Source organism: Dermacentor variabilis, chromosome 4 (genome assembly GCF_050947875.1).
Source record: "Dermacentor variabilis isolate Ectoservices chromosome 4, ASM5094787v1, whole genome shotgun sequence".
In the NCBI taxonomy this organism is placed as follows: domain Eukaryota; kingdom Metazoa; phylum Arthropoda; class Arachnida; order Ixodida; family Ixodidae; genus Dermacentor; species Dermacentor variabilis.
This window is the reverse complement of record NC_134571.1, coordinates 138,361,463-138,414,886: the sequence shown is the minus strand read 5'-3', so window position 1 is coordinate 138,414,886 and position 53,424 is coordinate 138,361,463. Positions and strand designations below refer to the sequence as shown.

Sequence of the window (53,424 nt, the reverse complement as noted above, 5' to 3'; positions counted from 1 at the left end):
ACATAGCGTGAGCGATCATTGTCAGCAGTGAGATAGCCGAGCGGCTAGCGACGGTGTTCGAGCGTTGTGTAGCACCGTCGATTGATTGCTGTCCACCAGTGCTCACTGCACGCGCAAGCTGTAGAATGCGTGCTGTGAAATTGTGAAAACACGAAAACAAAAATATAAATTTTATGCTATTTAAAATCAAGAGTACTTATTTAAAACGATGAATGAAGCATTTTCGTACCTTCCTGCCTCGACCGTACTCTTGTCCCAGGTTTGTAATGGTTGCGATAAATGCATTGTTTTATATAAGTACTTCTTCAATTGCAACTGATTCATGTTAATCTTGGAAAACGAGTAGTAGATACGCCGTGTACATGTAAACAAGCGCAGAAGCCATGCAGAGCTGCTCCTACTTTTGCCACTTGCAATGAAGCTAAAGAGCAGACGACGGGTAGCGTTGTAGAAGGCACGGGGCTATTTTTCTGTCGCTATCCGGCATGTGCTGTAGCACATGATAGCTCTACTGAACAGGTCATCAACATACAAAAGTCTTTATTTATACCGAGAATTACGCGTTTCAGGAGCACGATTTTTCGAGCAGGACTATTTTAGTCGCGGGGGCAATCGGCTGTCGCGCTTCGGTCATCTGGGCGGGGCCTCCCCTTTTTTCTAAAGTTGTACATACAACTTCAGAAGACAGGAGAGGCCCCGCCCAGATGACCAAAGCGCTGCAGCCGGTTGCCTCCACTTCTAAAGAAATAGACCCTCTCAAATGAGTGGGTATTAGTGCATCCGGCGGCACGTCGTCAGTGTATAGTGTGTGCCCATTGGTGCAGGCTTGTGTTTACCTGCCATTGAAGTGCAGATTCTGCGACCTCCTAAAGTTGTATCCGACTATAGAATCACGTAATGCCTTGCACTGGTTGCATAGACTTTAGCAACTTGATAGCACACAATGATCAGGAACAGAAATCTACAAAGGCCCCCAAGCAAAGCTGGCTGGCCACACTTCCATTATGAGGGGCTGTAAAAAGGTCTTGCCAAATATTCCTATGACATCCTTGAAAAAGAGGTGGTGTTGGGCACTTCTTTAGAATCAAAAACAGATTACAGTGAATGTTGTGTACCACGTTAAAACCAACTGAGCTTGGTTATCTGCACAGCATGTAATGGAAGCTTGTGCTTCACATAGGAACAAACTGCCCTGTCCAGTACAATTGTCGAGTTCGGTGTGGCACCTATGAAGTCATTAGTGTCAACATACAAATTACACTTTTCAAAGGCCATTCATTTCACCATTATTTTTGTATGACGGTTCTCTCAATCAGTGCTTGTATTACATGAGCAGGTGGAGTTGAAAGCAAAGCTTTGTTTGCAAGCCTTCAGACTTCCATATTGTGTGGCAAGGCACTGGCATGTAGTCGAATAGCTCACACTTTCTCGATCCTACACCAAAGAAGCCCAACGCTCTGTTTCAAGTTGGATCGCGCAACAATTCGATGGCACACAAAGAGGAGTAACACACACAGCAGAGCCTTCTGCTGTGTCTATTTCTCTTCTTTGTGTCCCGTCTAATTGTTGTGCAATTCAACTTCAAGCTTCTATACCGATACACCCAGTTTTCAACCTCACCAATGCTCTAGTTATTAAGCCACAATGGTGCATATGCTTGAAATGTCCCAACACGAATTAGCTCTCCAACAAATCACCACAAGCGTAACATCTTGCTGCACGTGTATACACGTGCCATATTTTGCACTACTAAACTCGCAGGAATCAAAGGGCCGGAATCAGCCTTACTGCTGCCGTTACCATCACCATCATGACACCAATGGAAAGAAAGTGCTGCGTTTCAGTAAAGGGAGTGCCGGAGGGAAAGGCGTGACAGCGAGGCTTACAATAAATATAGCAGTTACAAGACATGTTCAATGCCAAAATATGCGGCAAGCTTTTGCACGTTTGAGCATGTCACGGTTTGTGTAATCATTGCTCTAAAGCTGTACAGAAGGTCTATTCACTCTGAAATCTTTATTTTTATCATGGTGGGTTAAAGACCCACTTTTCATTGGCATCTGCACCACATCTCTCCCAATATGTAATTTTGCCTTGGTGGTTCATGACATCTTCACGCACACCGAGTTCTGCAGAGCATTGGATCTGCATTGTTCTACTGCTGAAGAATTACAGCCCCATTATGAGACGAAAATATACGATTTGTCCATACAGAATAACGCTGCCCCCCCATCCCCCCCCCCAAAGAAAATACACTGAACCACTGGCACATGCACCAACAGTGAACACAGCAAACACTCTGAAGTATTTTCTTCATGCAAGCCAGCACACTAAGATTCTTAATGCATTTTCATTTCGCCATAAATGCATAGGCACAACCGGCTTGGCATGATATCCACATCTCGCACTGCAACGAATTGTGGAATGCCTTGCTGTTTCATAGTGCAGCCGATAGATGACGCATGACCAAAATACAGCATTATGCATACTAAGTAACTTGTACTAAGTAATCTCATAAAAAAAAAACCCCAAGTTCTTTATAAGATTAGCATTCACAGGGTACTTCCCACAATTTGTGATATCCATTTCTCTATGTATACTTAATCTCTTTCCAAGAAAGTGAGCCATTTGGAAGGCAGCCTAACAGACAAGTAGAACAATCGGCAAAAAGTCAGCAACCAGCGAAAAAGTTAGTATCATAGGCTGCCGCATGTGTGATGTCGGTTACACAAAATTTAAGTCGGCTACGCAGAAGTGACAAATTTGGCAATATGGTGTGTCTAGACATTGCTTCAATGCTAATCACACTAACGCTGACATTGAAGGTGCCTTAATTCCTACGTACGTTCCGTCGACACACCCGACTAAGTTCGTAATGTTTCCGCGAAGTAAGAAGCATTCTTTAATAAATGCCCGCTCAGCCGCAGTCTTCGGGAAAGCCAGCCACCGCTTCCGCACTGCCGCCTCAATAAGCGCATCAGACATCTCTAACACAGAGGCTCACAGTAGTTTGATGACGTCCAATGTAACGCTCGGCGCCGACGCTTCCCTGAAAACTTCCAGTCCCGTAAAAGGAGGGCGCAGAGGACTTGCTCTTCGACGGTGAGCTAATGAAGCCCGCCACGCTGCCTCCACAGACGACACAGTCTTCGCCTAGCTCGTCACACAGCCAGCCAGATGTCTTCGACAGGCTAAAATGACGCTGAAACTCCACGCCGGTCATGTACGTTAACGGGTCCAAACGGTCATACTGACGCTTGCTGTCGCTGGATGCAATAACACAGGCTGCTGCTGCGGCTGCCGCCGCCATGTTCCCGAGTTGAACTCGGAGGGGGTTTCGCGATTTACGAGTTTAGCACGAGTTCGCCTGTCAATCAAAGCCAGAGGTCACGCACCGCGCGAGGCATGTAACTTGTGCGCGCACCCACCACAGTTGGGCCACGCCCAACTTATCTTTCGGCAACAGCGACGCGGTGCCGAGCTGAGAGGCATCAACAATATTCACCACCGGCATAAAACACGCACAACGCACTGTCATCGGTGAGGTACTGCGCACTACTATCAAAAACAGAGCGTTGACTGTCGCTGGCTTATGCATATATCTTCTCGGGCTGAGATGGCCCCACAGCACGGTTTCATTGCCTGCATTGTGGCGACGTAGCGCACAGTAAATAATTATTAATTTACTGATACTGCAATCCCGGTATCGGGATTATAGCAGGGTGGGAAAAGAATTAGGCACTTTCACAAAATGGCAAAATGTAAACAAACGAAATAAGGGTGCAGGTTGAAGCTCTGCAGCCAGCATCATGAATACATTTGAACAAGATAACAAACAGTAAAAAAGAAAATACACAATAGAACAGTAAAGTGATGAAATGCAGTAACACAGACTAGGCAATATGTTGAGCGAATAACGTCAGTGACGGTTGCAACACTTCATTGTTAGTGAGGTTATTCCAATCGGTAATAGTTCGTGGAAGAAATGAGTATTTAAAACAGTTATTACGGATGCGAAAAGGAGTTAAAGTTAGCTGATGTCGTTGTCGGGTCGCATACCCAGACGAAAAATGAACTAAATGGGCGAGTTCGGTTCTGTAGTGTCCTTTAATTAATTGGTACATGAATTAAAGTCTTGCAGAACGATATCGCTCATTCATTGTCGGCAGACCAGCTTTGATTAAAAGATGTGTTATTGATGTACGTCGGTAATTATTATATATGTACCGAGCAGCCCTCCTTTGAACCCTGTCTACTTTGTTTATGTTAGTCTTAGTGAATGGGTCCCAAATGATAGCAGCATAATCTAAGGTAGGCAAGACAATACATCTGTAAGCAAGGAGGCGGACAGATGGAGTGGATAACCGCAATGCCCGTCTTAAGAAAAACAATTTACGAAAAGCGTTACACGTTATGAAATCAATATGTTTGTTCCAGCTGAGATTGTTAGTGACCTAGAGCCCTAGATATTTATATTCTGTTACTTCTGCAAGTGTCACATCATTAATACTGTAATTAAACGGTAAGGCATTCTTTTTGTGAGTAATCCTCATCAATGCAGTTTTTTCAAAATTAATGGACATTTGCCATTATTCACACCATGCAGAAACTTTTTGCAACGCGCTATTTAGTAGTGTTTGATCTGAGGCACTTCTTACTTCTGTATAAATGACACAATCATCAGCGTAAAGCCCAATTTTCACAGGAATGTTAGACACAAAAAAGAATGGCTGTGGCTTAGCCAAGGTTAAGCCCAGGATGCGAAGCATACTAGCCTTTATTTTAGTTGTTGAACCACTGTTTAGCCTGGTGAACTGCTGTTGCTTGGCTATATTTGGTTCGGCTAGACGAAGAAACAACTCATGCGTTACTCTGCTTCGCCTTCAAGAGTGGAACGCGACAGCCTTCCCGTCGACCCGCCAAGGGGTGTGAGACAATGGGCTACGGCGTAGCGACTACGCGCCCCGCATTGGACGCGGTGAGCGTCGAGCAACGCAGCGTTCGGCGCGGCAACGAAATGTGCGCCTGAGCAAGCGACGCACGCCTGAGCCTTAGAAACAGCTGGTTTCTAAGGCAACACCGCATTCACTAGAGGCGCTTTTGTACCGCTTTGAAGCATCGTACTCGTGGCTCAGTGGTAGCGTCTCCGTCTCACACTCCGGAGACCCTGGTTCGATTTCCACCCAGCCCATCTTGCAAGGGTTTTGAGCCAAAGCCCCCAAGAAACAAGCGCAGCTACCGCCGCGAGCGACGGCGCGAGTTGGAGCCCCGTTTCTCCTCTGTCGTGACGTCACGGTGTCACGTGGTCAGCCTTGAAGGCGACACCGCCGCGCCTGAGGAGCTGGGTTGAGCTCTAGTAATATGCTTCGCATAATATCATTAATATATATCACAAACAATAGAGGCCCAAGAACAGAACCCTGAGGGACGCCAGAGTGAACTGCAAGCTTGTCAGAACAATTATTGTTAAAAAACAACGAATTGTTCCCTGTTTAAAAGGTAGGCTGAAATCCACTTTACTAATTGTTTGTTATGAAGTGTTGTCTAACTTATAAATTAATTTTTCGTGAGTGACCCTGTCAATAGCTTTCGAGAAATCCATAAATACGGCGTCAATCTGTGTTCCATTGTTAATTGAAGAGGAAAAATCATGTATAGTTTCTACTAGCTGTGTACAAGTTGAGTAACCCCTCCTGAATCCATGCTGATATTTAGTAAATAAATTGTTAGCTTCGAGGAAGTTTGATATGTGATTGTGAATTATGTGCTCAAGTAGTTTACAAGCAGTCGATGTTAGCGAAATTGGGCGGTAGTTCTTGATCAATCGCGTGTCTCCACTTTTGTGAAGCGGTTTCACTCTGGCAGTCCCCCAGTCTCTTGGGATTTGACTTTCACACAAGGACCTCGTAAATAAAACAAACAAATATTTAGATGTCCATTGTGCATATCTTTTCAAAAAGGCATTAGGTATGTTGTCCGGTCCAGGTGATTTCTTTACTTCAAGGTTAAGCAGCATACTTAAGATACCTTGCTCACTAATGACAAGATCCTCCAAAGGCGGCAGCGAGGCTTCATATTTTGGAAAGATGTTATTGTCGTTAGTAAATACGGATTTAAAATGTTCATTGAAGGCATTAGATAGTTCGTGTGCATCACTGACCAGAACACCTTTGATTTCAAACTGATCATGGGTCTTTGAGGTTGGGGAAACCGAACGCCAGAATTTCTCAGGAGACTGATATAAATTTGGGCAAAGCTTTTTCAAAGTAATGCTGTTTGTCAATGGCCGTTTGCTTTTTGAGCTGAGGACTAAGGAAAGCTATATTTTGTTCCAATTGTGGAGAAAGAATGTTTTCTTTTCTTTTCTGTTTCATGCGCTTCAGTTTTCTTTTTAGCTGCAGTTTCGCCCGAGAAATCCATGGGTTTTTTGTTTTCTTTTTAACAATAACTGGCACGTGACATTCAATACATTCATGTACCATGGCCTTGCACTGGTCCCAGAGTTCTCGAACACTTGCAGTGTTATTACAAAATGCATCAACATTAAAGGAAAGAACATCAATAATGGAAACATCGTCAGCACGGGAGAAGTTTCTAAAATGCATCTTAGGGCAAACTTTATCAAGAGTCATGCCGTAAAGTGTTAGGAGAACAGCCTGGTGATCGGAGATACCAGGCATCACTGCACACTTAGTTGCATCGAGGATTGTTCCAGAAACAAAGAAGAGGTCTAAAATAGATTTTGAATTCCCTTGTATTCGGGTGGGGTGCTCTACAGTTTGCGTCAAGTCAAACGAGAAAGCTATGTCAAGCATTGTTTCACTTGATTCGTCATTATGTGGTTTGAGTGCGAATGTTGACCAGTCAATATCCGGCAAATTGAAGTCGCCTGTTAAAATAATGCGATCAGTTAGCTTAATAAAGGTCGTCATATAATCTTTAAGGTTATCCAAGACCACGACAGGAGACCCAGGCGGCCTATACAGTGCTCCTACATATACCGGACATTGTTATGGTATGCCTTACAGAAAATGCATTCAATATTAGGCACTTCAGGCATGATCAATATATTTAAATATTCTTTAAAGAGTATGGCAACTCCTCCACCTTTACCACCACGGTCTTTCCGAAGTACACTGTAGGAAGCCGGCACAAATTCACTATCGTAAATGGTATCATTTAACCATGTCTCGGTTAAGACCACGATGTCAGGATCTTCGCAAAGTAAAATTCCTTCCAAATCACTAATTTTGTTTAATAAACTTCTACAATTTACATTTAGTATTTTCAGTGATTTAGGAATGGGCTTGTGCTGTCAGTTATTTTTATTACTCAGCTTACAACGGGCACCTTTAACTTCATCCCAGCCGTACATTACGTTGTCAACGGACAATTTATTGCGCATTAGTTTTCACCTTGGCTCCATTAGCCTTTTCTTGCGCGGCACTTTTCCACAGGTGCTTTCGTATTTCTCGCGTTCTGGTGGAAAAGTCTTCAGAGATTGATATTTCGGTACCCTTTAGTTTGTGCGTGGATTTCAATGCTGACGCCTTTTCTCGGTAGTCCAAAAATTTGAGTATTACGGGGCGTTTCTTATCTTTAAATTTGCGACCAATTCTATGACACCTCTCAATTCCGGAGACAGTTAATCCTAATTTGTCCTGAAAGACCTCAGTCACTACCTTACTTTCAAGCCCAGCTGCTGTCTCTTCGTCATCGTCAGGTAGCCCGTATATAACTAAATTGTTTCTGCGACTCCTGTTTTCTAAGTCGTCGACTTTAGAAATGAGAGCAGATAACTGTTTATCAATCTTCGCAACAGTGTCCTCCATTGTTTTGACACGTTTGTTCAGTGCGTTCAAACCAGCCAGCTGTTTTTCGAAACCTTCTATGCGTTTGGTCAGTACTGAAATGTTCTTCTCAATATCATTTTGAGAACTCTGCAAGGCTTCCACAAATGTGGTCAACTTTCCCTGGCCGATCAGTAATTGGGAAAGCATTTCTTTTTCTGTAGGACCCGGATTTGCTTCTATATCGCCACATACCAGCAAGTCACTTGGCATAGAAAAGACATAATTGAAAACATTTAAAAAAGATAGTGGGCAGGGCAGCAGCCCTAAGAAGCGATCATCGCTTCGATAGCATTTAGTAGGTAAGTACTGACTAACCTGCAGTACGAAACAGAAGGGATTTCTTAGCATGTTGCCGCTGACGCTGCTGCCATGCCCACTGGTGAAGCTCGGTGTGGTCTGGCCTTTTATAGCGGGGAAACGGGTCATGTGGTCCGACGTAGACGCAGTTCGCATAGATGCGGTGATGATAGTTGGCGGCGATGAATCTTCCATGAGGCAAATGTCACCGGCACGTGTCGAAGACATGGGATACGCCCCTAGGATTTCATTGCTGCGTGGTGCAGCGGGAGAACAACCGCATGATGATGGCTCGGTTTGCAGCAGAACTGCCACAACCTGCAGTACGAAACAGAAGGGATTCCTTAGCATGTTGCCGCTGACGCTGCTGCCATGCCCACTGGTGAAGCTCGGTGTGGTCTGGCCTTTTATAGCGGGGAAGCGGGTCATGTGGTCCGACGTAGACGCAGTTCGCATAGATGCGGTGATAATAGTTGGCGGCGATGAATCTTCCATGAGGCAAATGTCACCGGCACGTGTCGAAGACATGGGATACGCCCCTAGGATTTCATTGCTGCGTGGTGCAGCGGGAGAACAACCGCATGATGATGGCTCGGTTTGCAGCAGAACTGCCACAACCTGCAGTACGAAACAGAAGGGATTCCTTAGCATGTTGCCGCTGACGCTGCTGCCATGCCCACTGGTGAAGCTCGGTGTGGTCTGGCCTTTTATAGCGGGGAAGCGGGTCATGTGGTCCGACGTAGACGCAGTTCGCATAGATGCGGTGATGATAGTTGGCGGCGATGAATCTTCCATGAGGCAAATGTCACCGGCACGTGTCGAAGACATGGGATACGCCCCCAGGATTTCATTGCTGCGTGGTGCAGCGGGAGAACCGCATGATGATGGCTCGGTTTGCAGCAGAACTTCCACAACCTGCAGTACGAAACAGAAGGGATTCCTTAGCATGTTGCCGCTGACGCTGCTGCCATGCCCACTGGTGAAGCTCGGTGTGGTCTGGCCTTTTATAGCGGGGAAGCGGGTCATGTGGTCCGACGTAGACGCAGTTCGCATAGATGCGGTGATGATAGTTGGCGGCGATGAATCTTCCATGAGGCAAATGTCACCGGCACGTGTCGAAGACATGGGATACGCCCCTAGGATTTCATTGCTGCGTGGTGCAGCGGGAGAACAACCGCATGATGATGGCTCGGTTTGCAGCAGAACTGCCACAACCTGCAGTACGAAACAGAAGGGATTCCTTAGCATGTTGCCGCTGACGCTGCTGCCATGCCCACTGGTGAAGCTCGGTGTGGTCTGGCCTTTTATAGCGGGGAAGCGGGTCATGTGGTCCGACGTAGACGCAGTTCGCATAGATGCGGTGATGATAGTTGGCGGCGATGAATCTTCCATGAGGCAAATGTCACCGGCACGTGTCGAAGACATGGGATACGCCCCCAGGATTTCATTGCTGCGTGGTGCAGCGGGAGAACAACCGCATGATGATGGCTCGGTTTGCAGCAGAACTGCCACAACCTGCAGTACGAAACAGAAGGGATTCCTTAGCATGTTGCCGCTGACGCTGCTGCCATGCCCACTGGTGAAGCTCGGTGTGGTCTGGCCTTTTATAGCGGGGAAGCGGGTCATGTGGTCCGACGTAGACGCAGTTCGCATAGATGCGGTGATGATAGTTGGCGGCGATGAATCTTCCATGAGGCAAATGTCACCAGCACGTGTCGAAGACATGGGATACGCCCCCAGGATTTCATTGCTGCGTGGTGCAGCGGGAGAACAACCGCATGATGATGGCTCGGTTTGCAGCAGAACTTCCACAACCTGCAGTACGAAACAGAAGGGATTCCTTAGCATGTTGCCGCTGACGCTGCTGCCGTGCCCACTGGTGAAGCTCGGTGTGGTCTGGCCTTTTATAGCGGGGAAGCGGGTCATGTGGTCCGACGTAGACGCAGTTCGCATAGATGCGGTGATGATAGTTGGCGGCGATGAATCTTCCATGAGGCAAATGTCACCGGCACGTGTCGAAGACATGGGATACGCCCCTAGGATTTCATTGCTGCGTGGTGCAGCGGGAGAACAACCGCATGATGATGGCTCGGTTTGCAGCAGAACTGCCACAACCTGCAGTACGAAACAGAAGGGATTCCTTAGCATGTTGCCGCTGACGCTGCTGCCATGCCCACTGGTGAAGCTCGGTGTGGTCTGGCCTTTTATAGCGGGGAAGCGGGTCATGTGGTCCGACGTAGACGCAGTTCGCATAGATGCGGTGATGATAGTTGGCGGCGATGAATCTTCCATGAGGCAAATGTCACCGGCACGTGTCGAAGACATGGGATATGCCCCCAGGATTTCATTGCTGCGTGGTGCAGCGGGAGAACAACCGCATGATGATGGCTCGGTTTGCAGCAGAACTGCCACAACCTGCAGTACGAAACAGAAGGGATTCCTTAGCATGTTGCCGCTGACGCTGCTGCCATGCCCACTGGGCATGGCAGCAGCGTCACGTCACTGTAGCTGCTTGCAAGGCGTGGATGCGCCGAGGAGGACGACGGTGCTGAGGAGTGCGTATCGCAGCAGTCGTTTGAGATGGCTGTCTGTCATCGGTGATGTATCGGAGCCACAGCGTCATACACACGATCAGCGTCCGAGAATCGCTCGCTCTTCTAGATACAGTGCAATGGCATTTCTTCATCACAAGCACTGCGCACTCAACAGTTCCAACACCTTGCTCAGTTCAAAGTCTCATTTCATAACTGCACACAAGAGCCCTCACTTGCCAAAATGCGATTGCTGCGGTGTCGTTACGATATCCTTCTGCGATTGCTGCTGGCTCCAGCACCTTCGTGTGCGCAAAACACTCAAATACTGCGTACATGCGCTCAGAGGCACTTTCACTGGGCAAGCGATGACAAGGGATGAATTTTGCCGCTGGGAAGCACGCACTTCTTCGCAATGCATCGCCGAGGCTTCGCGCACAAACATAAACTGGTACATTTTCACTGAACCGCGTCACTACGGGCACTACAGACCGCCATTCTGCAGCGACAGCCGTTGCTCCCGTATTTATGACTAGTGCGTCGTTTTTAGTTGATAAAGCGGAGGCCTTAAAGCGCCTGCGATGAACAGCCGTACCGCGGCGCTGCGTTTCTATTTTCCTAATAGAGAAAGTGGTGATGACTGACTTTATTGAGAATAGCACTGTAGCGCCCCTAGGCGACTTCTCACCGTATGAACTGCCTCGTGCGTGCGACCCGCTTCAATCTATCCGCTTCTAAGCTTTAGCCTTACTGTCGCCACTCTCGGCAAGACGTGCAAAATTTAATCATTTGCTCGATCTCCGTTTGTCATCAGAAATTTCTAGCATTCAAAACGAAAAACAGACACTTAAAGAAATAAAAATGTTTGTCATATTATTTGTTGTATTTTAACGTATTCGTTTGAGCGAAAGCGTAGGTGCAAGAATGCGCCGCATGCACCCTGTTCGCATTCGATGGAGGATAGAGATATAGTGCCCGAAAGAGGAGGCACGCCCTTGACGCAGCCGCGAAAGGCGTGGCAAGCGGCTCACGGCAAGTGTGCAGACAGACAGCGGGACAGTCATGGTATTGTTAAATTGCGATAATCCGTTGATAAGAATACGCGGCGCTGGCGCGTTTCGTTGTGCAGCCGTCTGCGCTTGAAACGTGTAAGCAACGTGCCGCGCAGAGTGCGCTCATGTTGTCATACGCGGCTTTTTGTCTACATATTTTTTGCCTGCAGCCTTTGCGCGTTCCACGCTATGTCCGTTCACTGACTGCCGTCGAGCAAACTCGGGTAAAACTCGGGTGAACGAGAAACTCGGCGCATCCTGCATAGCACCCCAATTCTGCTATCAGCCCTCCACGATTGGTCAAAACTTTTTTCGACTACCCCCACTTCACCTGTCTGTCACGCGACATCACGAAAACCGCGATACCTCCCCATCTGATATGATGTGTACATGCTGATTATGCATGATTTGACAGAAAAAGAGTTATTTCTGATTCGAAGCCTTTTCGCCAATGGCCTCCGGCTATTGGTCAAAAGTTTTCGGGCTGCACCCACTTCACCTGCTTGTCACGCGACGTCAGAAAACCGCGAAAACTCACCGCGTCAAAGTGACGTGTACGCATTAAAGGGAAGCTGAAGAGTCTGTCGAATTCAATAAGACGCTCATATACGGATGCGGGAACCTTATAAACCATGTAGGTAAAATTTGGGTTTTTTTTTCAATTAGGAGCGACGTAATCGTCGGTTACGTCGCTGTAGCTCCGCCCCCCGTCGAATGCCGCGCGCTGCTGCTGACGCTGACGATGCGAGCGGAGACAGGAAACCGCGGTGTTGTGACGTCAACACTAGTATTCCGTTCCTTCGCAGCCTCCGCGACCGTGCCTGAACGTGCTTGTTTCTGCGTGCTGCCATCGTAATCTGCTTCGATCGACCCTACATTCCTTTGTTGGTGCGTCTGCGTGTATGTAGAGTGGTAGTATACGGCCAGACCTGCAATTCGGCCTGCGCAGTTGCTGTATATGGCCACAAAATGAGAGAGGACTACTTGCCACTAGCAGGCTTTCTAAAAGCAGCGCGAAAAGATCGGAGCAACGAAAACAAAGACGGCACGAGTGCGGACTGACTGATGATAACTGGTGTTGGAAGACCTTATGAATACACGAACTCGCCCAAACCCGGATTTTGATTTACTGCGATGCTCCTTCGTGTTAGCACGCTGAACGGAAGGTGCACGTTTATCTCCCGCCCTTGACGCAGGTTTCGTCGAAAAGCGCCGCGAATTTTCTATTTGCGCGTGTGTTGTAAAACAGCCTGCATGCAGCTACCATAACGCAGTGCAAATGTAGAGTTTGCATGTGCTGGAAAGCCGGCGCACGCCAGGACGCTACGCTCCCCCCTTCTCTCACGCACAGCGAGAAACCGACCGTCTCACGTAGCCGACGGAATTCGCCGCCTTTACGACTTCGGTTACGAGTAGTGTGCGGATGGCGCACAGATGAAGGTCACTACACGTACTGCATGAATCGGGAAGCTTTTCACGCGTTTAACTCGTCTTTGTAGGCTGCCGACAGCTTTGGACAGCGCACAAATGCCGACGATCGCATCCCCGCTTACGTTCCACGAGGAGGCACGCAGGAACACAACACTACAGTTGTTTGACCGGAAACGAGCTCACTAGATCGGCGAAAGATCGGCGAGATCACTAGATCGCTTTGCAAAAAACATACTCACCAAAGAGCATTTCCAACACGAGGAGATCCCAAGACTTCGCTTTCGTTCGCGTCGAAAGCACTGCTCGCACCAGCATCGTTTGCTTCTTCGAGGGGCCGGCTCTTCGCAATCGGCTCGTACATGTAGGGAGTAACGCCGAACTCCTCACAAAAACGCAGTCTCTCTAAATTTTCTATTACCGTCTCAGAAAAACAGCACCAAACTACCTGGCACCGCGCTTCATGTGTAGCGGCAGCGGTCGGTTCGGACGAACACTAGTGTTGACGTCACGAGGCGCCCGACCAATCACAGGCGGAAACGAGACGCGCGAGCTGGGCGTGTCCGCTGCTGCACTTTTCGTAAAAATAAAATATATTTGCGCTTTCTTTCGCTCAATTTCGATACGATATTCGAATTCGGAGGGTTGAAAACCATTATGTACAGATGTTCACTCATTTTTTCTGGAAAACCTTTCAGCTTCCCTTTAAAGATGCATTAATATGCCGAAGAAAACTGAATTTTCTTCTGAATAGCCGCAGGCTGCCCCGTTCCGAAAGGAATAAAAGATGGCTGCCACCGATCGCTCAGGCGCTGGCTACTCGCACCTGCAGGAGAGCATGGGTGTATTTGCGCATAATAAAACTTCTTGCGCGGCCGCGTAACGTTTTCGAGCACTTTCGGCACGTTTACCACCTCATTCTGCCAACTCTTCTTTACTGAGCGTCCCCTTTAGCGTCATTCTTAAGCTTCCGTTGCATGCCTTTCGACCAGCCACCGCAAGCTAAGTAAGGGAAAGCCGACCAATCGCAGACGTCGGCACCACCCTCTTCATCCGGTTATCGATTTTAAGTGCACTGGCTCTGCCCCATCGAATCCCTTTCCACTTGAGCGTTCTCGTCGCCTCTTGTCAGCCAATTAGATACGACAAGCCGCTCAGTGTGGGCAATGTTATTCGTTTTTCAAGCAAACAAAAGTGACCTCCTATGAACGAGGAGAGCGTTTTATTGGTGTGTTCAGACGACCATGCGGGTCGTTACGCAAATTTGACGTCAGTAGATTGGAACAGAAACATATTGGAATAGTTTTACGTTATAGGGCCCTTGGATACATTTTTCAGGAAATAATTTGGTAGTTAAAGGGTTAAAAACGCAGAAAGGGTGGCCATTTGCACTTTCTTGCGCATAATGCATGCTGTGTGGACCGAGTTGCGTATTCTATCTGTATGGAAACACTCGGTCGCAGCGCCCTTTAAAAACTAGGGGCCGTATAACGTAAAACTATTCCTATATGTTTTTATTCTAATTTCCTGACGTCAAATTTACGCAACCAGGGTTGTCTGAACAAACCAATCAAACGCTTTCCTCGTTCGTAGGAGGTCACCTTTGTTTGCTTGAAAAACGAATAACATTGCCTGCACTGAGCGGCTTGCCTTATCTAATTGGCTAACAGGAGGCGAGGAGCATGCTCAAGTGGAAAGGGATTCGATGGGGCCGAGCCACTGCACTGAATATCGATAACCGGATGAAGAGAGTGGTGCCAGCGTGGTGACATGCAACGGAAGCTTAAGAATGACGCTAAAACGGATCCTAAGCAAAGAACAGTTAGCAGAACGAGGTCATAAACGTGCCGAACGTTCCCGAAAATGTTACACGGCCACGCCAAACGTTTTATTACACGCAAATAAACCCATGCTCTGCGTTAGGGGCGAGTAGCCAGTGCCGGAGCGATCGGCGGCAGCCATCTTTTAATCCTTTCGGAATGGGGCAGCCTGCGGCTATGCAGAAGAAAATTCAATTTTGTTCGAAATATTAATGCATATTTATCGCGTACACGACACTGGCAGAAGTAATTATACGAGAATCCCGTTGGCCAAAAAAGAAAGCTCAGCCAGATGTTTGCAGGGTAAAAGCAGCCGTGATCCTCTACCTGCACGGCGTTTCCCACAGGGCGAGGAAGGCTGCTGCGAGCGGGGGAGTAAAAGTTGTATACTCGGCGCCCATAAAGCTAGTTTCACTATGCAATCGAGTGAATGCATCTCGCTTAGAGCAACCCACCTACGGGGTGAAAGAAACCATGCAACTCGCCCCGTCGCCTTCAAGGCAGAAGTGGTGTATCAGATTCCTGCTTCCTAGTGCGGTGGCCTGTACATCGGGCAGACGAGCCCTTGTAGGAACGACCGCTTGCGTAAACATGCCAACGACTTTGAAGTGAAGACCGTCAACAATTGGGTGACCCATTCTGCCTAAAACCCATGAAACTTCGTAATTAGCGACACTCTCCTCCTCCGCCTTCGATGCTCCTCGTTCCTCTCCTCTCTTTCGCGCTCCCTCCTCGACCGTGGCGCCGCCTACAATACTTCAGCGTAGCAGACGATCTTTTGCAGAGTGAATGCGCACATAGCAGGGCCCTGCGCTTTGAGCGCTCGCGTAGGTGTTCTAGTCTGAGTAAGACCTTGTACAGCATGGAATTTCTATACGGACGATTATACAAATTCAGTAAAGGCAACTTTTGTTCCTGTTTTGATAACTATTTTTTAAGTATCTAATACAGCGCTAACACGGTCTCATGAGGACCACGAATGCATCGCGTACGTTACAGCTTTTTTTTTATTGCGATAAAGACTTGCCCTTAAGGCATAATTCTTGGAGCGTATATGTGTGTATACGTTACAGTTAGGCACGCAACATTTGTCTAGTGCGTTTCGCAAGAGCTTGTTGCGAATTGTTGTAAATAACACCTTTGCGAGCGAACGCTAACATCCCGACCTCCAGAAGCCCTAGAAACGATAGCCAGAGCCGTGGCAACCTCCTCCGCAACCTCAGATACCCTGGTTTTGATTGAACACGCATGCAAGCGTTCTTGCTTTGTATTAATTGCTACTGCTGTAAACGCTTGGTGACTTGAATAATCCGCGGCGTCCACGAATAGCACTTTCTCGTTATTGCCATGGTGTATGAGTAGAGTTTTAGCTCTGCTCATTCTTCTGCCCTGATTGAATTCCGGGTGCATATTGTTGGGTAAATCCTGCTCCTAATCTCTGTGGCCAGGGCAACCTCGGGTTCATGCTGGTTATGGTAATTTATTCGTAATTTATCAAGTATACTTCTGCCAGTCCAGGTGCCGACTAGTATTTCCAACGGAACTATCTGCTTAGCTTCAATCAATTCTTCTAAGGTGTTATGCCTGCCCAGCTGCATTAATCTCTCTCTGTACTGGTGCTTTCGGACAAGCCTATGGCCTGCTTAAAAGGTTTTCTTATGAGTGCATCGATTTTGTCTTTTCATGCCTTGTGTAATGAAGCAGACGCGCGTCGTGTTTCCGACACATCTCGCCCATCTGCATGACATCCTGACCTGTCCCACTTCAGCTGGCCTACAGCTCAACCTCAAGAAGTGCCGTTTCGCTGCCCGAAAATTAACTGTCTTCGGCCACGTTGTCTCGAAAGACGGCATCCTTCCTGATCCCGACACGCTTCGCGCAATCGCCGAGTTTCCGAGGCCCACATCTATCAAGACTCTGCGAAGTTTCATAGACATGTGTGCTCTTATTTTCGACGCTTCATGCGGAACTTCGCCTTTATTATCGCATCCTTGACGAAGCTGCTTACCGCAAGCAAAGGCATCTCCGCGTGGTCATCAGCATGCGATGAAACCTTTGACAAGTTACAATAATTGCTGACTTCACTGCCGATTCTTCGCCATTACGACCCAACTGCGCCAACAGAGGTTCACGCCGACGTCGGTGGTGTCAGCCTTGGTGCGGTCTTGGCCCAACGAAAAGCCACGAATTAAGAATACTTTGTGGCTTATGCCAGCCGTACCCTTAAAAAGCCGAGATGAATTACACCATTACAGAGATGCATGCTTAGCCATCATTTGGGCATTGGACAAGTTTCGTCCGTAACTCTACAGCCGTCCTTTCAGCATCATCACTGACCATCACGCCCTTTGTTGGCTCTCCTGCCAACCAGTTAAGGTACCAGTTAAGGTACGCAGCTACATAAATGATGTGGCTTATAGCAGAAGAGTGAATAAGCCTAATAATGCTAGCCTCCTTCATTCCCTGATACTTGTTCATGATTCTCCTGATCAACTAATGGCGTAAGTGACCTTAACGAGCTTTCTAAGAGTTTCGCTGTTGGTTCCCTTCGACTCAATGCCGAGTCCCAGGACCCTATTATGTTTCACGACGGGGATGGCGCCGCCATTCTTTGCACCGAATCTGTATCTCCTCTTACTCTCTCCTTGATGCACCCCTTGGGCGCAGGGGCGTAGCGGGGGTACTGAAAATTTCTGAAAAATTGGAATTTACTGAAAAATTGAATTTCTCAATAATGGGGAAAGTTGGGCGAGTTGGTGATTAACCATCATACCTTGGTGGTGAAGCAGTGTACTGACAAGCACAAGGCAAAGACACAGAAGTGTCGTGCAGCGAGTGCCGTGTATTAGTGTGTGGCTTCGCCTTGTCCTTGTCAGTGCGCTGCTTCACCACCAAGGTATGATGAATTTACCAAACTAAAATAAGTGGAAGAATCGTAAACAACGACTTACAAGCAACCTACAGAGATGATAGCTCACGGATTGTAATTTGACTAAATGAGAATTAACATAAGTCTCTTACACGAAAACTTAAATAAACCCCCTGTTCAGGTTTTCTACCATTCACAGACAGGACACGGCGTTTGCCATTTGCACGTGCCGGCGTGCGGGTGTCTTAGGTGTGCTGGGATTATGGAGCGGCGCGCCCCGTTCCTTGCAATACCTCCAGCTGGCGCTCGCCTCCACCGCATCGCGGCCCAAGCGTGAGGCCGCGTTTCTACCACAAAGCCCGCCTTCGTGCATAGCCGTCGCAGCCAGCGCTTCCTGGTAAACATTACGGTTACATACGCTCAATTTACCGGGAAGTGTGAGAAGCTGTCAGGGATCTTTGGATGCTATTGCATTGCACTCTTAAGGGCGAAGCTTAAGCATCCTCCAAAATTTTTTCTCGTATTGCCCCGACCACTGCGCGATGCACTTCAGTACGTCGCGCGGTGGACTTCATTGCGGTGAGCCGATAATGGTAGCGAAGTCTTGCGCGCGCAAGGGAGAAAAGCGGGGAGGAAGCGCGCCACCTTTCGTTGCACACGATGCGTACATCAGGGGAGGGAAGCGGGGAGGGCGGGCATTAGGATTCGGTGGTCTGTGAACCTGGGATTGCGTAATACGTTTATTTGCCTTGTTTGACGCATCGTATACTGTAACTTTTTCTTAGATACGTAGATTTATTGGAGACTTATACGTATATTCAAGTATTTTGTTGCGAGGTTTTGTGTATACATACACTGAACTTTGTTTCCAGTGACGCTTTCTTGCCTTTTATCAAGCTGTATCTTCGCATTTGAATATTCTATTGTATCTTCGCATTTATAATGTACGAGGGCGAGTAAAATGAAAGTGAGCCAACCCACATCGCGCAATAATGGTTCCGGTCATTATCTGCGAGGCATGCGCGTAGCACAGACATTTCTCATTGGCAAAAGTGACACTAGGATAAATGTTCTTTAATGCTCTCATACATTGGGTTGAACATGGCTACGTGACATAACGGACGCTCCAAAAGTTGAACAGCGTAGTGTCGTGAGGTTTTTGACAGCTGAAGGTGTTGCCCAAAAAGAAATTAGGCGCCGTATGGCTGCCATGTACGTTGAACATTGTGTTTCATTGGCCACTGTGAAGCATTAGAGCTAATCGTTGAAAGAAGGATGTGAAAGTTGCAAAGACGATCCAAGACCAGGCCAAAGGCACCGTGCAATCATCCCCAACGCAATTGCAATGGTTGATGAGCTGATTAGACTAGAACGGAGGATAAGCATCAACGAACTGGCAGAGCGTGTGAACATCACTCATGGTTCGGTTCACACCATAATCATGGACATCTCGTTTATCGGCTGTTGTCGCGGACATCTCACGGACATCTCGTTGGCTGTTATCGGCTGTTGATGGCTGACCAAGATATTGAACTACCGCCAGAAACGGAGAGGTTCGGTGCTGCCTTGACTCATCTGATGCGGTACCACAATGAGGGTGAGAACTTCTCGTCTGCAGTTGTGACGGGGAAGAGTCATGATGTCGCTAGCCGGAAACACGACGGCAAAGCTCACAGTGGAAACATTCAAATTCACCACCCCCTAAGAAAGCAAAGGCTGTCATTTCAGCCGCAAAGGTGCTATGGACTTTATTTTCGATCGTCAGGAGCCATTACTGATCGAATTTGCTAAACCTGGAGCGACTATCAATCGTTTGCGATACTGTGAAACGCTGGATCGGCTGCATGTCGCAATAAGGAACAAACGACGTGGAAAATTGACGAATGGGGTCATCTTGCTTCACGACAATGCCCGTCTCCACGTCGCTGACGTGGCTAACACAGAACCGCCAAAGTTCAAGTGGGAAATAGTGCAACATCCGCCATAAGACCCAGACCCGTTGCCCTGCGACTTCCAAATTTTGGGGGCAATTGAAAAAACAGCTGAAGGGAACCAGATTCATGTCGGACGATGACGTGAAAAGTCAGTTACAGATTTTTTGGAGCAGCAACCCAAGGATCGAGTTTTATGAGAAGGGAATCACGTGACTCGTTAGTCGGTAGGACAAATGTCTAAATTCTCACGGAGACTACCTTTAAATAAAGTACCACATTTGTCATACACTATTCGCACTGGCTCAATTTCATTTGACTTGCCCTCCTATATTTTGCAGAACTCCTGGTCTTTATATGTGGTTTCTGTTGCAACTATAATTTCGGTGCAACTACTCACAACACACGACTGGTGACAGCTGCTCCTGCGCAATACGTTGGAACAAAGGACAGCGTCATTGAGATTTTTCCCTGGCAGTTGCATATGTACGAAAATGTCACAAGGTTCTTGAATGACAAAGTTTCATTAAAATATTTGTCCTGAATTTCTTCAATTCAGGGCCTTTACATTTTCCATATCAACGGCATGTACTGCTTTGCTGTTTACGAACTGATATAGTTCTAAATTTCGTGTGATATTTTCTTTACTTATTAAATTAACAAAAAAACACAGAAAATTTGATATCAGTTATGTTGGCCACAATCTTTGGGGAATATAAATATGAAAATATATATTTGACTTGTCTTGACAGTGCGTAGCGTTCAAGAATTCGTTTTCAGCATCTTTGGCAATGGATATGCAGTTATTATTCATGTATTTGATCTCTTGACAAATTCCATAAGGAGGAGGCCGAGCTGGAACGTCCCAGCCGCACCCCCCCTCACCCCCCGAACAAAATTTCTGGCTACGGCACTGCTTGGGTGGCCTTCCCTTGAGGATGGGCCTGTAAAGGTGAAGCTCCAATTTCACTGGGAAGCATTGAAGCCTTCTGCCTGTAAGGTATTCCTCCGCTTTATCTACCGCTTCCTGTAATTTCTGTTCTATCTCTCCATCACTGCCTTGCGATATCCATATAGCATATCATTCCGCATTTAATCATTGATTGATTCCTTCGATGTCCTCGAGCTTTTCCAACAATCCTATTATAATGAGGTTAAAGAGCATCAGTTATATCACAAAGCCCTGAGGCGTACCCGAATTGCCCATGTCCCTTGCCTCCGACGGTTCCCCCATGGTGAGGGTAGCCTTCCTATTCGTTAGGAAGCCTCAGATGTAAATGTACGCCTTTTCTCCTAGGTTTAGGCTGCTGACCCGACTGAGTATGACTGAATGTGCTGCTTAGTCAAATGCTTTTTTGAGATCCAACCTTGATATAGCTCTGGTAGACCTCGCTTTACTGTCTAGCACTTGCTGCTTGATTTGGAGAATACCATTCTTTGTAAAGAGTCCAGCTCGAAAACCCAACATAGTATTTGGATATAGTTCCTTTTCTTCCAAGTTTTTTGTTTATTCTGATAAGGAATGCATGCTCCGTAAGCTTTCCTGCACATGAGGTAAGATATATGAGCCGTAGATTTGCTATATTAATTGGTTTGCCAGGTTCGGGAATAAGTATAACCTGGGCTTCCTTCCATTGTTGTGGTATAGAGCCCTTGGCCCAACATTCGTTTATTTATTTTGTGATATTCTCTATTGCATAGTCATCCAGGTTTCTTAGCATCTTGTTATTAATGCCGTCTGGCCCCGGGACAGATTTTGTATTGAGTTCTTGCAGCACAGCTCTCTCTTGTGTAGTTTTGTCCTCATTCAAGGGCTCGTTAGGCGTTCCCATACTGTACATGCTCAACGAATGGGTTGGGGGGGAAGGTATGTAGTGCTTGCCTCAGCGATGAGCTCATCTCACTTCCCTTTGTGCCCAAGCAGAAGCTTTCGCAAATTAAGTTTTTGAGCTATCCTGGGACTGTCTGGATTTAGCAGGTATTTGAGCATATGCCACGTCTGTTCAGCAATAATGTGTCTATCCATAGCATTGCAGAACTAATCGCATTGTTGCTTGCATAAGTGCTTGCTATGCTCTTAAATCTTTTTGTTTAGCGCAGCTATTCACTTACGTAGACTCCTATTGTACTTTTTTCTGACGCCATCTAAGTATTAATGATTGTTTAGCCTCCCACATATGTGCGAGACGGCTATCAATCTTCTCTATCGGTTGGTCCGGCGTGGTAGTGTTAGTGGCTACGCTTACATCTTTGATGAGGTCTCTAGCCCATTGCTCTATGTTTTCGATTGGCTCTTGCTTCCTATTGTCTCTTATTTTGCGAAACTTGTCCCAGTCTAACCATTTATCGAATCTATTATTTTTGGAATCGGCGGCTTCTTCATCTTGATTTCTATAATTCTATGATCGCTGCCAAGGTATTCGAAGGTGTTTCTCCATTTGACCTTTGCGGCCTTGTTTACAACTGCAAGATCCGGTGTGGTATCTCTGTTGAGCTCGGCCCCTATGCGTCCAGGGGAGTCTGGCTTATTTACGAGCATTAACTCTGTATCTTGAACGTCATGTCATAGCATTTTTCCCTACACTCTCGGATAACCATACCCCCGGGCACTATGCAGAGCTTTGAAGGCTCCTCCTATGATTATAGGACTAGTACCTGCCATCACCACAGCCTTTCTAAAGAGAGTTATGAAGCGCTGCCTTTTGAGGGTTGGATTACTATATAAGTTTAGAATAAATATACATGAGGATTTCCTCTATCTGGGGAAGAGCTCTATAAGCACGTGCTCAATATCAGATTTGGGTGTTGTGACGAATCACCACCAGTAGGGTACTGCACCGTAAACTTCATGCCGACGCGTTTCTCAGATGCCGAGTTTACGAAACAATTTGACTGCATAATCATTGTTATGGCGCAATTGACACAAGGAGCTCCTGCGTGCAATTAAGAATAAAGAAAAGCATTTTTTATTCATCCATTCATAGAATAAAAAGATCACTAGAAATGTGTCTTACCGCATATTATTTTCTCATTTTAAAGATACTGCAAATAACTTCTGAAACATCGCCATGCTATGCCATATATAAATATGACAAATGCTTTGCACAGAGTAGTTTCTAACTTCACATGACAAAAAAAAATGACACAACACTTTTCGTACAAGCTATCCAATCTGAGGCACTCTTCTTTGCAGTTACGGAGACATTGTAACGGCTTTCTTTGAATTTTGGTGAATTCAAGAAACCGTCACACCAAGGACGAACTACATTAATGTGTCACTTACCCGGACGTCACACTCAAGCTTTTATTTTCGTCGAAGGATCGAGCCATCCGCCGAAGCGGTTCTCGATTTCCCTGGCGACAGCCAGGCATAGCCTGTCGTTTCCCCTCTTCGCCACCACCTGCACGCACAGGGGCAATCCCTGCGCAGACAGCATTACGGGGCACACTGTGGCGGGCACCTTGAACTGATTGAAAAGAGCCAACAGGCAAGACAAACCGAACAACAACAAGTCCTGGTTCTGGAATGGGGCAGCACTCACTGCCGCGGGCAGAATGAGTACTCCATCATCCCCTAGTGTCTCCTCGAGCCTGTCGCGGGCGCTCTCTAAGCAGGCCATATAGGCGTAAGCCTTCTGCTTCGTACGGAAGCGGAAAAGTTTCGTAATGGTGCATGCGGCCAATGCTGCCAGGGTGTGCCGGCCAGCTCCCACCAGGTAGCGAAGCAGTTCGACTAGCGCGTTGAAGCCACCGGGTCTGAACATTTCGGCCAGCGGCTTGTCCTCCATCCCGCCGTTCACTTTGTACCACATGTACAGGTTGAATTGCAGTTCGCGCAAGTGTAGTTGCTGCACTTCGAGTCCATGCGCCGCCTTGAGGCACTGGGTGACCTGGGCGTGTAGATTGTAGGGACGAGAAATGTCGTAAAATATAATTTCGTCTATTTCCACAAGTACAGAAACAAAATTGATAAGAGGCAACAAGAGACGGAAAATAATTACGTAGGCAAAATTTTAAAAAGTGGGCAAATCTCACAGACTGAGGGGAATATGCGAAGCACTTTGTAGGTTGCTGGTTACGTAGCATCGTCTGTTGGTTCCCCACAGTGTTGCAAGATGCCTGTTTGAATCGAACAACTGCGGGTGTGTGTGCATGCGCATGCGTGTGTGACAACAATAAGGCAGAGGCCTTATTGTTATTATGGCACTGGCGCAGACGACTGTATGACGACTGATTCGTCTTATACCCTGGCACTAAATCATTAGATCCTCTTCCGTTACGATCTGGACTGGTACCTAATGTATTGCATTTGATAATTGTCCGTAAAGGTCCTCACTGAAATAAATATACGCTTTCATGAGCATGATTCCTCGATTTAGGCCAGTTATTCTTAGCCTTCCTTGCCGTAGGCTGGTTCGTCTGCTCAGGTTGCTTCCTCAAGTAAGCTGAGCCTATCCATACGACGGTGTGATACTAAACTAGGCCAATACCGGCAATGGTGTAATGAAAACGGGGCCAACCCGCAGATCTTCGCTCGAAGAGCGCACGGTACCGCATACCTTGGCCACTGGGCGTAATGATTACAAGACTACTCGTCTTCCATACTAATCAGGCAGTACACATTCCAACTGAATGTCCCGTCAACCGACTTACCAGCCTGATCCTATCAACAAGAGCACCAATGTCGGCATACGGTCCACTACGGACTTTCTCCATGTCCCCGTTGAACAGCGTTACGATTCCTCTTTAAGGTCTATCATCGATAGCCTCACCACTCCACACCCAGATCCTACATTCCGTCTCTTCGTTTTGTTACACAATCTGTTGTACTGGCACAACTTGCACCTTGATGCGCCGAACTTCTTGACGTCATTCCCGACATATACGCCCTGAAGTGCCCCCACAGCATCAGGACACCCCCCATGCTCTCCACTTAGACGTCGCTCACACTCACCATCGCGTCCGTCGACGCTTCTTCTGATCTGGCTTTCACCGTTCTGCTGTTCAACGATACGTTGCAACCTGTTACCACTGCCGACGCCACAAGAAACTTTCGTTGCTTCCAGCTGGATTACTGCCGCTTACCCATATTTCCAACGACCCATTTTTCCGCATGGGGCTGTACCTTCATGGACCTCTCCCTACGTTAACTCTTGGCAAGTATTGGATTTCCGTCGTCACTGATTATGCGACTCACTTTGCCATCACACGGTCGCTTCTGCCACGAGCTGCACCACCGATGTAACCGTTGTTCTTCGTGACGTTATCTTCTCATCACGATGCTCCTCGTCAGCTCCTCACAGATCATGGCCACCGCTTTGTCGCGAAAGTCATTGCCATTCTCCTCCGTTCCTCCTCCAATCATCACAAGTTCATGACAGCTTATCATTTACAAAGAAACAGACTTGCCAAGTGCGTCAACCCTACGATTAACTACATGCTCACTACGTATGTATTGGAACACGAGTGTGTTAGGATTCTGCATCAATTGTGGTTTCTCACCTTTGCTTATAACCCTTCACACCGCAACAATGAGGTTTATTAATTTTTCTATTTTCCATACGGCCACGACTCATTTTGACTCTTCGACTCCTTGCTTCTTATATGTTGATACACTCTCTAACTGCACCTATATGCTCATGACGGCACTGGCCTCGCCGAAGCAGCAAGCTGCATCGCCCATGATCATCTTCTGGTATCTCAAACTAACCAAAAAACACTTTATGATCACTATCACCGAAACGCCCACGTCAACCCTGGATCCCAGGTTCTCTTTCAACCTCCCCCCCTTCTCGAATAGGTGGGTCTCTGAGAAAAGCTGATGTCTCGTTATGTTGGCCTCTATCGTGTCGGGCGCCATTGGTTGCCCCATATGTGTATACATCTGCCAGAGTTACTGAACTTGCACGCATCTCCAGGCTCAAGCTCTATCACTCGAACTCGCACGCTGTGCTTCACAGCACCGCCACGGCGGTCTTACAGCGGGGGACTTGTGTCACGGTTTGCTATGTGCCGGGACGCCGAAGCGAAGAAAACGCAGACCAACAGGGCTTTGAATCGTCCACTCCTTGCTGTGGACCTTCTGCCGCAGTGTTTATTTATATGCCAGCATAGCTTGCATACACTCTAATATTATCACTGCGATTTTTGTAAAGAGACCTTTCGACGTCAGCCACTGATTCAAGATGAATGTACCACGCGTTTGTTCTAGTGATGCGTATGGGGTAAATGAAGGGACAAACAATTCTGTAGCAGCAAGAAGGGGAGTGAGAATAAGACGTAAGAGGCAGAGGGAGAGAGAGAGAGCGTGTATGTGTGTGGGGCTGTACAATTGGCGTATGGGATTTTTCGGCATAGGCAATGGCTCAGTATACTACACCGTACTCCCATCAAAACACTGGTCATTTAGTTTCTAATTAAACGTTTGAGGGAAGGGGGGGTATCTGTGGAGCTTTTATGAATATGTATACATACCCGTCTAACTGTTTGACGAGCCTCGGTAGTCACACGGCTGATGTAGAGGCTTCCTTCCGAGTCCATGTAATACAGCTTCAGCGCCTTCATGTTTACCTGAAGAAAAAGATTGTTTCCCTTTTTTTTCGGATAGAGATCCTTCACTTAAAGAAACAGTGTAGGCAAAAATATTGAGAAAATATTTTTTGTTTTTTGGTGCAACTCGAAATCCGCGGCCTTTTCTGAACAAGAATCAATCGTTCATTTGTCTCAGTGCAGCTTTTTTCACCAAAAAATGACATATTCTGAAACCTATACAGTGGCCCACCACGCCCCCTTTCCTAGCCTTCTGCCGAATGCATCCGTGGACAGCTCAAAATTCTCCGAAACAGCGGAGCCAAATATTTTTACAGATTTAGCGGGAATAAAACAGATCATCTGACACAAGACTGCGGAAACTGAAGAAAGAAAGCAAAGGCATCAAGCTTTCTGACAGGAAATGCGTATCTGGCCGGGGACGTCTGCGCGGTGCCTTCATTGACAAGCTCCAGAACTACTATGGTTTGGCCATTATAAGAAATACAGTCAGTTTAGAGGACATTCGAAAGGCTGTCTGGGACACATATTTTCACGTAGCATCAATGGATAACAATCCATCCCATTGCCTTTGCCCGAAAGACGCTGACACCTGGTGTAAATTCCACAAAGCCCAATTGAGTGGTGAACCATATGTTCATAAGGAAGGCCTTCCAGCAGCAGTTCTTGAGGCTGTGAAGCCAATTTATCAGCAGCTAGCTAAGCCCAAGTTACTTACGAGATGCCTCCATGGGAAAATGCAAAGCCCCAACGAGTCTTTGAATAATGCTGTGTGGGAACGCGTTCCAAGAAAATGTTTTCCTTGGACATCAAACACTGAAGATATCCACGCCTGATTCTGTGCTCACATTTAATGATGGCAGTATAGCCCAAGTCAATGTGCTGAACCCATTTGGAATTTTACCAGGGCGCTAGACAGTGCAGGGGCTACGCGACATCGACCTGCGTCGACAGTACTTCGCTGATAGGGCTGCACAGCAGGCTGCAAAAGAGGCTCGGAATGCAAGACGTCCCACTATAAAAAGAAAAAGTGATTCTGGTGACGAGTATCTGACTGTTGCCTATTGAAACGTTTCGTCAATTTGCTGTTCTTTCACTCTAATTTTGTAATAAGACCTCTTTTCCACTTTAAACACAATTATCTCAAAACTTATTTGTTTCAATGCATTTGTTCCTTCATCTCATCGACAGCAGGTGCTAAGAAGATAATTTTAAGCCAGTATTTCGACCAGAGATTGGGGAATATACTGTAGCAGAATTATTGTTGTATAATAAACACTTTTGTTCAACCTAAAATTTAATGCCTAGTACTGAGTTCGGTACCTGCAGTGAAATATTAACAAAAGAAGTGCATGGCAACATTAAGTGATAAATCTACTACAATAAAAAGAGGAAAAGCTTCTAATCACAATGATGTTATCAGAATTGTAACTTCTACGGTTATGGAGAAAAAGGTACATAAACACTGCCTAAAATACATGGCAGGTATAGGGCCTATCCTGTTCCCCTAATAACTCATGTGCCCTCGCTGACGTGATGTTGCGTCCCTATATAAAAATTACAGAATTGGCCTGAAAAATATCGGACCTCACTTCTTTTAACGAAAGCTACAGGGCTCAAGTTGGCCACACTGTAACGCAGGAGGAGAGCCCGTGATGCGTTTAGCGTACATGTAGTTTCACTTTCACTTGCATCTGCTGCTGTGCAGGATAAATCGTGTTGAGCATTGTCATCTTGCCTCAGCGCGATTTTAAGTCAGCGTAAATGATGGTGCAAATGGAACAAAGGTACTGCATAACATTCTGTGAAAAAATTAGTTATAGCCAAGCAGAATCTATACAGAAGATTGAAACAGCGTTTGGAGATGACGCTATGGACACGAAGCAGATAAATGTGTGCTACTACCGCCTCAACGAAGGTGAAACATCTGTGGAGAGTGAGCTTTGCTGTTGGGAGGCCATCAACAAGTCATGATGCAGCAATTGTTTAAAAAGATATGTAACTTGTAAATACGAGGCCTTAGGTCAATTTTGAAAAAGATAGTTCACCTAGTGGTCAGCGACAAAATTCTGCGAATGACATTTTCAATGTGATTTGGGTATGCAGCAGTTGACGCCAAAATTTGCGCCTAGGAGGGGTTCAAAGACTAGGCAGCGGCACTATTCGTTCGTGCTGCTTGCTTGATTTAGTGTTGTTTGATAAAGCGCAGCATTCTGTTGGTCCGTCAGGTTCCTCAATGAGCGAACATGTCCACATGCAAGTTTTGGCTTTTCCCAAAAATCAATAAGGCAATTGATAGGAAAATAATTTGATACCGGAAGAAACATCAAGCGCAAAGCGACGGCTGCCCTAACAGGGTTTCCGTGAAGGTATTCCAGCTCTGTTTCGGGAATAGGAAAAGCTGTGGGACCCACTGTGTGTTGAAGGAGAAGGAAACAATTTTTAATATTATTAGGATGACAAAAATGCCAGAGACGCTTCTTTCTCCTGGGAGCAAGGTTTATCACTTTTCATACGTCTTGTACCGTATTTACACGATTGTAAGTCGACCCCTTTTTTAATATTTGAAAGTCTGAAGTTGGGGGGTCGACTTACAATCGAAACCAAAACATGGCCGCGCCAAAAAAAGCGATACAAACAAGAGCTACAACGTAGTTACAAATTTATGTTTGCTCTATGGCCATACCCATATCTTTTTGCTATCCCGCGTGTTTGTTCGCTTTTCGGAAGGGTTTTTCAACATTTTTGAGAGTCTTACAGCGCATGCAACACTTATGGGGGGGGGGGGTGTCGATAGTTGATGGAAGCGCCGCTGTTTCCATTTGCGGCGGCACCCTCAGAACGGCGGCGCTTGCGGGGGGTATCGGTAGTTCATAGAAGAGCAGACGCCGCTCGCGGGTTTCTCTTTCTCTGTTTAAAGGCATTGGAATTGGTTTGACCAACTTTTTGACGCGTTCCACTTGACTGCCGGCTACGTGCTACTTCTATGCTTCCCCAGTCGTCATGAGTGCTGCAGGCCCACTAATTGTTCGGCACTCGTTCACAGCAGCGTTCAAGGGGGCTGCCATCCTTTACGCCGAAGAAACAAATCACTGCGCAGCGGGCCGCAATTTCGATGTTTCTAAATGGGTGGTGCGAGAGTGGCGACTGCAGCGAAGCGAAATTTTCACCCTGTGACGGCAAGTGACAAATTTCCCACGTGCCGAAGTCTGGACGCTTTCCGGAGCTGTAGGCTAAGCTTGCGGCGTACGTCGCTGAAATGCGTGATCGGTCCCTGCCATTGAAGTGCGACGTGGTCATGAAACAAGCCCGGACCTTCGCCTTAATTTAAAGGTTCTGCTCCGCCGTGAGTACAACGAGTGGCTGGCGGCAGAAGACTGCGAAATTACGCCAACCGGACCTGTCAAAAGAGCCTCCGTGATGGCTGCGTGTGGTTCGGTGCATTTGGCGTGGGCTGCTGTTCTGCAAGATGTCCTGGTGCGGTCGTTTGCCAAATTTGAAATTTCGCTGGACCACGACGCGCTGTAGGACCGCAGCAACGATGTCGATGGCAGCACTAGTGAAGACGAGTAGTCGAGTGACCATGTCAGCTACTAATAAATTTTCGTTATCGAATGCGCCCTCGGGTATGCTCTATTTTTTTTTTTTTTTCCGGTCAAGCGATATGGGGGGGTCGACTTACATTCGAGTCGACTTACAATCGTGTAAATACGGTATGTGTCTCAGTGGTGTTATTAATTTCATCTCGTCTTCTCACCTTGACCTCTTGAAATCGAGGGGCTCAACTTTCCTACAATTCCTAAAGAAAGAAACCAAGCTGCATTAATTTCCTACCCATTCCGCGACTTAGATGAAGCTCATTTAGCGAGTTTTTCATGAAGTGGGTGTTTTATTTTTCAATACGCAGTTTTACCATCTTTATTTAGTTGCCTTCAATAAAAGAACGACTGCAAGCAGAAATTATTGTTTCCTCTACATTGATCCTCACGCGTTAACAGCACTTTTTCAATGTTTCGAAATAGCCTGCTGTATCCTAAGCTCATTTCCCATTCTGCACTTGTCCTGCAAATATCCATAATCATTCCAAACAAGCGGGGAAAAAGCTGTTTTTGTTCTATCGTCTACACGCTCCGTCAGGGCTTTTTTTTTTGTCAAATCTTTGAAGAGCTGTGACGTTTGGTAGTATAGGCTCTCCACATGAAATATTTTTTTATTCCTCAGCACAAACAGCGCAAATTTTGGGCACAAAGTGAGCCTCTGTATTTTTTTCTTATTTGCTCACTGTTGTCCTAATTAGGTCCACAACAACGACGGCTCGTTCACTCACTTTACGACAGCACCCCCATAGAATCGTACGCACCTGTTCATTTAGTCGAAGCCCGTTGGTCGCACTTCCCGCCAGAACGTTGAGCGTCAGCGGTAAATCCTCCGCGAACCTGGCCATGGGGCCCACACAGTTGAACTGCACCAGCTTTTCACCGACATCTGGCAGCAGGCCAGTGTTGGGCACCACTCCTGGGAGTAGCATAGAAAGGCGAGAAGTCAGCACAAAAATGGTAGCGCCACCATCGCCGCCATCTAAACCCATTTTTTGTAAATGCGATATTTCTCGATCCTTTAACATGGAAAGGATGAATGGAGCTAGCTATTGCTAGTAGAGGAGTCATAAATATTTAAGGGAGGCGAGGCATACGAAATTATTTGTGTATTGATAATGTTCCACGTAAATGAAGCTTTTCGATAATAAGGGCGATATATTCGGCATCTCCACTTTAACTGTGATTTTCTGGGGCTTCAAATGCATGACCAAATCTGAGCACAAGGGCTTTCGCGTCACAAGCCCTGCCGAAATGGTGCAGACGACGTCTGGAACCTAACATGCCACGAACACAACTCCATACTTCTTCTACCCACCACGGTGGGTAGAAGAAGAGAGAATTAAGTTACTAAATAGAAAAGGAAAATATGTGGGAAGAGAGAAAGGTGTTTGCATTACGTCGCACTTCTTCAGGGTCCAGAATCCACGATTTAACCCGCATTCACCTCATTGCAAAGTGTTGCTTAGGAAGCTCACTCGAAACACAACTGCCTTCAAGGAGCCGACCACCCTCATTTGCACTATATATATATATATATATATATATATATATATATATATATATATATATATATATATATATATATATATACGCACACACTCTTCTGAGCTCTCCCATCCGCTCTCTACCTATACTACATGACCGGCTTCCCAGGCTTCGCAGAGAAACTTTTCTCCCCTTTGACACTTCTAATGCTACCGCAGTAAAAAAAGGCACTCGATATGCAGTGATCACCGGCTGTTGGCTTGTGGCCGAAGATACCGCAGTAGGCGGCTGGTGATCGCACACTTCCACCGATGTCTGTTCCTAGGCCAATCAGGGAGCCAGCCGCTGCCAGGAGGCTTCCCTCTCCACCTACGGTTTGTGAAAAGACGACCGGTGAACCATGGGCAGGGGCTCATTGGATATGACAAGCTTCGATACACTCGATAGCATATACAGGGTGTCCCAACTATCAAGCACCGAGGTTTCAAAATATGCAAATGCCACGTAGGCAGACAGAAGCAAGGTATTGTTGTCTGTCGTCGCTTGGAGGTATTAATTTTTGTTCTAATTTACTTATTTCGCTAACCTTGAAAGAAAGGAGACTTTGCATCTATTAAACTTAAGCTCAGCCAAAGATATTCTACATTTATTGATGAAATATGGCCAGCGCGTGTTGATATAAACTTGAAGACAGGGGATACGGCGGCGGCTATAAGTGCGGGCCCTCCAGACAGGCAATAGCTTCTTGGACGTGTGAGAAGACATCCTAGGGGGACGCACTCCCTGGTTAATACCGGTGTCTGCAATCTAAGTGCCGCCGCTGCTACAACGCGGAACAATTTCAAAAAACAATATTTCCATTGTGGAAATGGATATTAGAAACAGAAATGTTTAGTACAACAAAACAATAGTGACTACAACGATAAGTGGGGGGCATGTTATCGTTAAATGCTCAGACTTCAACATTGGTCAACAGCAGCGGTAGCATCGTTTTTACCTGCGTGAAGCGCTAGCAAAATCTTGTTATTACTACGCAAGTCACGCATGCGGAAGCTGGCAAAACTGTATTCGCCAATGGGCACACTAGCTTGCAGAAATCATCACGATGAGACATGTGCAGCTACTTCGTCCTAGAGCATCACAATGTTACAAAAAAATATTCAGACAGTTTGAACATTCTTTGAATTGAAGGTGATGAAATCTCGTTTTTTTATATGTCTTTAAATACAATCGTACACAGCAGACTTATCAAGTAACAAATTATTAGAATACTAATCGTCAGTAACTTGTCTTTCTGCAAAAAAAAAAAGAACATCAAGGTGCCGTTCGAGTCCCGAACCTCATGAGGGACAAAGCGGTCCAGTTGTTCACACAAGCGACTCGCAAGCTTTCCAATTGATCAAAGTCAAGCGCAAGAAAGAAGTAGTGTCACATCTGAGTTGAAAGAGAAGACAATTCCGAATGTCCGCCCTTCTCCCAACAGTCATTGTCTGCAAACATACCGCATTTACCCAAATCTAGGCCGGCTCAGATTCTACGCAGACCCCCGAATGTCAGAAGCCAGGAAAAATTAAAAAAACTTGCCGAATTTACTTGCATAATGATCCCACCTTATTGTCAAAAAAATTGACGCAAATTCAGGCGGCTACCGCTGTATGCCAGAAACCAAAGCAAAAATGGCGGCCAGCGGAGCAAGCCGAATGCGATTTTTGTTCTTCTTGCGCGAGTACACTACGTGCATTGAAACAGTTTATTCCGTATCAGTAATGAATAACATCGTTGACATCGGCAATCCTGCGGCAATAACGTAGCCATGTCCACTTTGAGGGGACAGAAACAAAGATGGGCGCGCTTAGCTGCCAGTCACGCAGAAACACATGGCGGGCATGCTGTGAAAACTGCGGCATTTGTCTTCACTGCTATCCTAATATGGAATGTTACCGCTAAGGGTGGGCGAATATCTTAGCTGTGTTACAAGCGTCGCCGTATGAATAGGGTACACTTCCAATGTAGCAGTGTAAACGTGGCTACTATTGTTTACGCTCGCGATTTGTTGCGTGCCCACAAGTGCAGACGAGAGGAATCGAAAGGTGCCTTTTTTGTTGTTGTTGACCACAACAATTATAAAGCGTACAAATAATAAAGCCAAGGCAAGTTTGGTTGGAGCTTTTTTTTTTCAGTGAAGTGCGGAAAGTGACGAAGAGAATGAAATGGGGCATCTGCTTAAGAATGTTTTGTGCGTGCAGATCGCTTGGTATGTCTTGAAGAGTTGCTCGCGTAGCATTCGACAGCATTCGACAGATGGTAAGCGCGATCATCATTAGCTAGACTTGGCACACGACATATCGCTACGGCAAGTTTGAGGTGCGACCATTACACGGGAAAGAAAAAAACCTAATTTTGAAGACAAAATTCAGGGGTGCAATCATTACGCGAGCGTGAATATTACGGAAGTAAATACGGTACCTCGAGTGTAGGCCGAACAAAAAAGTGAGGGCAGCGTTCACACAATGAAACCAGCATTTATTTAATATGAATATGCCGGGCTCACTCTACGTTATCGCTGCTAGCCTCGTCACTATAGCCCAGACCGCACGCACACTTGCGGATGAGCGTAAGCTCGCGTCCGCACACCCATGCGTGTGCAGACAGTACAGCACGGCTCACACGCATCAAAACATGGCACGCTCTTGATGAATGGCTCCTCTCTGTTATTGTGCGCTTATTTTCCTTATAGCTGTCATCTCCTCAGTGTGGCACACGCCAAAAGTGTCACCCGTTGCCCCCTCCAACGACGGATGTTTTTCTCATCGATGCTGAAGTCCCACCCCGCTTGGAACGTTTGACGATGCCTTTTAGGCTGGCACAACTTTTCACTTGAAAGCGACACTATAGTGGCATCGCCTGTTTGGTGCCATGACGATAATGTCACACTATGCGCCACGCTGCACGCCGATACGACACAGGCCAGAATAGCGGCATCGCTCGTGTACTTCAATGGGCTTCTGGCGCAGGTAATAGGAGCTGCGATACTGACTTTTCTAGATGGCGCCAGCTATGCACCATATTTGTCATTTTAAATGACTACCTGGCACATTTTTCAAAATCTTCGAATTTAAGCTGACCCTAGAGTTTGGCATATGACTATTCGAAAAAAAAAAAGCTATCGGCCTAGATTCGAATAAATACGGTATGTCAGCTTTCGAGCACAATCCTTGTTCGTGCGTTGTACTGTTCCGTCGATACTGATGGTTTGTTTAATATATTAGAAAACAGATATGCACTGTGTATGCATAAAGTACGCATGCATCTTATACTGTTAAGTACGTGCAATAAAATGATGATTAAATGATAATAAAAATGACTATTCTGACGGCCACAGGCGATGGAGTACGTGCAATAAAATGATGATTAAATGATAATAAAAATGACTATTCCGTTGCCACACGTGATGGAGTCCTGCACCACGCCTCCCTGGCCACTCTAGATCCCACCTGTCACACCATCGTGTGGGACTCTCGCTCAGCCGTCACTAACTTCAGCAAAGGCCGTATTTCTCCCCAAGCTCTTCGCATCCTCTGCCAGGCACCACAATCTAAAGACGGCATAATCTCCCTAACATGGATCCCGGCCCATGCGGGCCCTGTCCACCCACACCTCCCCAATCTCAACGAGGTCACCCACTCCATTGCGCGAGGCCTAGTCAACCGCGCCGAAGTCACTGGAGATGAGTTGGACACCAGGGACAATCTCACAACTTATAACGATCTCCTTAAGGCCTTTTACCTCAGTCGCCGAACCTTCCCCCCGCCTCACCCCAAGTTCAGCCGGGCGTCTGCTATTCACCCTGCGTCTGCTACAAATAAACACGTATCCTTCACCCGCCCGCCTCCACCTAATATTTCCAGACGTCTACACTACCCCCAACTGCCGGTGCTGTGGCATTCACCCGGCTACGCTTCCGCATATGATGTGGGAGGGCCCAGCACAGTACACACAGACTAAAACCACGACTCTCTCGTTGAGGTTGCATGACACTCTGCGGAGCTCCGCCCTCGACGACCAAACCTGGGCGACCCAGCACGCCCGTGAGGCAGCGGCGAGGCAAGCCCTCGACGTCCCTCCATGGGAAGCTTAGGCCCGGCCATCATAAAGTACTGGTTGTACAACAAAAGTCTATTCCTACTCCTCCTTCTGACGGCTGTCGAACAATGTGTGAGCTGTTTTCTAGACGCATTCTAGCGCACTTCCACACTTCAGTTTGGACAACCCAACGATGCCAGGCCGCGTCTCCAACCCCACTTCGCTAATTTTCATTGCCTCACACCACACATCATAGCTTAGTTGCACATGGCGAGGTGCGAATAGTAGCACGCAAGGTACCGGGAAAAATGTATAGCATGCGCATTCCAAATATGCGATAATATGTGTGCGTTTTCTTTAACTTAGTTTTTACTTGACTCATGCCCGCGAGCGTTCAGTTAGATTAAGGTAGGCAGGGTAGGGCTTTTACAATTTTATAAGTGCGGGAGAGAGAATTGGGACGTTCACTAGAATCTGCAGTACCTCGACGTGTTTTAGTAGCACAAATACTTCACAACACTGTCCTTTCGAGAGATGTGTTCAGGGTGTACAGAGACTACCACAATTTACTTTGGAGCAACCGTTGAGACGACCTTATATCCAGCAAGCACGTACACTTTTAATATTTTTGTGAACAACGCATTTCTTCAATGCAACGGCATAAAGAAGAATAACCGTAGATTGTGGCGCATTACAAATGACGGCAGAGACCTGTAAAAGACATAATCGAACCACACACCACTGCTTCCACCGGGGCTTCGGCGCGTGTCGTGCGGGTTCCGCGTGCAGCCGTCCACCAGGTTCAGCGCATTGTCCCACATGCACATCTCGCACACGTTGGTCAGCGCCAGCGGGATGGCACCGGCTGCCCGGAGCAACGCCACGCTCGGAGCGTCCTCCTCGGCGCGCCGCCCGTGCCAGAACAGTGAGCCTGCGTCCTGTCGTAAACCTGCGAAGCGAACGCGACTCCGAAGTTAAAACCCGGGTGTCAGAAATTGTGCGACGGCGAGCAGTGGTAAAGCCAGACATCTTTGCATGACCATAATGGAAACATAGGAGCAGGCACTATAGTGAGCACATATGGTACACTGCGCTGCTTCTATCACCCCACAGATGCGTGCAGTCAGTGTAATGCCAGACTCAAGGGCACCATGCAAAAAAAAAAAAAAAAAAAGAAAAGATGGCTAAATTGTGAACGGGATGGATTCAATGGCTGTTAAAGAGAATGAGGCTGTTATTTTTCTTCCAAAATACTTCCCCACTCAATTGCTATAGAGCGCAAAAGGGGCATGGTAGGGGAGCTTTCTGGATGCAAATGCAGAACACTAGAACGTGCGTAACAGTCCTTGTGACAGTGGCATGTCTTTATCCAAGTGCGCGCACTGTCGTGCCGATGTCAGAGCACTAACTCTGGTTTATGTCCTCATTTTTTAAATGCATTGGACATAGATGGGACATGCTGTAGCGGCCTGACAGGTTTTCCACCATGAAGTTCAGAAATCAGCTTTTGAGGAAGGGAATATTTGCCACTACATTCATAGGTGACTGCGGGAGTGTAACGGTTGTTTCGTGCACAACAGTGAAAACAGAAACAAGAAGAGTGTTAGTTCGTCACTTTGTTTTCACACAGCAACAATAAATTTTAAATAACGTGCCGATCTTACTCATTCATACGTTTGATTGCCACGCTTTAGTTCAGAGGCAGCAACGCAATATGAAAGAATTAAGAAGACGTCCAAGCAGCTATCTTTGCTTCGCACCAGAGATCTCTCGGTTTCCTAGCCCACCTTTCTGACAACTATGGCCATGACCACTTTTCTATGCACGTACTGCCAAAATTTTCTCGCTTGAACAGAAATAGTGGTGGTTGTCTGTGAATACCAGCGTATAAAAAAATACATTTATTTATTTATTTATTTATTCAAAATACCCCCAAAGGCCCTCATTACGAGGGTATTACATGGGGGGGGGGGGTCAATCACAAGCACTGGTTGTAGTTTGTACATACTAAAAACAAGAGAGGTTAACAGAAGTAATAATACAGTGAAACATAGTTAACATACAAGATAATTAGGTCACAATTATTACAGAGAAAACATTAGTACATATTAGGAGAACATAAGGCAACTGCACTAAAAACACCAACAAATATCGAAAAACACTGTAAAAGTCCCAAAAAAGAATAATAATACGATTAGTCGACAAGTCGTGAGCGAATTAAATGTTGAAACTTAGTCAAGTCTGGTTCCGTGGCAATGACTGATGGTAAGGCGTTCCATTCAGTTATTGTGCGTGGTAAGAACGAAGATGCATAATGGGATGACTGGCAGTTAATGCGTTTGACTTTGTATGGATGGTCACGGCGTGGAAAAATAACTGTTGGTGACTGAATGAAATCATCGTGAAGTGATGGATGGTGATAAAGCTTATGGAAAAGTGTTAGGCGAGAAATTTTACGGCGAAGTGCTAAGTTGTCCAAGTCAGCTTTATTCTTTAACGCGGTGACGCTGGTGTAACGTGAATAATCTGAAAATATAAATATAAATATTGAAGAAAACTCAAAGCAACTGCTCTTTCTGATTTATTTGTTACATCCCTCCTTTGCCATGCTGTTTCTTGCCATGGCGGATCACGAACTTGACCAAAATTCTAATTTAGTTACCAGTAGCTATGACATGCAGCGATAAATGGTTTCAAGTTGTCCATTTCTTGGTATTTCATAACGTTACGTCCTGTGCCCCCTTGCAAGTGTTGTCCAACTGAGAAAGTTGAACATTACTGGCCAGTGTCAATACTCTACTACTCTCCCATCGGTATTCTTGCTGTGAAGCCTCTGAATTCCTGGATCTGCCTGGGATCGTGCCTTGCAATGCTCGTGAGTTTTTCTGCATATGGTCCATACGGCGGCCCAGAAACATATGAAGATATAAGGGACCCATGGGTTCTCGAAGGTGTTAGCGTGGATGCTAGCGTGACCTTTTAAAGGTCATCTGCCTTTCATTTGTTCCTTTCCAGCTTAACAAGCCTCGAATGACGGAAAGATATCTGATGATACCCCCGGATGTCTAAAGAACAAGTTTGTTCCAAGCTAACGTATCTTTTCACGGATTTTTGGTAAGGGAAGTAACTGACCTCTATGGACCTAGTTTTCTTATAGCGCAACGAAAAGCTCATTCTCGGAAGTGTTTGTACCTACAGTGGTTAAGTGCTTCCACCCTCCCAAATTTTCTGCGTCCAGCCCTGCGGCATGTACTTCACGAGAAATATTCCTGGCCACACAACTAAACTGCGATGTTTCCACAAAGGACTGCAGAGAAACCGACGACCCAGATTTTGAAAGGCCCCATCAATGCAAGCCGTCACGCGAAGGCAGCGCCACTTTTCTACTTGCAAAAATCAAAGAGCTGTGCTTAGTAATTAATGAAAAAAGGCATAATCTAAAATATGCATTGCATTCCAAAATTTCAAGAAAGGCGCACAATCCGCGTACAATAATGGACGGTGGCGTGACAGGGCAACCTATTTGTTGTAATGTTCTAGCCGCATGGCAAAGTCATTGTTCCCGACTGGTTGTCAAAAATTAAAAATAGAAATCCTCTTTTAATGAGAAAAACAGTTTTCGTTTCAATCAACATGAGACAACCTTTCCATGAGCGGGACTAACCCGATTCACATTATGAACGGTTGTATGTCCCTTTAAGAATGAATATTGCCGGAGTCGCACGCCTGCAACAAATAAATAACCTTTGATGGCAATGCTGTTTTTAGCAGTGAACGGCAGCCCGAGCAACGGCTTTTCTTTGCTCATTTGGCTGGCGCTCATGTTTCCCGAGGCCACAAGTCTGTCGACCTCCTTGGCGTCTTCGAGCGCTTCCTCAAATCTCTCCTCGACGACAGCATTGATGATGGGCTGCACCTCCCGGATGCGCTTGATGTAGGCCGAGATGAGGTCGACGCTTTTGACCTGCAAGGATGAGGATCCCATCTTAGACACAGTTTGACTAAGGGAACAAAAGAAAAACAACATTCTAACTTGGCAGCACAAGAAACTGCAGAATAAGAAAAACATGTTCATTCACCTAATGATGCACTTTCTGTTGAAATATATAAATGCACTAGCAAATGGGCCTTAGGCCCTTGTAGCCCTCCCTATCCTGCGCGCTGATGGGCACCCCCTCTGCAATTGTAAAAGCTAACGGCAGTAGTATATTCGGCCTGGTAGTGACATCTGAATGTTAGCTGTTTGAATACTTCCACTTTCCCTCACATGTGAACAATTCTTATGTTTTGCCTACTTTTAAGTCTGAGCTCTAAAACCAACGTGTAGAACTATCGCTCGACTTCTCTCTGTACGACACCTAAAACTTTTTTAGACGGGTCTCCACAAAATATTGCCTCTGGCTGCTGAGAGCTCAATTCCAAATGAGCACCAATTTCTCTGTGGCCGCTCCACTATCAAAAATATTGGAAGTTTCATGATGCAGATCTCTGTGCCATATCTCCAGGGCAGGAAAGTTGACACTATTTACTGTGACATCATCAAAGTTCTTGATGAAGTGAGCTATTCACTGCTTATAGTCAAGCTTACGCATTTTGGCGTTCAACTGTCAATCTCTTGAGCCGTTATCTTTATATATCATGTTATGTTAACGTGAGGGTCCAAACGCTTTCCTTTTACAAGGTAGCTAGCCAAGCATCCGTAATAGGATCACACGTCTTTTTAATCTTTATTAATGAAACTTCTTCCATCTGTTCAAAATACTTCCTTCCTTGTATGTGCTGAAGACTTGATGACATCAATATTTTAAAGGAAATTCATACTGTTAATCATTGCTGCATCCTGCATCCTGACTTGTTTTCTCTTTCAACTTCTACAAAGATACAAGGGATGTTTGGAAAGTAAGTTTTGCATTTATTTTTACAAGGAAAATTTATTGCCGAAATATAGCCAAAATATACACCATGGAATCGTAAACTTTACACCTTGCACTATTTTTCCGCATAGTCGCCACCGACACTGAGACATTTGTTGTAGCCTACAATCAGTTTAAGAAGCCACTGTGGTAAAACTCCGTGCCTGGCGATGCAAGGAATTGTTGCCAGCCTGCTCCACCTGAGCATCGTTTTGGAAGTGACATCCCAAAAGGGGGGCTTTCAAAGAAGGGAACAGATGCCCATTTATGCCTGATAACAGCAAGCACTTCCATTGGCGACCACATTTTCAGCAGACGTCTGTCTGCAATCGTGATTTGAACTCTTGATAACCTCAGGCAGATCTGTCTGCTGCTACTCTCTTCTTCGTTGCTCTGCACATGTGTCATTCCTCCTTTGCTTGCGCTCCTTCCGTCGTTGAACCAGCACTGGTCGTTGATTCTTATGGCGGTTGTTTGTTTCAACTGGTGTACCATCTTCTCTTTGAGAAAAGAAAACCGACAAAACTTATTTTCGGAATGTCCCTCTAACCTTGCTTTGAATGGTGCTAAGACCAGTCATAGTTTTCACTCGCAAAGCAACAAGCCTGTCTTTTTCTTATTTTGTAGATCCTGTACCATTGTGTGAGGCTGGCAAGATCAATAATCTCAGTGTACTCTTTGATACAACCTTGCACTTTTCTACTCACACTAAACGCATCGCAATGTGGGGGATGCGCTCAATGATCTCTGTCCGCAGGCTATCAATCGAATGCAATTATCCTACACCTTTCTGCAAATACTACACAACAATCTGCCTTTGTCAACTCGAATACACATCGGTCGTCTGGAATGGCATTTCTAGATCCAACAGTCACATGATAGATCGAGTCCAGAAAAGTTAGTGATGACTCACTTCGTGAACGCGGGTTACGTGCAAGCGTATGGCTGCTATTCCTCTTTCGTGCATTGTACATAGAATATTTTAGTAATGCTTTGATTGTAAGTGCGGCAGTTTTTTCAATGCTTAAGCTTCATTTTGTATGTCCTATGTCCATTTTTCAATTCTTATAAAGTGCAATGTGCCATTACAAAAGATGTTAAGGCATTGTAATGAAATGCACAGCCTTTGTTATTTCAACCAATTTGGTAATGTACTATCCACAATAGTCATTTTCCCCTCCTCCTTCCTCTTCTGGGGTCTCCTGGGCGCGCCAAACCCACGCCTTTTGCCGAACTTGTTGTGGTCATGCCCGGCACGTGGCGACGAATTGGGCGTCGTTCGGCTCGTGCCCAGCCTGCCGTCGCTTGCGTTGATTCTCCATCCTTCTTACTCAGAGCTCGGCTTCCTCATCACGACAAGGATCCTGTACGAACATAGCACACACAACGCTTGTAGCAACTGCCAGGGCAGGTCAACCCAGTGTGCCTCCACGTAGCCTCCTCCTCCGCAATGCTTCGCCTCCTTTCTCCTTCCCCGCTTCGCTCAACGTGACCTAGATTTTCCTCTAGGTGGTGGTGCTGTGCTGCGCACTCCTCTATAGTTTCCTCGGCACGCGAGCCTCTTCTCCACCTCCAGGCACCTTCCCCTTCTGGCGTTCTCTTCCCTCGTGGTGACACACATAATCTCACTGACACGGGGCATGTAAGCTTGCGCGCAAAACATTTCTAAGCATATATCATCACTGCTTTGCTAATACGGACACTGGACCTTGTTCTAGCAATGATGAATTATTGTCATTACGCTTACTTCGCTGCAAATGACTCCTTCATGATATCCGCAACTGCACCGAAGTCCTCAGTTGTATCATGTTTCGTAATGCGCGCATCATCACCAGAGAAAGCAGGTAGTTTTTTATGGTCCTGCTTGTCAGCGCCAACATTCATCATCCACACTACTGAGAATTTATAATGCTTATTTTTATGGTCTCAATATTTTTCACTACTCACTGTCATTGTTCGTTCTTGAGCTTTGCGTTGTTGTGTTGTAGTTTCCCACATCGTTCAACTGCCTTTCTTGTTCTTTTTCTTTTATATTTGCCTTGTGTTTTGTTGTTCGTGTATTTTCTTTATATAATTGTTCATTTTATTAATTGCGTACTTTTACTCCTATTTCCCGGTAGTATTGTCTTGCTTTTCGTATTTAACGCACTCCGACCTAAGGATAGTTTCTGGGCACGTTAAATGATTGATCTATTGATATTGCGAGAGGTTGCATTGTTGATACGTTGTTCGCTTTTTCTCGAGGTGCTATCACTTCTTGCTTTGACACGCGGCACAACATGGCTGTTCAATAATGATAGAATACTGGGTACAGGTTCTGCTAGTCTGCATTGGCATTTAAACTGTTCCACCTTTCTTTGCACCTTTCGATACCTGCAGGACAACCCTGCAAATGAGACAGGTCAAAATATCCAATGCATAGCAGTGAATTATAGCTTATAGTTGCTGTGCGAGCCAACGAAAAGCGATAATTCTAAATGTTAGACTGAAATACCTGCAGTTGATAAAAACTTAATCTCAGCAACATTTGCTAATCTCGCACCAACCTTTCCAGCTTTTTACCATAACCTGATTATAAGACAACTGCACCGATAATTTAGGCTTCAAACGAACATTCGCACTTTCTATAGTGAGGGTTGAGGCCTACCTTTTGAGCCACAGCTAAATCACACCCACATTACAGTCGAATGGCCCATGAGCTGGTCTACTTGAAGAGGTGGACATTACTTACACAAGAAACTGAAATGCATCGGCAAGGCGCAGATGTGCTTTGCCGCGGCCTTACCACGTAAGCACGCAGGAATGCCGGAAAGCATACAAGAGACAGGAAACTGCACTTTATTTTCCTTTACTTCGTGATATACGTTTACACTGGGTAGCGTGAAGCGATGCCTTCTGACAACTTTGTGGATCCCATCACGGGCGCTCACATGCAAAAAAAAAAAAGGAGTAGTTGGCAAAAAATGAAGCGCCGCTTCCTCACCACCGAGTACAATGCACAGTGTAAGAATATTATAGTACAGTGTACGATTTGTTATGTCTCGTATATGGACGATAGAATACTGGACTTTTGTTAACTGAGGTTAATTGCGTTTATTAAGCATGGGGTATACAGGCATGGATGGGGTTACATGGACGTAGAGCGCCAGGCCGCGGCAAGCGAAGTCGGATACGCTGCGATAGCGACGCGAGGGGTGCAAGAAATTTGCTTCCTCTACAGTTCGGCGTGCGCGCGCAGCTCGAGGCTGGCGCCATCTGTGCGTCCGGGAGCGCAACTTCACGGCTGCGGCGAACAGCAGTTTCCATGGCGCATGCGCGTCTCCCGCGCCGTTCGAGTAGCGCGCGCGGTTCTTCTCGCGCTGTTTGTGCGCCTAAAACGAAAACTTTTGCTGCATGGCGTTAACTTGTCCTGACATCCAGAAAAAAAAAATTATAGGGTTTTACGTGCCAAAACCACTTTCTGATTATGGGGCACGCCGTAGTGGATGACTCTGGAAATTTCGACAACCTGGGGCTCTTTAACGTGTACCTAAATCTAAGCACACGGGTGTTTTTCGCATTTCGCCCCCATCGAAATGCGGCCACCGTGCCTGACAGCCAGAACATCGCACTCGTATTGCTAGTACTTCGGCTACGTAAAAAACGGAAGCGGACCATGTACATGCGAAAGCTATTCGACAAGAGCCCTCAACTCGGCGACTAACGTCAGCTAGTACAGGAGCTGCGAAATGCAGCTTACCTGTGGAGACACCACACTGCTTTCGTATAGCTTCCCACGCGTTGTTCTTTCGCTCTGTGTCGCGGTAGTCCATGCGTCTCACATCGTATACACATGGATGGTTGCGAATCGCTTCAAGCAGGCGTCCTTACTCGCGCTGTCATTACACACGGATGTTGAAAAAAAAGCGACCGTGGCTTAGCTTGGTTAAGCCTGGTGAGTGCGAAGCAATAGTGTGTTATTCTCGGATCAGCTGGTAGTATGGCTGGTGGTAGTCAATGCTAGTGTTACGGCTTACAGTGAATCATCTAAGAGGAAGTCATCAGTCGAATCCGTGTATGCCGACAAACATTTCCCTCACCAGCGTGCCCATTACAAAATATTCCAGTATCGATTGGCCGACGGTGCGGTAACACTCCGCGTCGTAAGATATGCCCACTCGGTTCTTGCAGTAGCGTTCGTTAAAGTACGGTAGCGTTACGCCGTAATAAATGTTGGGGTTATTGTCCCCGTCCAAAATGCGATACAGTTTGTTGTGCGTCTCCTCGTCGTCTTCACGATGCATTAGCGGTACCGTAGCGCCCCTGGTGAGAGGAGCGGGAGTTAGGCCGCCGTTGGTAGCTACCGCCTCGCCTCGCGACGGTGTGAGATGGGGCCCCGTTTTAACACAGCTGGTGTGACGTCACACCAACCGTAGCGCCCCTGGTGAGAGGAGCGGGAGTTAGGCCGCCGTCGGTGGCTACCGCCTCGCCTGGCGACGGCGTGAGATGGGGCCCCGTTTTTACACAGCTGGTGTGACGTCACTCTAGGTCACGTGGTGTGACGTCACGCAGCGAGGTCACGCTAGGGTGGCTAGAAGGGGAGGTGTGAATACCGGCGGCGCAAACGTGACCCCACAGCGCACCGATGCCGCGGGGCGGCGCTGTTGACCAAGGCGGGGTAAGCACGCAGCCGAAATGAGCACCTCGCCAGCCTCGCGTCGGCTGCATCTCTACCACCGAAGGGAAAGTGAGCCCGTTTCGGGTATCGCGCGCTTTCTGTGAGCGTCAAAGAATTAATCTTTATCATGACAACAATGTTATGTCAGCCCACATCGTTACACCTGCGAAATTTTACGGGCCCAGTTCACACTGTATCGAGATTCAAACGCGTTTCGTCTGTGCGCATTTCGTGAGCTGGCTTTGGGTGTTAGGGGCTAGTGGGGGCTTCGAAATAATTTCGACCACTACGGGTTCTTTAACGCGCACTGACATCATACGGGCCACGGCGGCCGCATTTCGATGGGGGCGAAATGCGAAAACACCCGTGTACTTAGATTTAGGTGCACGTTAAAGAACCCCAGGTGGTCCAAATTTCCGGAGTCCCCCACTACGGCGTGCCTCATAATCAGAAAGTGGTTTTGGCACGTAAAACCCCATAATTTTTTTTTTGACATCATGCGGCGCACAGGCGCCTTGCTTATCGCCTCCCTGAAAATGCGACCGTCGTCCTCGAGATTAGCAGTCAATCACCCTATGCGTGCCGTAAGACCTGTAAACTGCAGACATTACCTGATAACGTCTGGACGTGTTTACAAACCACTTTTTGTCTGCGCTTGCAGACCTGTAGCATGTCATTTTGACGCTCATATAAGCAATTTACTATGATTGCAGACGGTGAAGCAACAGATCTGGTCATGAAATCGTTTACTTACAAGTGAGGAAAAAAATTTACACCACACAAGGTTTCAGTGTTTTCCGCTTCTTCTCACTGCTCTGCTGATTGACACCTTTAAGCAAAAAGTGAATCTCTGTGAGGCAATAAAAACGTATAACTGAGGCTGTCAGGGTAGCAGAATGGTCTAGGCAACCAATCTTTGATGTTTAACCAATTGACTGCAAGATCTCGGCCACAGCTTTGGCATGCCAGCATGTTACACTGAATTAAAAATTATGGGGTTCTACGTGCCAAAACCATTTTCTGATTATGAGGCACGCCGTAGTGGAGGGCTCCGGAAATTTTGACCACCTGGAATTCTTTAACGTGCACCTAGATCTAAGGACACGGATGTTTTCGCATTTCGCCCCCATAAAAATGCGGCCGCCGTGGCCGGGATGCGATCCCACGACCTCGCGCTCAGCAGCCCAACACCATAGCCACTGAGCAACCACGGCGGGTGTTATACTGAATAAACGAGTGAGTTTGTTTTCAAGGGCATTGTCCAGCTTATAGAACGATTCTGAGGGATATAAAAGGCCCTCAAGGTGCCACTCTTTGGATGCCTCTGATGGAAGTTCTCTGGGGATATTGCCTTTATCACTAAGACATGCTGCTTTGCAGTCTTCACAATGTGTGGGCAAAACACGCCTTCTCGCCCCATAACCTGCAATGTAATAAACTTTAAGCCGTGCGTCGCTGCGGTGCTCTACATAACTTTGGTGGTCCACAGCCACTTGCACGGCATCTGTTGGCACAGCCTTCACGCTGTCTTCACTGTGGCTTTCTTGTTCAGCCAGCACCTCTCCAACAGATAAACACTCCAGGACATCCGACGACACATTGCCGTCCTTGGGGCTCCTTGTGAGGTTCTAGAAACTAAGACACCTGGATGTGCGCAAGCAACATTTGTTACTTAAGCATGCCGAACTTCTGTAAAACATTGGTACTATTTACCAAGCTTGCACGTATACACACCTTATGACTAGAATGAATTGAGGTGGGGTAGGATGATTGTTTGCCCCACTCGCTTGTCTCACAACGCCAAAACATTGCTCTAGGCGGTCTTGGCTCAGTTTCGAAGTCATCATGTACATGATGTCAGCATTGTCGGTAAGGTACTTTAGAAGGTGTTTTGTTGAATGGATGGTCATCGTCAGCCCCTCAGAAGTACTGTTACTAAGAAAGCCGAGCCCATTGGAGTGAGCCTCCCATTCATCAAGAAACGGAAGAGTTTCATCAAGGGTGGCCTCTTTCTTGCTGCCCCATCTGAAATACCAAAAAGAACAATCATGCACCATTTTGAGAGAAAAACTATGTTAAAATAACCTCATGACTTCTGCAGGGAACCTCGACGTCATAGCTTCAATGAGCCTGGCCTGACCATTGGGACCACTCGATCCCGTTTGGCACATGCTTGTTTGCAGGCAGGGGCACGGAAGAGATACCTTTTCTGAGGTTTTCTTGCAGCCAGTATCACATCCGGGCACAAAGCTCCGTCTTCTTTTTCGCTGCCGACTGCATCTCGCCCTTGAATTACGGATTGTCGCGAGGAACACTCCAAAAGGGGCGCCGAGACCAACTGACAGCGGAGGCGCAGGCCAGCACGGCTACGAGTCCCCCGCCGCGAGCGGCAGCGCCACATTCCCCCTGGTGGCATCGGTGCGCAAGGGGGTCACGCGCGCCCGAAGGAAAGCGCCACCGGTATTCACACCTCCCCTTCTAGCCACCCTAGTTAAGGTCAATGGCGCCTACCACCGCCTCGCCACGGAACGGGCTGAAGTGCGACCTAAAGTAGTATTGCTTCGCAATAAAAAACCACAGCCGCACTGTCAGCACGCGCACCGCAGGCCGCCATTCTGCCTTCTGCTCGCTGCCGCTACAGCTACAGCGCGCAGTGCATTCTGGTCTAGCGGCAGCCGCGTGAAATACAACACGCTCTATCTCCGCGCCGGCGGCGTTGAGTCCGCCAAGCGCACCTGGGCACGCCGGCCACGCCGTGACACCGGACTGTAGACTGCGCGCTTTTCGCCGACGTCGCTTAACCGCGCCGCGCGTGGCCGCGCGCGCGCGTATTGCCCTTTTTAAACGGGCGGCTCCAAGGAGCAGTAGTGCCAGACGCAACTCAATACTTCGTCTGCTCAAAGTTCATAGAGGAGGAGGGCTGCCACAACGGTGGGAGCGGATGTTTCAGTAGGCGCGCGTGGCCAGAGTGCAGCACTACTCGTGCGGGATGGTGGCGCCATCTCTTGAGCGTTCTTGTAACAGTGTCAACTGCACTGCTGCAGTCGCACCTGACATGGCTGTGGCCACGGTGGTAGCATAGGAGAGAGTAAAAACGGAGCGCCGCAAGCGCGTCGCCACACCTCTCGAGTTTCTACAGCAGAAGCCAGGTAGCGAAAGGGGTTTAAAGGGACCCTGAAACGCTTTTGACGATTTTCTACAAACGTACCTAGTCGTTAGAGTAGGTGCTTCTGATCATTAATTGACACATCTAAGTGCTCTGCGTAAAGCGTGTAATTTATTATAAGGTTTAAAAATGCACATCGCTGCCGATCGCAGCGCACTGCTCGGCGGAATTTTAAGCCGCCCCTACCCATATGACCGAAATCACCCATAAGACGTCAGTGGGGCGAGCTATACGATTGGCTGACCAGGGCGCGTGATCGATAATTTTTCCAACTTTATGGTAAACAAATGATCTTCGTAATAGTTGGAATGTTAGTTAATTTGTTTTTATAAAAAGAAAGTAGCATAAAGAGAATGCACAAGAACAATTTTTCAGTACACTTAAGCACTTCCGGCACACAGCAAGTGTCGTCTGCTTGTGTTACAACTAGTACACTATAGTTACAACGTACTCCATTTTGACGAGAGCTCCGCGGTCAGAGTTGGTCTCAGTCTTTTCGCGAGCACTACGATTCGACTTTGTTGCCTTGTGGACTGCAAACGTAGCGACTGGCAATATGTCAAGCTGCGACATCGTGTCCCTCTGCAAGGCAGCGTACGAGCGAACTGGCTGCCGCGCATCGGACTGCCGCTATCCGATCGGCGCCAGGATTTTCGCGTTTGTGGCCGTCACTTTACACCGGAAGATTACTAACGGAAAAGCGTTTCGCGAGTCCCATATTAGGGCAAACGTAAGCGCAAGGGGACAGGGTCTGGCCGCTTGACTATGCCGTAACGAGATGAGCCGAGATGAGCAGAAGGGCAAATGTGAATGGTCTGCATGGTGCAGCCACCTGGTGGCATAGAGCTCAACCATACACAGTAGCAGCAACGAAGCGTATTCTTCTTTGCTGCTGGTGCGTATTTTTCGCAGGAGGGTAATCATCAACACGTTGTTTTTATAAATGTTTAAAATGTTTTACACTTGGTTAGAGCAATATTAGCGCTTTGTTTGGCTGGTTAAGCGCTGCGCCAACAAGTGTCTGGACCGTGCGGACCGATCAGGCCGCTCACGTACGTCTACGCCAAAGTTCCTTCATCAGCTTGAGTTTATGCCTCCAGTCATTTGCCGAAATGACCAGCTTGCCTGTGGTTAACGGAATACCAGACACGTTCGGCGCTACGACAGAATGCTCGCAACGCACGCTGCTTCGATAGCTCTCGCTTGGGGTCGACAGCCAAGCGGCTAGCGGAGAGGTTTCGCGCGGGCGGGGGCGGGCTCCAAAACAACCGGAAGTGGACGATGTGACGTCGCATCGTGACGCAGGACCAGTGAAGGCGGAGCTTAGCCCCGCTCGCTCGGCGAACGAGTTGAGGAGGAAAAGCATGGCTGGGGAGGAGGGTAACTTCTAATCGCTTGTAGCTCCATTAATACGTAACGCTTCACTTAAATTGTGGTGCGAATGTTCTACTTAAGCTGTACCCTACGCGTCTACAAAATTTGTCCGAACCGTTTCAGGGGCCCTTTAAGGGCTCAAAGACGCGTATCGCGAGCTTTGGCTGTGCTGTGAAAGGTCGGTTATTATCGCCGCTTTTCTCGCTTTAAAACGCTGTTTACGATTTTAAGAGTTCGTAGAGGCTGTCTCTTGGCCTTGCCCACAAAAATATGTGTGTCAAGCGCTATGGAGCCTAAATATTTCTAATCGGCGTGTGTAATCTCGACAAGATCTGACACGGAACGCCGATCTCAAGGGACGCGCACGTATCTTTCTGGAAGCGTGAAAAGTCTTACCGGCATGCGTACAGCGTAAAAAAAAATTCTTTTATTTTCACGTCATTATGGTTAGCATTGGGATTATGGACGTAGTTGATTTGTAATAGCATGGCTGTAACTAAATTTCACTGTGCGCTCACCGATTGTTTAATTATTGTTCAGCCCCTTAAGAACAGAAAAAAAGTGAGCAAAATAAAAGTAACAGAACATTTTATTAGCATTTAACTTGTGAATACAATTGCGCTATGCTAGAAACTGAATACTTTAATTTTCAAGGTTGCAGTGCACAATTAAATAAATGCACCACGGCAGCACAATTGAGCGCAGGAAAGTACACGAACACTAAATCTACGGCTTTTGTTGCGAAGCACTAGTTCGAACCAGTTTTGATAGCTTCCTTAGTTTTTTTAGTCTTGTCCTGAGCTTTTCGATTTCTTTTCTTTTGCATACTGGCGCTCATTCTCTTTGATACGTAGTAGCGCAGCAAATGAGCCATAATCGTTTCCTTGCGATCAGAGAATGCAAACGTATAGATATATCAATATATGCGTATATATATATATATATATATATATATATATATATATATATATATATATATATATATATATATATATATATATTGTTATAATTATTATATATTATATATTATTATATTGTTAACCAATATATATATATATATTGGTTAACACGACAGCAGTACTTTTCGGAAAACAGTAAATACTCTTTCTGCATAGTCGTACGTGCTAATCAAGAATGTTTTATTAATATTGTAGTAAGGAAAAAGAGACAGAGGTACTTATATTGTTGATCGTGAACATATCAAAAAGATATACGTTTCAAACGTGATTCATTTGACAATGACGCATTAGTCACCCGCATAGTTTTCAGAAACAATCTGTATCCTGCAGCAAAATAAGGACATAAAACAATCAAATAAACAAGGAATAAACGACGCGTCTGAAATCACGCGTAAATCCGCGCGGAAAGTCCGTTTTAAGCGACCGTAAATATGCAGTGCGATTGACGATCTGTCTGGTGTACAGCACAACGATGCAGAGCTCTTTCTCAAATGTCAGAGACGCAGAAATACAGTTTGAATGCTCGCAACGTCGGCCGGCTAAGCACGCTGGAGCGGCGAAATGGGTCCAGACTACTCCTGCTGCCACCTGACGCAAAGCGGCGGCAACTCGAGAGCCGTCGCGTATTGCGCGGCGCGTTGGCGATGCGGCGCCGTTTGGCCTCATCTCCTATTCTACCACCGTGGCTGTAGCGGCAAGAACTATCGCTGGGCGCTACCCAGTGTGAAAGTACATAACAAGGTAAATGAAGATAAAGCGTAGTTTTCTGTCCCTTTGCTAGTATGTCTTCCGGAATTCCTACGTGCTTACATAAGGGTAAGGCCGCGGCAAAGAACTTCTGCATGTTTCTGCGCTTGCCGGCGCGAGCAGCGAGCGATCTGCTAAAAGCCTAGTGCGTGCAGCAGGCGCACGCCAATATGTGCTCAGAAATGTCAGCGCAGGCACGTAGCGAACCGCGCCAATCCCATGCAGAAGACAGACAAAGAGGGGGAGTGCGGCATCGCCAACTTGGCTCAGCGTTACCGGTTACTTCACCTTGCCATTTCTGATGTCGGCCGTAAGTGATGTAGCAGAACGGAGCAGAAGCTTGTCAGTGAGAGCTGGCAGTGGTACAGGCTTTTTCCAGCAGAACCACAAGGCAAACACCAACCTGACCACGATACACCACAAGTATACGCCCAACTCCACTAGCAGCTCGCGAAAGCTTTCTAGGATGGAAGCCATTGCACGGAGAACGCTGTGTCTACGCCGTGGCTTTGTCCGACGACGCCAACGTATACAAAGCACCATACAAAGCACCCATAAAAAAAAGAGCCGCGGCGAGAGTGAAACCAAAAACGCTGAAATTTGCGGCGGCGCTGCCATCGCCTTCTGAAGTTCTGGCCAATCCGGTGTCTCGGCGACCCGGCGGAACCGCACGTACCGGCGGCGCCGAGCTGTCGTCTGCTCGACGCGCCGTCGGCGCCGTCGTCTTCGACACATCGTCATGCTTGCGTGTCTTTTTTTTTTTTTTTTGTGCGCCTAGTATGCACAATAGAAAAAAAGAGTACAATAAAATTACTGCTTTGCCACGAATTGAGGTTCCTCGCTACCGTCAAAGGATGCCGTTTGCACGATGTATACGCGCGCAGACGGCTCGCGCATATGTCTATGGTGTGTCTGGTAACTCGGCGACTTGGCAGGCTGTTCAAAGGATGAGAGGATGAGCACACCTCAGTGAAAGAACTACTGTTGTGTAGTGGGTTGCAAAACCATATACAGCAGATTGGAAGGTCAGGCCGAGCTCTCACTCTTCAAGGCGCGGGGTGTGGGAGCTCAATCTTCACCACACCGATCGGCCCTTTAGAACCCACAGACTCCATTGTGAGCTGCCCTTTGATACAAAGTACATACTGATGCACCATGTGCATATCATTGAAGGTCAGGAAGTATCTACGCAGCACGGAAAGCCTGCGCTTCAGTCTGAAGCCTGTTTCACATGATGCGATTTTCGTCGCACCGGAAGTGCGATTTCCGTCGTTTGCGATGAAAATCGCAGTCGCAGTGCCGACCCCCCGATTTTCGGCTGCGACCAACCGGTTGGTCGCACAGTCGCACCGTCGCACCGATCGCTGCGATTTTCCGTCGAAATTGCGCGGAGAGCTGTCAACGGAGCTATTTCGCCGGTTTATTTTGGAAAATGGCGTCTCGCACGACAAGTGCAATGCGCGGAGACGTGGATCGTCGAATTCGGTACTTACGCGAAGAAAGAATAAAAAACTTGTACCGCAGATTGCATTCTCCGATTTCTATGCGTTTGTTGACACACTACACAGCAAATTCAGTGCATTTTCACGTTTGCTTCGTACGCCTTGCGAGTTGTCAGTGCTAGGAGGTGTTCGATCCCCAGCAGACGACGAGGTCGTCACAATTTTCTTTTGCTGAGTAGCATGCAGAAATCGCGCTTACGGAGCAGCTTGAATTATTTCAACCTTGGCAAGGGCAAATGACAAGACAGCAAAGTACCCGAAGTTTCAACGTTGCGCTGAACGCGGTACCGTTCAGTTGCATTTTCTTGTCGGTTTTCAAGCATGAATTTCCCGATGCATCTTGAAAGCTTATCTTGCCTCTTGTTAAATTTGACAGAGCGAAAGTGTAGGCTATCGTAATGAATTTGCTACGTTAGCATTAAATCCGTGGCTTGAATAAAACATGACATGCACGTTAAGTTGCACCTCTTCTCTGGATAATTTTTTTTTTTCTTGCACAGAAACCAATAAACATTGACTATGTTGCGGACTTTGTATCCTTACTGCATCTGTGTGAACACTTGCTCTGCAAGGTAATTAACTGTACAGCTAGTAGATTAAGTAAATTGC

At 46.9% G+C, this 53,424-nt stretch overlaps 1 protein-coding gene across 1 annotated transcript; it reads right to left on the bottom strand.

Annotated features, from left to right (window-relative positions):
• Positions 1-22,719: 22,719 nt before the first annotated feature.
• LOC142579838 (fatty-acid amide hydrolase 2-A-like) lies at positions 22,720-51,865 on the bottom strand. Its single transcript, XM_075690439.1, has 7 exons — positions 51,602-51,865; positions 39,242-39,461; positions 36,237-36,446; positions 31,664-31,783; positions 30,691-30,845; positions 26,256-26,351; positions 22,720-23,671 (listed from the first exon to the last, which is right to left on the bottom strand). Exons 1-7 carry the CDS (start codon positions 51,854-51,856, stop codon positions 23,078-23,080), a joined length of 1,650 nt encoding a protein of 549 aa, XP_075546554.1. The 5' UTR covers positions 51,857-51,865; the 3' UTR covers positions 22,720-23,077.
• Between the last annotated feature and the right edge of the window lie 1,559 nt (positions 51,866-53,424).

Excerpts from the sequence above, each read along its gene's own strand:
- LOC142579838 (XM_075690439.1), bottom strand. The coding sequence starts at position 51,856 with ATGGTGCTTTGTATACGTTGGCGTCGTCGGACAAAGCCACGGCGTAGA. Across the intron at positions 36,447-39,241 it reads AAACAGCATTGCCATCAAAG|GTTTACGACAGGACGCAGGC; the intron begins GTTATTTATTTG and ends TTCGCTTCGCAG. Across the intron at positions 30,846-31,663 it reads CGGCCACAAGCCAACAGCCG|GAGTGGTGCCCAACACTGGC; the intron begins GTGATCACTGCA and ends TGCTACTCCCAG.